Source organism: Musca domestica, unplaced genomic scaffold, assembly GCF_030504385.1.
Source record: "Musca domestica strain aabys unplaced genomic scaffold, Musca_domestica.polishedcontigs.V.1.1 235, whole genome shotgun sequence".
NCBI lineage: Eukaryota > Metazoa > Arthropoda > Insecta > Diptera > Muscidae > Musca > Musca domestica.
The window spans coordinates 1,725-73,813 of NW_026712269.1; the positions used below are offsets into that span (position 1 = coordinate 1,725).

The 72,089-nt window shown below is 36.0% G+C and overlaps 1 protein-coding gene across 1 annotated transcript; it reads left to right on the forward strand.

The window, feature by feature from the left end:
• The first annotated feature begins 10,987 nt into the window (after positions 1 to 10,987).
• Positions 10,988 to 27,933, forward strand: LOC131802722 (forkhead box protein P2-like). The gene is made up of 4 exons (XM_059123144.1): positions 10,988 to 11,589; positions 22,007 to 22,104; positions 22,176 to 22,592; positions 27,700 to 27,933. The coding sequence occupies exons 1-4, from the start codon at positions 11,514 to 11,516 to the stop codon at positions 27,931 to 27,933; spliced, it is 825 nt and encodes a 274-aa protein (XP_058979127.1). The 5' UTR covers positions 10,988 to 11,513.
• The last annotated feature ends 44,156 nt before the right edge of the window (positions 27,934 to 72,089 follow it).

The following is a 72,089-nucleotide window of genomic DNA, read 5'->3' on the forward strand; positions in this document are numbered from 1 at the left end:
CGTTGTTAACCTGCAGTTACCTATCATTCATAATGATTACAATTTGAATATATTAAATCCTCAATTTAAAATATTAAATTGCACCAATAAAACACTAAATTTCCCACACATTTATTAAAACCAATTGTCATACTTTGCGAATATTTTTTTGCTACCGATTTCACACTGCACCATAGTGTTAAAAAAAATATATAAATACTAGTTTTTTTTCGTTAGGCAGTCTAGGTGAAAAATTACAACCGCGATTTTTCAAGTAATTAATTTGACAAATATCGTTTAACGAGTACGAAAAATATGTTAATTTTTTACGCCACATTGTTGTGGTGTTTGCGTGTTTTTGTTGGTGTTGTCGGCATTGTTTTTCATTTTTCTTGTGAAACGCAACATTTAACCTGGGAATGTAGATAGGTATGCACGAATGTTAATGTGTAAATGTCAACGAATATAACATTGTATATTTCATGTTGCGCCGTGAAACCATAAACCAATTTAAAAAACACGACGATTAACCCCTTGAGGACCTGAATTCATAAAAATGGCCAAATTGGATCGATGTGTTGTAAAATATGGGCATTTATGCGAAGTAGTAGGTCAATCCAATATGACAGAGTATTATCTATTGAATTTCCAAAAGAATGCATCGTACCACCAGAGGGGTTCATATACTGACCTAAGATTGAAGTTTTGCAAGGAATTGCTATTGGTGGCAAAATGTGTGATAATGCCTGATTTTCAAATATTTGTAAAATATTAGAAAAGGGTGAATGTTTGAGGCCATATAAAGTTCATTATTGGTGTCTCCTTACATTGTAGTGTAAATTATCGAAATGTACGAAATAGGCGTGTACGAAAAATACTAAAATTTAATATTTTGTATTGGACAACCGTAGTAAGCTAGAAATTTGGAATGATGGAGTGCAGGATAGATTTACTACAGGGTTTTTCAAAATGCGTACTAAAAGTGTGCGAAAAGTTCTAAAATGTTACCATTTCGTATTATGTGAACGGGTAGAGGTAAAAACTTGGAAAGTAAGTTCACGTTTGAAGGTGGTTTTGAAAATATGTACTAATTGTGATAACTGTACTAAAAGTTGAAAAGTTGGTTTAGGATGAAGTATTAGAGTGGTTTTGGAAATGTGTGCAGCAAATACACAAAAAATACAAAATTTGGTGAAAGAATAGTACTGAAATCATTAAATTTGATATTTAGTTTTCTTTTTTTATCTGGGAATAAGATATGGAGGCGGTTACGGAATTGTGTACAATGAACGTACGAAAAGTACTAAATAGTACTAAATTTAGTATTGGATAAAGGAATTTATCTGAAATCCCGAAATTTTGGCATAGATGTCGTTGTTGGTGTCTGCGGTTAAGATATTGAGATGGTTATGGAAATGCGTACTACACTTGTTCGAAATGTACTAAGTGATACTTGACTGGGTATTGGGTGAAGGGATGAGGCGGATTCCCGAAATATGATATTAAACTCTCTGTAAGTATCTGGGATTGAGATATGGATGTGCTTTAGGAAATGGGTAATATATTGACATGTAAAGTACTAAATGGTATCAAATTAGGTAATAGGGGAAATTATACAATTGATATCCCGAAATTTGATACACAGGGTGAGATGAAAAAAAAATTGCAACAAAGTCAAACTCCATAATTTTTACATTTTTTTTTAAATTTTATTGAATGAAAGCAAAAAATTTTGGAAATAGCATCAAATTATAGAATAAGTTTAGATTTGTTCGAATTGGTCACCTTTTGCACGAATTATGGCCTTAAACGGCAAATGAAACCACCAAAAGTTGCCCGAATGTTGCCCTGCGGTATTTTGGCCCATTCTCGGCGAAGCGTTTGCTTGAGGTGATCGACACATTGCTATTTTTAGTGCCAACCTTGCTTTCCAAAATACTCCAGACACAATAGTCCAACGGATTGTTATTCGGAGATTTTGGTGGCCATTGTGCGCAGGAAATGAAGCGAGGAACCTCACTTTGAAAACATTCTTAGGTGGGGCGTGCTGAGTGCGATGGTGCTGAGTCTTGTTGGAATGTCCAAGGTGTGCGGCCAAAATGCTTGCATGCTCAAGGCTTTAATACACCCTCCAGAATATTTTCTCAATAATTTTCGGCATTTACTCTGTCGATACACGGTCGATTCAGTCGATACACGTTCGGTCGGCCAACACCATCCCATGGTCGGCGCTTGAGTTCTGGTGGCCAATAGAAGGTACACATTTCAGCTTACCTCTATGGCAAGTAAACACGATCATTTTGTTTGTTTATAAACTGCTGGACAAAGAATGTTTTCTCATCGGAGGGGAGAAAACCAAATTCGGCAGTTTACTACTTTCGGCCAAGCGAAGCAACTCTTTAGCTCTTTTGAGTCTATTCTCTCTCTGTTGTGGGTAAGTTCTTGCACTTTTTGGAATTTCAATATTGCAATATTTTCAGCTCATGAGCCATTTTTCGGCCACTGCGACGGGGGTTTCGATCAAGTAGCTTCTTTACTTTTCGAACCATTTCTGCTGATGTTGATGTTTTGTTCCGTCCACTCCCTTGACTTCGGGCTACGCTACCAGCATCACGGTAACGAGCGATGGTACGAGACACAAAGATTTATTCACATTTAAATGCTGGAGTGCTCTAACGATAGCCACTTGTGGTTTTCCAGCCAAATATAATCACACTATCACGCTTGTATTCCATCACGAATAACTTTTTTTTTCTGGAAATTCTCAACAAAATGCTTCTGTACTGCTTGTAAACAATATAATGAGCTGTCACTGAAATAATTTTAAGAGTTGTCGGACGAGTGGCTTAGAAATGAGAGCAGTTTGAAATTGGTTGCAGTTTTTTTCATCTCACCCTATGTATGGGCCAGCAAACCGATTTCTAATTAGTTTTTAAGCCAATTGACAATTTCCAAGTAATGGCTTAGTGATTGATTCTCTTAAATATTTTACACATGTAACATCAAGTTGCCCCCCATGGGGGACCTTTCAATTGTTTCAACAATCATTGAATATAATAATGACCAATTGGGCCAACAACAGGCCTTCCCCTAAAGGGTTAACAATTTACATATAATTCCCATTAATATCACAGCAGTCGGCTGAACAAAACGAAAAACAAAAGCAAAAAAATACCCACACATAAGACGCATTTCTCATTGACATTCGTTATTTTGTCCGTGTGACATTTGTGTCTGTCAACCCTCTTTCACCCTTATGCCGGCCCTCTCTTTTAGTTGTGTCATTGGTTTTCCATCATCTGACCATAACAATTTCACGCTTGACACAGAGGTTCAGTTTGTTCAACGGAAAGCCACACTACGGAAACAAATTAGAATTTTCGAACGGCGAAGAGGGTGGATGTGGGAAGGTAGGAGAAGTCAGAAGATAGGTAGATAGGACCTACTAAAGTGTGAATGCAAGTGCATTATTTAAATGGTCAATGGGCCACATTGACTATTTGACATGAGTTGTCGCTTCCCCTCCACCCAAAAATACTACACCTAAGAGAATGTTATTTTATATTTGGCCAGAGCCAAAGCATGGAGGAGGTTAGCCATCTCAGGAATGGGTTTGCAATATCATTCTTAGAATTTGTGATTGTTTTATTAATTGTACAACTTGTAAACCACTTCGTAATCAATTAGTTTATCAAAATACCTCCCCCTCCCGAAGGTAATGTTGCCACTACGCCCCTGTCAGTTCAAAGAAGGTTAACACTAAGGTGTTTACGGCAATTATCAAAAGCCATTGCATTTGATTTGCAAATCTTAGTAGTCTCCCAAAAAAAAAACTTTGTCATAAATTAAACGTCATTAACTTTTTTCGAACAACTAAATGACCATTTCAAATTGTCCACACATTCAAGTCCTCACATTTAGCCGGCCAGAGAGCCAGATCCAGCCAATTGTAAGGACTCAATCAAATGTCTTGTCTATGCATATTTCAAACAACATTTTATATTCAACAAACAGACAACAAAAAATGAAATGAAAAGAGGGGTAAAGAGGGGAAATATGCTCAACATATTCGGTGCAGAGGCAAGCAGGATTTGGAAAACTATTTTTAATGACTAATGTCACTGTCACTCGCACAGTTACCAGCAATACCACCAATTTACAATGCCATACATTACTTTGTGGCTGTGGAAAATGACAACATGGTACACTCGAAAATAAATGTCGGTTATATTTAAAAAAAATTATGAGAGGTGGATTTTTTGGTGGAAATAAATTATTACGAAGAGAAGGATTTTACTGAGAGAATCCGGTCTTCAGGGAAGTGGAGGGAAGAAAACAGCAATATCAGCAGACATGTTTCGAAAAGTTAAGAAGCGACTTGGCCGAAAAATGGCTTCTGAGCTGAACATATCGCAATATTCCATTCGGCAAACATTTAAAAATGAGCTCGGGGTAAAGCCATTCAAATTCCAAGAACTTTCCCCGCAACAGAAAGAAAATAGACTCAAAAGAGCTAAAGAGTTGCTTCGCTTGGCCGAAAGTGGTGAACTGCCGAATTTGGTTTTTTTTTCTCCGATGAGAAAACATTCGTTGTCCAGCAGTTTGTAAACAAACAAAATGATCGTGTTAATTGGCCAAAGAGGTCAGCTGAAAATGTGCACCTTCGGTTGGCCATCAGAACTCAAGCGTCGGCCATGGTGATGGTGTGGGCCGTGTGTGTGGCATCAAAATAAATGCTGAATAGTATCGCAAAAATATTCTGGAGGGTGTGTTAAAGCCTTAGGCACTTAAACATTTTGGACGCAGACCTTGGACATTCCAACAGGACTCAGCACCATCGCACTCAGCACGCGCCAACCATGAATGGTTACAAAATGAGGTTCCTCACTTCATTTCCAGCGCACAATGGCCACCAAAATCTCCGGATACCAATCCGTTGGACAATTGTGCCTGGAGTATTTTTGAAAGCAAGGCTGCCACTAAAAAATACCAAAGTGTCGATCACCTCAAGCAAGCGCTTCGCCGGGAATGGGCCAAAATACCGTAGAACAACATTCGGGCAGCGTGTCACGGTTTCATTGGCAGTTTGAAGGCCATAAGTCGTGCCAAAGGTGACCAATTCGAACAAATCTAAACTTATTCTAAAATTTGATGCTATTTCCGACACATTTTTTTCAATCATTCCATTAAAAAAAAAAAAGAAAAAAAAACAAATAAAAAAGTATCGGTTTTGCCGACAGATGCCGACCCTCAGCCAATGTTAGATTATTTAAAAATATTTTGACTTCTGTTATGATTATTCAAATGTTTAACCCCTTATGCAGTTGGGTCCGAAGGAATTGACCAATATTGGTAATTTCGAATCGGACCTAAATAAATGCGATATAAATATTGTGACGTGCTAGGTTGGACTGTGTTGTGTTAATGGACATTTTGGGATGTACCAAGCCTTGAATAGAATCGGATGTCAATTTCGTTTTATATTAGCTTCATGGCTACCCAAAATTTTGAGCCTTTGTGGTGGAGGTACCAGAAGGAGTGGACCGATATATCCCATCTTCACAATAGATCTTTTGTTAATCGAAATAAAGGAATGTGTGAAATATAAAGAGAACCTGATGCTTATTTTGGATTTTATAAACGTTTTGGTTTTTCGAAACTTTGACCCTTTGTAGGCGAGGTACCAGAAGGAATGGTGCGATCCATACCGTTTTTATAACAGATCGTGTGTTGATAGAAATATTCACATTTTCCAAGTCTAAATGAAATCGGATGTTAATTTCGCGCTTTATGAGCTCAATGGAAATTCAAAATTTCGACCTTTTGTGGGGGAGGTACCAGAAGGAGTGGACTGATATATTCCACCTTAAGACCAGATCTTAAGTTCATAAAAATATTAAGATGTGTGAAATTTTTTTTTATTCTTACATCACCTTTTATAAGAGTTAAAATTATTCAAAATTTGTACCCTTTTATGGGGGAGGCACTTGTTGGAGTGGACCGATATTATCCATTTTTGCACCTGACCTAGAGCAAATATTAGGATTTGCAAAGTTGGAGCACAATCGGACTATGGCTTCTCTTTCTCTTTTGTGGGGGAGGTATCAAAAGAAGTGGACCGATATTATCCATTCCGAACTCGATTTAAGTTGGACCAAAATATTACGATGTACCAAGGTTGAACCAAATCGGATACACCCTTCAAAAGTTATCGTGCGCACCAGCCAGGCAAACAGATTGACGGACGGGCGGACATCTCTAGATCGACTCCAAATGTCCTGAAACGGATTTGGTTCAAAGAAACCTAGGGTCTAAAACCGTTATTTCGACTAGGCACGTTTTGATCTATCAAATTATATATACCCTCTCTAGCCATATCGCTGAGGGAATAAAAATGAACTATTTTTGAAATCAAGTTTTGTAAACAATTTTGTTTCATCAGTCGAAGCTAAATATCAAATTTAATAGTTGTAGCTCCAACAGTTCAATATTTAGTACCTTTTAAATATAGTACATATTACTGAACGGTCCTTACTAGTACGGTCCATATAATTTAATGTCTGAAGATTTTTTCATGCAAATTATGACCGCGATTGTCCCTCAAGTGGTGGTCCATCCGACTAGTCCAATTTTGGCATACTCTTTCCTACGTTGTCACCGATACCTCACAAAAAATGCTTCAATGTTGTCTTCCAATGTTTCAATTGAAACGGGCTTGTCTATACAGAAATGATCTATAACATAGGCCAAAAATAGTTCAAATCGCCCGATCTACGTAGCCGGTCCCGAACGTGAAATAAAATGATCACCGAACTCGCCTCTCAATAATTCATTGTTACCCGTGTTGTGTGGTTGTGACACTGCCTTACTAAAGCTACATATCACGCAAGTCAAGCTCTTGCATTTTGGGCAAAACAAAAAAAATGGATATAATCTCGCGGTATCGCTCACCGTTCACGATTCGGTTGAATTACCATACCTTGACTTCATCTGGATGCATTGGTAGCTTTGGCTGACTTCCACTCCAATATCGACAATTCTGCTTAGTTATGTACACATTGAGCCAAAAATAAGCTGGTCATAACATGCCAGAAGCGCGCGATGAACTTTATTAAAAGAGCATGCATTTTGAAAATAAAATTCAATGATTTGCTACTTTAGCTCCAAAAACACAATTTCTATTATCATTTAGTACGAATTTCCAAAAATCCCTGCCTATGACCCAACCAACCTTTCAAATTATGAAAGGCCTGGACACATAAATTCCTCACTATTAACAAACCAAAAGCTTTGCTAATCAAATATAACCGCATTGACTGTAATCCTATTTAAAGGGAACGAAAATATCGCTTTAATGAATAGTTTACAAATGTTCTTCCTCCCCCCATCCACCCCATTGCAATGACGAAACAAAGAGACGGAAAAAATTCATAATTAAAATAAAATATTATCTTCTAATGGATTATTTTTCTGTAACAAAGTGCACTCTTAACTCGTTACTATCCTTTGAGACTTTGAAAAGCATTTCAGCGAAAGAAATGACCTTGAAAACTGCAAAAATTATTTTCAATGCAAATATAATTTTATTATGAAAATTATATGCAAAAATTCCTAGAAAAATAACTTCAATGAATAGTTTGAATTTCCATGAAATCAAACAATACAATATGGTTTAATCGTTACTAAAACAATAAATCAGCAGGTGAATGCTTTAAAACAGTCAGGCGGGGTCGACCATGAGATACCTTAGAATATTGAATTTGCAGGTCAAGTTTTTCTAAGAACTAAATCCCTTTCAGAATAGTAAATCATTGATATTGAACAAAGTCCAAATGAAATTTAATAGTAAATTGTAATTTACACTCATAACTCATATAAGGTGCCCAGCAAAAATTTGGAAGCTATATAAAACCATTACAATGTAACGTAAACAAACTACCTCCCGCATTACTAATATACTTAAAATAAGGCCTCAGCCTTATGGCTAAGGCCATTTTTTGCCTAGTCAAAATAACGGTTTTGGGCCCTAGGTCTCTTTGGACCAAATCCGTTTCAGAACATTTGGAGTCGATCTAGCGATGTCCGTAAGTCCGTCTGTCAGTCTGTCTGTCTGTCTGGCTGTCCAAACTTGGTACAACGTAATATTTTTGTCAAACTTAGATCGAGTTCGGAGATGGGCAATATCGGTCCACTCCTTCTGGTACCTCCCCCACAAAAGGTCGGAATTTTCAAAACATATATTCATTGCACAGAAAGAGAAAGGATAATGCGATTTTACTTCAAATTTGCAAATCCTAATATTTGCATCTGTGCTAGGTCAGGTGTAAAAATGGACAATATCGGTTCACTCCTTCAAGTACCTCCCCCACACATGGTCAAAATTTGGAATAATTACAACTATCATCAAATGTGATGTAAGAGTCCGATTGTCTTCACATTTCACACATACAAACATTTTTGCTAACACCAGATCGGTTGTGAAGATGACTTGATCGAAACCCGCGTCGCAGTTGCCGAAAAATGGCTCGTTAGCTGAAAATATCGTAATATTCCATTCAGCAAATATTGAAAAATGAGCTCAATGTAAAGGCATTAAAATTCCTAAAAATGCCACCACTTACACCGCAACAGAAAGAAAATAGACTCAAAAGAACTAAAGAGTTGCTTCGCTTGGCCGAAAGTGGTGAACTGCCGAATTTGGTTTTCTCCGATGAGAAAACATTCGTTGTACAGCAGTTTGTAAACAAATAAAAATAACGTGTTTACTTGCCAAAGAGGTCAGATGAAAATGTGCACGGTTGGCAACCAGAAGTCAAGCGCCGACCATGGTGATGGTGATGGCCGCCATAACAGCCGATGGTCGCTCTCCGCTCGTAATAATCGACCGTGCCGAATGTTATAGTGAAAATATTATGGAGGATGTATTAAGGTCTTGAGTACCCAAAAATTTTGGCCGCAGACCTTGGACATTCCAACAGTACTCAGCGCCATCGCACTCGGTACGAGCCGCCCATTAATGGTTACACAATGAGGTTCCCCGATTCATTTCCAGCGTACAATGGCCACAAAAACATCCGGATACCAATGTAAAAAAAAATTGTGAATAATGTAGCTAAAATACTCAAAATACCGGATATGGGTGACATACCAAAACGTGGACCTGCACAGACAATTTTTTGTCATAGGCTGTAGTATCCATGACGAACTCCAAATACCAAATTTCAAACAATTCCGGTGAATAATGTCCAAAGCCTCCGGATACCAATCGTCGGGAGTATTTTGGAAAGCAAGGTTAGCACTAAAAGATACAAAAGCGTCGATCACCTCAAGGAAGCGCTTCGCCGGGAATGGGCCAAAATACCGCAGAGCAATATTCGGGCAGCGTGTGACGATTTCATTGGCCGTTTTAAAGCCATAATCCGTGCCAAAGGTGACCAATTCGAACAAATCTAAACTGATTCTAAAATGTGATGCTATTTCCGACAGTTTTTGCTTTCGTTCAATAAAATTAAAAAAGTAAAAATGATGGGGTTCGACTTTGCTGCAGTTTTTTTTTATCTATCCCTGACCTATTTTCACTTTTGGGGGTAGATACCAAGAAGAGTAAACCGATACGTATCATATTCACACGTTTACAGAATTTGGAGAAAATCCGTTAGTTTTTATTGTTTACAATTTTGACATTTTGTGAGGAAGCTACAAGGAGTGAGCAAATTTTGTCAATTTCCAAACTTGATATAAATTTTATAAAAATATTACGATATGCCCATTTTGGAGGAAATCGGCAGACAGGCGGACATACAAAGAAACCAAGGTTCTAAAATCGTTATTTCGATGAGGCATATTTTGAAAGTCAGGCATATTTTGGCAGTGTCTGTAGCCATATGGCTGAGGGTATAATTTTAATAGTTTTTATAAAATGTGAGATTATAAAAAAAAACTTCACACATCTCAATATTTCGGCTTGTTTCTTTCTTTGTTTTTTTTTTTTTTTTTTTTTTTGAGTCAAGATCGGTAAATATATTTCAATTCATACAATATTTGACAAACGATCGAAACTTTGAATAAAGTATAAATACAGGGTTGCCCATATTCGACGGACCTATGACTCTTTAGGCCCATTCCAATCGACGAGGCTTGTCCGCAGGCAACATCCTTTGCGTCAACTGAATTTTGTACGGGAACAAATGCAAATCAATGCGAATAATCCGTTGTAAAGTGGATCGAGCCATGCCCAACCGCTGAGAACGGCGTTTTTGGGATGTTCTTGGGGACCTCTCAACACTGGCTCGTACGGCAGCGATATTCTCGGACAATCGCCTTGGTCGACTTTTATATGGCCTCTTCGGATTAGAAAGAGCCTTACCAGTCGAAAATTTTTCGTATAAACGTTTAACGGTGTTCTTAGAAGGAGCACTTCTCACATTTTTTAATGTTTTAAAAGCACGTTGAGTTTTCACAATTGACTTCTTCTGTTGAATGTAAATTTCAACTATTTCAGAGCGCTCGCGTGGCGTGTATTGTTTCATGGTAAAAATCTGCTTGGACTGATGCTTCAAACGCGGTATGTCATTAAGCGATGTGACATCTCTGCCAAAAGTTATGACGTTGCCAGATGGGTCCGTCGAATATGGACAACCCTGTAATATAATCTGATAGGAAATATCCTACAATTGCGTCATACCACTTTTCAAAAATGATGAACCTTACATTGCAGTGTTTTAATTGTTTCAAAACATGTTTATGAAATTTATTACCCGTTTATTTTAAAAAATTACAAAAAAATATATGTTTTAGGGGAATTCACTGTATGTCCACCGAACATCCACCATCCAATGGCCGTTCATTACAAATGTCAACATTTATTTGATTAAATGTTAAATAAACAAAAATAATGATTTTTTTGTAAAAAAAAAAATTAAAAAACCAAAACAACAAAATTTGAATATTCAAATGTTGGCATTTGAGAGATAATTCAGTAGAGAAAATTCCCGCTGCTGTCCGAACATATTACCCATGGACAAAATGTTCAAATGAATTAATTTCCATATTGGCATGTGTTGAAGCTAATTTCCATCTCGCATCGATGTAATTTGTTTAATGAACAATAACAAACAAAATAATAATAACAACAACAGCGATATGACAATAATTTTTCCTCGAGTGTATGCCGCACAAATAAACAGAATGTTTATCATGGACAGCAACTGAACAGATGGTCAGTAGTATTTAGAGAACGCCACAGAATAGACAGACGGTTGGTTAGTCAAAGAACCAAAAAAAAAAAAAAAAAGAAAAAACCTCCAACGAAACGAAGCAAAACAAAACATTAGTCGTCCCATTGAAGAACAAAAAAAAAAAAAGAATAACAAATTGTCTATTACATTAAAAACAAATTTGATTAGGAAAAAAAGGGAGAGAAAAAGAAGTAGACAACTGGAAAATTGTTATAGAATTGTGTGCGTGCGTGAAAAGTTGCAATTTTGATTTGAAAGAATTTTGTTTTGAAAAGAAAAAAGAAACTAACAACGAAAATGACGGCGCCTAGAAATTTATCCAAATACCTAATGATGGTTCGTCCAAATTATGCTAATAAAAGGAAGGAAACGAGTAAGTGTTGGAATTTCAAAAACAAAAAAAAAAAAAAAAAAAACAAGTGGAAAAAATACTGAATTTCACATTTGTTAAATACCAATACCAACAAACCGCGGTGTCATGCGATATGTTATGGTTATTGCGGGCTTTCCCTCATTTCATTCCTTTGTTTTGTTTTGTTGTAAACATAAACGCTAAAAATACGGCCACGAGGAGGTCGGTCGGTCGGTCGGTCATCTACGTCACAACATAAGTTCAAAGGCAATTATAGAAAGGGCGCTTTAGTTTTCCATTTTCGATTTTCTTTTTCCAAATCCATCACCCACATCACACGCGCTGTTTGTGACATAAACTAAATATTTAATGATTTTCCAAAAACAAATGTTCAAAATTTTCCCGAAAAGGGTCTGTTTCGATATTGTTTTTTTTTTTTTTTTTTTCATCAATAAATAAATGAATGGATAACCATAAATTGTTAATACAAATTATTAACTAATAAATTTGTAAAGCCACGGGGCTATTGAAAATGTATGTTTGTGCTAACACATAAATAGCCCTTTCCAAAGTTCGCAGGAAGGTAAACATATTATGCCATATGTAGTGTATTGAGATTGTAATTTGTTGTAAACAATAATTCCAACATAAAAAAAGAAGAAGGGTGAGGCTACCACGTGTTTCCGGACAATTGTTCGATAATATGGGATTGGGAATTTTACAAAAGCATAACAAGTGGAGAAAGATGTAAATGTTTATAAGTGCGGTTGTAAGATTTAGAAGTTTTTCCAAAAGAATTTTAGTTTTATTTAATTCATTTATTGAGCTTACGATATCTTCACTTGGGTAAAAAATGTTTTTTTTTTTTTTTGTCATAGAAGTTATTTTTAAAATAACTTCTGGGGAGAATATCCCAGACAAAAAACAAGGGAACTGATGAGGATTGGTGGCTCTTTCCGAAACCTAGGTATTCCCTGCCTTACCCCCTGGTAAACATTACCATCGTTCTCCACTAATAAACAAACGTTGTTTTTATAAAAACAACAATAAAGGGATAAAGCCTGACCGTTTTGCAACAACAAAATACTACGGTATCCCGAACAAACAAGCCACACTGTTCTAAAATGTGGGTATTTTTTGAGGAGTATACTAAAAGCTGCCATTATCGCCTATTATCTACTTTCGGTAGAAATATGGGGACTAACACGTTTTGGGAAAATCGGAAACTACATAGTAAGGTAAAAAAACTGCAACAAAGGCACACGCCATAATCCTTCTTTTTTAAATTTTATTGAGTGAAAGCAAAAAATGTCGGAAATAGCATCAAATGTTAGAGTAAGTTTACATTTGTTCGAGTTGGTCACCTTTGGCACGTATTATGGCCTTCAAACGGCCAATGACACCGCCACACACTGCCCAACTTTTGGTCTGCGGTATTTTGGCCCATTCCCGGTGAAGCGCTTTGGTATTTTATAGTGCCAACCTTGCTTCCCAAAATACTCCCAAAATACTAGACACAATAGTCCAACGGATTGGTATCCGGACATTTTGGTGGCCATTGTGCGCTGAAAATGAAGCGAGGAATCTCATTTTGTAACCATTCTTGGGTGGCGTGTGCTGAGTGAGTGCGATGGTGTTGAGTCCTGTTGCAATGTCCAAAGTCTTCGGCCAAAGGCTTTAATACACCCTTCAGAATATTTTCGCGATTATATTCGGCATTTATTCTGATGCCACGGTCGATTAATACGAGCAGAGAGCGATCATCGGCTGTTATGGCGGCCCGCACCATCACTTTGGCAGGTGCTTGAGTTCTGGTGGCGAATTGTTGTTTGTTGTTGTTGTTTAAAATGTTAACAGGAAATCTTTCCTGAATTGTGTCAAAAACCAATTGTGCCAGAATTTTTCTTTGAGATATGCAATTTTTCGAACCTCGAAGAAACAACCTGAGAGAATTATAATTTTTGAGTTTTGAAAAAAAAAAATAAAGTTGTTCTGAACTGTCCTTATGTGTTATAGACTGCTATTTTCGAAAGTATGCCAAGAAAAAACCAGTAAAAAAAAGACATAAAGTCGGGTGGGCCCGACTTTATGATACCCTACACCACGTTGCATATTTAGTAGAATTTCACATAACAAATAAAAGTTTTAATGGGGAATTTGTGAGAATTAATTCATACCAACTATGATTATAGTAATAATTAAAAGTCTAAAAGATCTAATATATGGGAGGAATATCCTCCTCTGAATCGATTTCTACTAAATTTGTCGAGGCATTTGCGCCTTTTCAATTCGTGTTTGTATTGTCCGTTTGGTGCACAATTAACTTGAAATCGGATAGATATATATATCTGAACCGATCTCGTTAAAAATTTGGCAAAGGTATTTCTGAGCTGTATTTTATATATTTCCCGGAATATCGTTACTACGGAGTCCATATTACGGCTATGCAGGGCAAATTCAATAAATCGGATGAACAATATATATGGGAGCTATAGCTATATCTGAACCGATTTCCAGCAAATTTGACATACTGGTTTCTAGACTCAATTTGGTAGTAAGTACCAAATTTCATTCCATTTGAGCTAATAAAAGGCAAATCGGACGAAGATATATATCGGAGCTATATCCAAATATTAACCGATCACGATAAAATTTAGCAAGGGTATTTCTGAGTTATATTTTATATATTTCCCCAAATATCGATGTCACAGAGTGCATATTACGGCTGCGGAAGACAAAAATAAGAAATAGGATGAACAATACATGTGGGAGATATATCTATATCGGAACTGATTTCCATTAAATATTGGCATACTTATTTTCAGGTTCAATCTGGTCGTACGATATTACAAGTTTGGTGCACAATATAAGGCAAGTTGCACGAAAATTTATATGGGAGCTATATCTAAATTTTGACCGATTATCTCCAATTTCAATAGGGTTCGTCCTTGGCTCAAATAAATTATTTGTGCAAAATTTCATCTGAATCGGGTAATAACTGCGACTTGTACTTTGTTTACAAAAATACCTGGACAGACATGCGTAAATCGACTCAGAATGTAATTCTATGCAGATCATCAAAAGGAACTACGGGTCTATCTCGTTTCCTTTTGATTGTTACAAACAAATGCACAAAGACACAGCCTGACCACCCTGTAGTGTATGGTATAAATAACGCTGTAATTTCAGTAAAAATGCAAATATCGAAATGCTTCAAATAGTAATTGTAACTTCCAAATTTCGAACAAACAAAAGTTACGCCGAGGTGTGTTGAATTTTAATTTTTAATTATTTAATATTTTTAATAATTAAAAAAAAAACTGTTGTACAATACAGGGTGAGATAAAAAATTTTTAAATTATTTTATTCATTGAAAGGCAAAAATGTCGGAAATAGCTGTTACCTGTTAGAATGTCCAAGGTCTGCGGCCAAAATGTTTGCGTGTCCAAGGATGTAATACACCCTCTAGAATATTTTCGCGATAATATTCGGCACTTATTCTGATGCCACGGTGGATTAATACGAGCGGAGAGCGACGATCGGATGTTATGGCGGCCCACACCATCACCATGGCCGGCGCTTGAGTTCTGGTGGCCACCGAAGGTGCAACATTTTCAGCTGATCTCTTCGATCTCATCGGAGAACAGAAAACCAAATTCGGCAGTTCACCACTTTCGGCCAAGCGAAGCAACTCTTTCGCTCTTTTGAGCCTATTTTCTTTCAGTTGCGGTGTAAGTTCTTGCACTTTTTGGACTTTCAATGGCTTTACCCCGAGCTCATTTTTTAATATTAGCCGAATGGAATATTGCAATATGTTCAGCTCACGAGCCATTTTTCGACAACTGCGATTAAGTTGCTCCTTTACTTTTCGAATCAAGTCTGCTGATGTTGCTCTTTCCTTCCGTCCACTTTCTTGACGTCGAGCTACGCTACCAGTATCACGGTAACGAGTGACGGTACAAGACACAAAAGATTTATTCACATTTAAATGCTGGAGTGCTCTAACGATAGCCGATAGCTTGTGGTTTTCCAGCCAAATATAAAGGAATCACACTATCACGCTTGAATTCCATCACCAATAACTTTTTTTCTGGAAAATTCTCACCAAAATGCTTTTGTACGCTTGTAAACAATATAATGAGCTGTCACTGGAATATTGTTAACAGCTGTCGGACGAGTGGCTTAGAAATGACAGTCTGAAGTTGGTTGGAGTTTTTTCATCTTACCCTGTATACATTTCTCCAAAATTTTAGTGTTCTAATCTAATTGAATCGAAAAATTCGTCATTAAAACAGACAGAAAATGTACAGACGACCACCGCTAGATCGAATTGCCGTGGTTGTTTCTAGGAGTTACTAAGGGAATATCAAAATTAAATATATTCTACATAATATGGTGGAGGGTATAAAATCTGTAGTGAACTGGTAAATTGTAATGTTTTTTGACTCGCTTAGCATGGAGTGGCTAATATGTGTTGGTCTATGACCACAAATATTACTTGATATAGGGCTGAATACCATCTTTTTTGAAAGTCTCATACAATAATATACAACCCCATTACATGCTGGCTCTACTATTTAAAATTCATGTACACTTTTGCAAAGAAACTTTTAACCCACAATGTTTTATGGCGGAAAACTTCTTTTGGGAAGGAAAGCCTTTGTTGAGTTTTTGCCATAAGATGAGATTTTTTGATATCCCAACATCCTATTGTGTTTGTACATTTTTTATTAGTATAATTCGACGCATTTACTATGGATTTAGCGTAGTTCAATATATCGATGCAATTTAATAGTTAATTGTTAGTGTTATGCCGGTCAACTTGCACGCGATGAAAATGCTCATTTTTATTAAAAGTCATAAGTTACCCTAACGATCCAAAAAAAAAAAAAAAAAAATTAATTTTCTCCAACAATATGTGAAGCAAAATATATATAGAGAATTCGTTATAGGGTATCACATATGAAGATGCCTTTTTGACCATAAAACAGTATGGAGCAACAATTTTTACATTCACCGTAGATTTTTCTTCCTAAAGGGAATTAAAGGATAATCGCATTAGACTTAATGTTCGACATAAAAGAGAATTAGTGTTCTACATTTGTAAAAAGCGATTAATTAGAAGGTCACCCTGGTGAATGCCTTTTGATATGGGCAGAGTGGCAGACAGACAAACCCCACAGACAGGGGGAACTACCCCTGTACACACACCAATCTCTCTATGAATACCGCAATGACAGTAATGAGTAAATTGTGCTAAACTCAATCAAATGCATTTGACATGAAATATTGTGCGTAATGATGGCAATTTGAATGTGGCAGAATGGGGACACCGGTGGAGATATTTTATTTGGGTATAAGAATATGCAAATGATTTTTGTATAAAAAAAAAAAAATAATAAAAAAAAACAATTTCAAAATTAACCAGTAAAGTAAAGTCTAAAGTCGAACGGGCCGACATGATCATTTGAAACCGAAAGGGACAAATATATGGTACACGCTATTCTGAAACGATTTCCACTTAATTTGATACATCGGAGCTATGACTATATCTAAATCAAATTTCCTCAATATATATATCCTATTTCAGTTGATATTAAAATGTTCATGCAAAATAAACGTGAAATTGGATGATAACAGAGGCATTTGTATCCTGTCTCTGATAGCTGGCACAAAATATCATTATTTTGTAGTACATTTAACGAGTGTGAGATTTGACAAAATTGGAGACACTTTCAACCAATTCGGTCGAGTGTGGCGAAATCTATATAATTTTGACTGATATTAACCATTTGGCGCCCAATTAACTTCATATCAGATAAAAATGTATGTGGAAGCTATATCAAAATCTGACCCGATTTCGATAAAATTTGACAAAAGAATTTCTGAGCTATATCTAATATCTGGTACCAAATATCATTGCTTTAGAGGGTATATTGCGAATGTAAACACCAAATCGGTAGAAGATATATTTGGGAGCTTTAACTATATCTGAACCGGTTTTCGCTAATTTTTTTCGGAATGCAAGGAAGAAAACTTCATAACCTAGAGGTAGTCTACATATTTCTTCAAATATCAAGTTTTAGTCAGCAGAAAATCGGATTACAAACTCAGTGGATTATGAAATTAGAGACATGTGTATAGGAGTTTTCAAAGGTTACGTCGCAAAGTAGACCATATAGAACGACGAGCTAGTTCCACCCTCTTTCACATACCTCTGGAATTTTAGCTTTAGATTTCTTGAAATTCTTGGAAGAAATAGTACAATACCAGCATTATTTGGGTTAAACATTTTTACCCTCAAGCGAGACACCAAAATCGTATTCTTGTATTTAGCCTCAGATATATGGCTAGAGAAGGTATATATCATTTGATACGGCCAAAACGTGCCTCATCGATATAACAGTTTTAGACCCTAGGTCTGTTTCGACCAAATCCGTTTCAGGATATTTCGAGGCGATCTAGCGACGTCCGTCTGTCTGTCTGGGTGGTGCGCACGACAATTCTCGAAGGGAATATCCGATTTCATCCAAACTTGGTACATCGTAATATTATTGTTAAACTTAGATCGAGTTCGCAGATGGGCAAAAAGTAGATACGTTCCAAAAAAAAAAAAAAAAAACAAAAAAAAAAAAAAAAAAAAAAAAAAACTGCGCAGAAAGAAAAAGGATAATCCAATTTTGCAAATCCCAATATTTGCATAAATTCTAGGTTAGGTGCGAAACTGGACAATTTCGATAGGGTCAAAATTTTGAATAGTTATAACACTTATAAATGTGGTGTTAGCGTCCGATTGTCTCCAAATTACACACATCATATTGTGAAGACGGTACCTCCTGGTACCTCCTCCACAAAGGTTCAAAATTTTCGAATATCCATGAAGCTCATAAAACTCCAAATTAACATCTGATTCCATTCAAAATTGACATATCTCAATATTTTTATTTACACAAGTTCTGTTATAAAGATGGTAGAGATCGGACCATTTCTTTTGGTACCACATTGCGAATCCTAATATTGGCATTAGTGCTAGGTCAGGTTCGAAAATGGTCAATATCGGTCTACTCCATCAATTACCTCTCCCACAAAGGCTCAAAATTTTGATAAACCATAACACTTATTAAATGTGATGTGAGGGTGCAATTGTCTTCAAATTACACACATCATAATATTTTTATTAACTCAGGGTATGGACGGTCCACTCCTTCTGGTACCTCGCCTACATGAGGTCGAAATTTTGAGTATCCATTAAGCTCATAAAATGCGAAATTAACATCCGATTCCATTCAAACTTGGAACATCTTAATATTTCTATCAACACTAGATCTGTAAAAAAGATGGTAGAGATCGGATCATTTCTTGTGGTACCTCCCCCACAACGGGTCAAAGTTTTGAATAGCCTAATCGATTATAAAATCCAAAATAAATATCCGATTCTCTTCATATTTCAAATATCCCATTATTTTTACTAACACAAGATATGTTGTGAAGAAGGGAGATATCGGTCTACTCCTTCTGGAACCTCTCTAACAAAGGCTCAAAATTTCGAATATCCATGAAGCTCATAAAACGCGAAATTAAAATCCGATTCCATTCAGACTTGGTACAGCTCAATATTTCCATCAACACAAGATCTCTTACAAATATGGTAGAAATCGGACCATTTCTTCTGGTACCTCCGCTACATAGGGTTCAAGATTAAAAAACCTTCAAAGAAAGCGAACTCAACTCTACTCAAGTTTCACTCATACAAACATTTTTGCTAACACAAAATCTGTTGTGAAGATGATATATATCTGCCAACCCTTCTGGTATCTCACTCACAAGTTGTCAATACATTTATCTGTCATAACTTACGAAACAAATCAGCGATTCTTTACAACTTGCAACATCTAAATATTTGTCTGAACCAGAAATCTGAGGTGAATTGCATAAAATATTTTATCTGAATTAGATGAAGTATGAAAATGGAATACTTCGGTCGACTATATCTGGTACGTCTCGCACATTTTAATATGATCACATATTTGATATAAAGTGAAGGAAATAACAAATATAGTCCAAACCTGGCCGATACGAAGTGGACAATATTGGCCCAACCCTTCGAAACCTTCTCCATAGAGGCTCAAACATTTGAATAATCATAACAGAAGTAAATATATATATATATATATATATATATATATATATATATATATATTTATTTTATTTATTTTATTTAATCTATTAGTCTATGGATAATTCCTTACAGACTATATATGTACATAACTAATAATTGTATAATTAAAATTAAGAATTTAAAAACATTATTATTTTACTTTTTATAGTATTAATATCCATTGTAAAATCGATAAAATTATAAAACGCGTTAAAATCTTTTGAAATTCTTGTTAAAGGATCAGCGTTTGCATAGCTCGTCCAGGAGAATTGAATTGCTAGTGGTGCATAGTGGCGGGTAGTACGTTGAGGAACATTGAAATTTATGTTGTTAACAAGAAAGCCAGCAGAAATATCACCCATAATCACATTATAAAGAAATGAGACATTTAGCATTTTTCTACGGCTTTCCAGAGTTGGCAGCTCGATCAGTGAGAGTCTATCAGTGTATGGTGGAAGATTATCATATGAAAAGTTCAAACTTCGTAGACAGAAAAGTAGGAATTGTTTTTGAACAGACTCGATGCGGTCGCTGTGTGTTTTATAAATTGGATCCCATATGACCGAAGAGTATTCCAAAATTGGGCGAACAATTGACATGTATAAATTTTTTGAAACATAAGGGTCCTTAAACTCTTTACTCCAACGTTTCACAAAACCAAGAACTGATTTTGCTTTGTTTATAGAAACAGAAATATGAGATTTAAAGTTAAGTTTACAATCCAATACAACTCCAAGATCAACGTATGTATCAACTTTTTCCAGAGAATAATCACCGAGGGTGTAACAAGTATCCAATAATTGTTTTCTTGTGAATCTCATAAGTTTGCATTTCGAATAATTAATTTCCATAAGATTAATGTTGCACCAGTTAACAAACGAATTCAAATCATTTTGAAGCAGCTGATTCTTACATATCTCCGAAATGCTAAGAAATATTTTCACATCGTCGGCATACATCAAAATATTTGAAAATTTTATAGATGAAGGTAGATCATTTATAAATAAAGAAAATAGGATTGGTCCTAGATGACTTCCTTGTGGGACTCCAGAAGAAACCATAATACTCTTCGAAATGGCGTTTTTAAAACATACTTTTTGTGTTCTATTTTGTAGATATGAAAAAAATCCATTCGGAACTTCTATTTGTAAATCCAATGTTTTTAAGTTTTAATCGTAATAATTTATGATTAACTTTATCGAATGCCTTGCTGAAATCTGTGTAAATTACATCAGTTTGCTTTCCTTGAAGAAATCCTCGATTTATAACTGTAGTGAACTGAATGAGGTTTGTTGTTGTAGAACACTTCCTCTGAAATCCGTGCTGATAGGGTGAGACAATAGAACTAATGCAATGGATAAGGTTTTCAGTAATCAGTTTTTCGAAAAGCTTTGGAATCACGCTTAATTTTGCTATTCCTCGGTAATTGGCCACATCAGATTTATTTCCGTTTTTAAAGAGTGGAATGATATACGATGTTTTCCAAACCTCAGGAAAAACAGCTTGAGTTATATATATATATATATATATATATGTATATATATCTGTCGGCAAAACCGACTGATACTTTTTAACTTGTCAAGCTCTACATGCATTATCTGCTGGATTTCCTCCGTGATTATTTTTTGTGTTGCATAGTGTTATCAATTTGTATAAAGATACTTCGAGATTTTAGTAATTGCGAATGTCTTGGCCATATTTTTCAATCGATTTGGCTGAAGTTTTGTTTTTTCGGTATATTTTGAAGAAGAAAACCTTGCGGCGTAAGAATTTTATCTCAGTATAATAATCCGACAATTACGAAAAATGTCAAATAGGTGCTCCATATATTTGAGCTCCACTTTCAAAATCTACTGAGTTTTTCCTGCAACTATTTTTTGTGTTGCCCAGTGTTATTTTTGGCGAAGGCATATATACTTCAAGTGAAGATTTGAAATGTTTATTTTTTTACAGGAATTTGTCGATAGTTGTTCAGAATTAGTGAGGTTTGTCTGAGGAGAACAACATCTTAAATGATAGTCGAGCTAATATTGTGAAGTCTTTTGCTTTTTTTGTTTAAAAACATAAAATATGCATTAATATATAGTTCTCTTTTTCTAAATGAATGCTAAATACCAAAACAAGTTATTAGCATGACATGAATATGTTTTTTTTTAACAACAAAATTGGAATTTAATTTCTCTGTAATGCCTTTTTCTTAACTTTTTTTCATAAATTCTAAATTATTTTAAGAAATACCACTGCCATAAAAGAAACTAATCTCTACTTACGTTTTTGCAGACAGCAAGACATCGCAAACGGACGAAGAGAAACAGCGCGATCGGCAACGCAGCGAAAGGGAGGCTAAAAAAGAAGAACAGGACGCGATAAATTATAAGGTATTAACAATTAAAAGCAATATATAATAACTAAATACTAATAAAAAAATTATTATTGAATTTCATTGCAGAGAGACAAAGACGCCCGTGAAGCCCGTTTATTGGATTTTGAGATACGACGGCAGCAGGAACGCGAAAAGAAAAAAGAAGAGCAAAAGATTTTACACCAACAGCATCAGCAGTTGCGTGAACAACAACATCAGCAGCAGCAACAACAACAGCAAAGTGGTGAAAGTCCTCCTACCACCTCTACCTTAGCTCAGCAACAACAGCAGCAACAACAACAACAACAGCAGCAGCAACAGCAAGACGAAGAAGATCCTGAAAAGCAACATCTCATCGGTGGCAGCAGCAGTGCTCCAACACCGATCATACCAACACCACCAGAACGTGGTCTGCCACCAGCGTTTCGCAGTCGTTCCATAGAACGTGAATATCTCTACGAAAGAAAGCGACAACTATCGACAGCCGATACACACGACTATAAAGTGAGTTGAAATTAAGAAAAAAGGTTAAATAATTTGATTTAATTTGGTAGAAAAAATTGAATATTTTCTGTTAGAAAAATCGACTGAATAGTTTAAAATAGTACACCAGAGGAACAAATGAATTCTACAATTTTAATATTTAGTTCTTGGCTTCGTCAATGACAAATGAAACTGAAGGCACGAAGAATTAAAAAAAATCATAAAAAGTTCCGCAAAAAATTATTTAATTGTGCCTCCAGATTGTATACAAATTCATATGATATTTAAAAGCACTAAAAACTTGGCTCGGAAAGCTTAAAGCTTAGACTCTAAAGACTACTAGTCTACGAGAAGAATTCCTGCTCCATTGATGTGGAGTGAGTTTTTTTTCTCCAAATTTTGCAAACTTCCAAATTTTGCATCAATAAAAAATCTATTGTGAAAATATCGGTCCACTCTTTCTGGTGTACGGGGAGATACTAGAAGGAAATTATAAAATGTGCGTAAGGTACCAAATTTAGTGGACCGAAGTATTCCAAATTCATGGCGCATCTAGTAGAGATAAAAATATTGGTATCCGCAAAATTATAAGAAAATCGAGCATATATATCCAATTTTATTTTGTGAGAAATATTTAGATATATCAATTCTACAGATCTTGTGCTGATGGAAATACAGAGATATACTAAGTATGAATGGAAGCGGATGTTAATTTCGCGTTTTATGAGCTTCATGGATATTAAATATTGACCCTTTGTGGGGGAGGTACTAATTTCACAAAACTGTGACCCTTCGTGGGGTGGTACTTGATGAATCGGTCCGATATTTTCTATTTTCGCACCTGACTAGCACTCATGCAAATATTAGGATTTGCAAAGTTGAAGCGAGCTTATGTTGATTTGTCCATAACAGGACGATCATCTATGATGAGTCTGATCGGTTTGATTCATCTTAGTTAAGTGAGTGATTTGATATTGTAATTTTACTAAGGATTTCATAACTAAAACCTGTCCCCAATAAAGAAATTGGTACAAATTATATTTAATAAACAGACAATTTTTTTATTTTATTTGGGTTTTTGGTATGTTAGACTTCAGTGACTTATTTCTAAAAAACAATATTAATATTTTTTATAAGTAAGTAAAGGCTATAGTAGTGCGGGGCCGACTATGTGATACCATACAACACAACAATATGTTAGAAGCCCCCTTATGTCCAAATCCATTTTGGAAGATTTCGCTTTTTAAATTATGCCACAGAGCACTGCCCAGATATTATCCTTAGCATTTTGACCAATGCACTATGGGTAAAAAGCATGATTTTTTGGCATAAAGTCATTTTTTTTTTGGTTTCATATTTTGAAATTTAACTGATTTCCTAAATGTAGATACCCATATTAGAAAAAAAAATGTTTAATATCAATACGGGTGGCAACCCTTTTTTACTGGCGAGCTTTTAAAGTCAGCTGTTTGAAAGTCACTTTGTTTTGGTACAACTGGCGGTAAAGATCAGCTAAGTTCAAGTGCTTCTGATTTGACAAAATTGAAAAAAATAAAATGTGTAATTATGGAAAACGTTAGTGCAGGTATGTAAAATTAAGACGAGGTGCCCTTTTTGTCATAATTGTCTGTTGTTGTAATACTGTGAATTGTTTCGTTTATGTATAGCTTTATATAAAATCTATAAATTGTAGTTGTGTTCCGTGGAGTGTAACTTGTGAATGGCAAAGCATTGCAAAAAGGTATAAATGCCAAGTTATTAACAAAAGTGTGTTAATTAATGAGTAACTAGCCTTTTTTGTTCTATTTTGTGCCAACACGTGTTTTGCAGATAAACATGTGTTTGTCCATGCAGCGCTTATTGAAATTTGGAGAAGCAACAATCGCTCAGAAGATGCACTTGTGAAATATGTGTTACAGAATATCAATAATATCAGTTTAAATGAAGACCAAATGCGTTTGATATCAAAACAAGTGAAAGATTTTGTTAATTATATAAAAAGCATTTGCCAAAGTGCATCCGTAAACTAGAGCGATTTAAAACTAAACATTCAAAATGGCTTAGCAAAAGTATAATTATTGTAATGAATGAGCAGTATGTTTCTCCAAATCATCATAGCCGATCGGCCAGATCGGCTATATAGCAGCGACATGAAATAGTGCCCCAAATCATATGAAAATTCGTAGGTCATCTTGGGGGCATAAAAATGAATACAAATCAAATTTCAATTCAACAGCTTCATAAATAAAAAAGTTGGGTCAAATAGGCCAGACCGGCTATATAGCAGCTACATAAGAAATAGTGCCCCAAATCATATGAAAATTCGTAAGTCATCTTGGGGGGGGGGGGGCTTAAAAATTAATACAAACCAAATTTCACTTCAATAGCTTCATAAACAAAAAAGTTGGGTCAAATCGGCTATATAGCAGCTATATGAAATAGTTCCCCAAATCATATGAAAATTCGTAGGTCATCTTGGGGGCATAAAAAATGAATACAAACCAAATTTCACTTCAATAGCTTCATAAACAAAAAAGTTGGGTCAAATCGGCCAGATCGGCTGTATAGCAGCTATATGAAATAGTGCCCCAAATCATATGAAAATTGGTAGGTCATCTTGGAAGCATAAAAAATGCATACAAACCAAATTTCAATTCAATAGCTTTGAAATTAGAGTTTATGCCAAAATAAACGAAAAAAAAACCCATAGTGCAATGGTCAACCATAAATGCTGGAATTCTTCCCTGTCCTTAACTCTACTATCAGGCGTTTCTATTGACTTCAATTTTGTGATCAGAAGCATAATTGCGACCCAATCGGCCCAATAAAACTTATAATACATATTGGTATAATAAAGAAACACATCATTGGTATTTAGTAAAAACAAAAGTTTAAATATTTTTTTTTTATTTTACAATATTGATCAAGATTTTTCACAAACTTCGACCTTTTCCTTTACCTACACAATTTCGGTCGCACTTTCACAATATTCTTCCATTTCAAATATTATAAAAGTCAAAATAAACTGTCCCAACTTGATCGAATGGTTGAATAAACAATGACGCTGAGCGAACTCGATTCGAAGATAACAACCACGGTTGTGATTGCTCATTTACATTCATGTGTTCGATCAACTCATATTGCTAAATACATCAAACCGTCTCGAACACTCATGTTTGATTGTGAGTGAAAAGATTTAAACTGAACGATCGATTCGATTCGATTCGATCCGATGCGAAAACAGTAATTTCATTCAGATAAAACTAAACGACTACATCAACAAAAACCACGTAAGAAACCGAATGTGGTTGAATTTTGCAGCCCGTTGCAGCCCTCTGGTATTTATCACTTGATGCGGCCAAAAGTGTCCCATCGAAATAACAGTTTTAGACCCTAGGTCAGTTTGCACCAAATCCGTTTCAGGACATTTGGAGTCGATCTGGAGGGGCCCGTCGGTCTGTCCGTCTCGCTGGTTGGTGCGCACGATAACTCGAAGGGAGTATCCGATTTGGTTCAAACTTGGTATATTGTAATATTATTATCAAACTTAGATCGAGCTCGGAGATGGACACCATCTCTGTCCACTGCTTTTGAGGCCTCCCCCACAAAAAGTCGAAATTTTCATAGAAAAAGAAATAAATCCGATTTTGCTCCAACTCTGCAACTCCACATATTCGCATCAATCCTAGGTCAGGTGCGAAAACGGACAATATCGGTCCACGCCATCAAGTACCTACCGCACAAAGGGCCAAGATTTTGAATAAATATAACTCTTATAAAATGTGATGTAAAAGTCCGATTGTCTTAAAATTACACACATGACAATATTTTTATTAACCCACCCAAGGTCTGGTATGAAGATGGAATATATTGGTACACTCCTTCTCGTACCTCTCCCACAAAGGGTCAAAGTTTTGAATAACTAAAACGATCATAAAATCCGAAGGAAGCATCCGGTTCTCTTTATTTTTCACACATCATGTTAAATGTACATATTAAATCTACTAATACACGATATACTGTGAAGATGGAATATATCAGTCCACTCCTTGAAGTATCTCCCCCACAAAGGGTCAACATTTTGAATATCCATGAAGCTCATAAAACGTGAAATTAACATCTGATTCCATTCAGACTTGGTACATCTTAATATTTCCATTAACACAAGATCTATTATAAAGATGATAGAGATCGGGTCATTTCATTAGGTACATCCCCCAAATAGGGTTTAAGATTTTAAGAAAACAAAATGCTCAAAGAATGCGTAATAAGCATCCAATCCTCTTCAAATTTCACAAACACACAAATTTTTCCTAACACAAGATCTGTTGGGAAGATGATATACATCGGCGAACAGAAGGGGCCTCAAACACAAAGGGTCACAATTTTCAATAATTGTATTTGTCATAACTTGCGAAACAAGGCAGCGATTCCAGAAACCTGATATGAATATAGAATTTATGCTTTCGCATAAAATTCGATATAAATGTTCGATTTTCTTGTACTTTGGTCCAAACCAAGGTTTTTATCTGTACTGAATGAAGGGTGAAAATATAAAAAGCAGTAACATTAAAGCACAAACATTTTGGCAGCAGACCTTGGACATTCCAACAGAACTCAACACCATCGCACTCAGCACGCGCCACCTAAGAACGGTTACAAAATGAGGTTCCCCGCTTCATTTCAGGCGCACAATGGGCACCAAAATCTCCGGTTACCCAAATTGAAGATTTTTATAGGTGCCATGTCTTGAGCTTCCACGTTTTCCATAAGGTGGAAAGTTTTAAAAGCTAAATTCTGCCAAAATACATGCCGCCTTTATATTGTTTAAAATATATTGCTGCTTCTGAAAGTGTAGGAAAGGTAGTGGAATTTCTACTACATCTTAAAACAAATAATTAAACACATCCCACTCCTTGGCTGTACAGAAAAAAATACCCCTTGTGGCGTATCCTATAATTATGTAAATTAGTATTTGTAAAACATGTCAGGATCAAAAGCTCATTTACTTTTTAATGACTCTTTTTTTTGTTCAAGTATTGTAATTAATCAAATATCGTTAATTGAATTTTAATTATTTTGTGTGTGTGTGTTGCTTTACATTCAAATGTTTTTCGATTTCTTACAGAAGCCGCTAAGTACGACACCATCGCCACAGGCAATAACTGGACCACCACCGCCTCCTACACCATCAGCAGCGGTGGTGGCGGGCCCACCGGCAACGGCTGCAGCTGCCACAGCTGCTATAATCCCTATTCTACCATTAGGGGTTGCCACGCTACGTGATGACTCCACCGAATCGGAAGAACAGTCCATGACATGCACTCATGGCCATGCGGAGTCATGTCATCGCATTATGTGAGTATTTTGTTACACTTTTTAGGTTTAAGACATTAATTTTAAACAAAAAAAAAGGGTTCTTCTTATAAAAAAACGAAATTGCAATTCCAATCGTTAAATCTTGGGAAATTTCGTTACTGGACAAGGCTATTTAGCCGTTGTAATTTGCGCATCGATTACTTTGACCTCATTAAGTTCTGCATTGTTGAGAATGCATTTGAATGTAAAATAACAAAATCAAGGCACAAATCCTTAGGAGTTAACTGCCCCCCGAGAGAGGGGAGAAGGGAGGGAGAGAAAAAACTAAAAAACAATCAAGGCGTGTAACAACTCATCAAGTAATTCCACTTTTATGCAGCTACCTCTAATTTTCCTCTACGCCCCGTGGATGTTTAGCTGCACCAACTGCAAGCAACTACAACATGCATTCCAGGCATCTTCATTAGCATCCATCTGTGGCTTAAACTTGTTTCCTGCCATTGTTTGCAACGGTTTTAGTTGGTTGGCTCGTTGTGTTGGGCATTCGATTTTGCATTGGCAGGAATTTCTACGCGCTTCAAGGATTATTTTGTTTTTAATTAAATCAGATTGAATAGCTTTTTAACAACAACAAGTCCATGGAGACTTTATTGATCCACGAGTTTGAAGAGGAAAAAATTAGGCAAAATATTTACCGTTGTTATTTAATTAGTTCCTACCCTGATGATGAGCCCAGGCTATTACACTGGAAACTTATTGTAGAGCAAATTCATGGGAAAAAGTGGTGGGTTGGAAGATTTTTTTTCTTTTAAATTTCAAAAAATGCAATAGCCGACAAGACTTTTGGATGAACATACACGACATGTGTGCATTGGAAGAGATCAGTTTTTCAAACCTTTTTTCAAAATGGATTTTTAAATGGTATACAATTTTATGGAGATGCAATCTGCAATAGAGAATTCCCAATACAATTTGAATACGAATGCATTTTGCATTATCTGAATGCAGCTTCTGTTAAATTATTGGAAAACTTTAATTTGAGACCAGGGCTAACTGAGCAATGGAAATAACTTTAAAAAAATACAGAATGTTTTCAAATTATTGCCAAGGCAAAATTCTACATTTTAGCACATTACAGGGTCTTCATAACACCCATATATTGGTCTACCTATTTAGACTTCAAATTAAAACCACTTGTTTTAGGGAATTTGGCCATGACCTTAAAAAAAGCCAAAATCGTCTGGACCAGCTCAACGGAAATTATACCACGTATATACCGATATTAAAAATATCTTTTTAATATTCAAGAGAATCAATCCCAGATGCATATTTACAAACATATAATTTGACTGTTTTGACTTTTGAGACGAGCTTAATGATCTAAGATTTTCAACGAAAAGGTAAGACAGGGAGACACAATCTCATGATTGGAAAAGTGGCTCATCGGGCACATTAGGTGAGGATGATGGCTTGCAAGAGTCATTCATTTGAAAAATGAGGGCAAAATGTATAAAGGCAGATAACCGGAAGCCCTCAACCGCTTAACGGTGAATATTCGAAAAAGTTAAGCATTAAAGAGTACCTGAAATATCCAATTTCACCAGATGCATTTCAGCGACTGAAGTGATCGAAATGCCAAAAAAAAGAGGTATACAGGGTTGCCCATATTCGACGGGTCCATGTTTTTTTTTTTTTTTTTTTAATCAAAGAAAAAAATAAAAATTTGACGGTTGGCAATGTTAATCATTTAATTTGTTCCAAGTAGATTTGATTACCTCAATTTTTGAATATGATATCTCTCAAATGGCCGCCTCTGGCGTTGATGACGTATTGTGCCCTTTTTGCTGCATTTTCCATCGTTTTTGCCAACATTTCGGCCGGAATAGCGGCTATTTCTTCACGCATGTTGTCCTTGAGCTCTTCTACGGTCCTTGGCTTGTTAACGTAAACCTTTGACTTCAAATATCCCCACAAGAAGAAGTCAGGCGGCGTCAAATCGGGCGAACGCGGTGGCCAGTCCAAATCACCACTTTTCGACATCAAACGGCCCGGAAACAAATTCTTCAGAAAATCGATTGTTATGCGACTTGTGTTGAAACCAGAACTGCCTCATACGCTTTCGACGAATAATTGGCATCACAAAATTGGTCATCATGTCGCGATAACGCTCCTGATTGATGGTAACAGCATGGCCATTTTCATTTTGAAAGAAAAACGGCCCAATGACCGTTTTCGCACTAACGCCGCACCAAACTGTGACTTTTTCATCATGAAGAGGCACTTCTTGAATCTCCTGAGGATTTTCAGTGGCGTAAAAACGGCAATTTTGCTTATTTCGGATATGATAATTTTGTTCCAAAATTGCTCGTCATCTTCGGCCATTTCGATGACTCTTTGGGTCCATTCCAATCGACGAGGCTTGTCCGCAGGCAACATTCTTTGCGTCAATTGAATTTTGTACGGGAACAAATGCAAATCAATGCGAATAGTCCGTTGTAAAGTGGACCGAGCCATACCCAACTGCTGAGAACGGCGTTTTTGGGATGTTCTTGGGGACCTCTCCACACTGGTTCGTACGGCAGCGATATTCTCGGACGATCGCCTTGGTCGGATTAGAAAAAGCCTTACCAGTCGAAAATTTTTCGTATAAACGCTTAATGGTGTTCGTAGAAGGCGCACTTCTCACATTTTTTAATGTTTTAAAAGCACGTTGAGTTTTCACCATTGATTGTTCTTTTGTTGAATGTAAATTTCATCTATTTCAGAGCGCTCGCGTGGCGTGTATTGGTTCATGGTAAAAATCTGCTTGGACTGGCGTTTCAAACGCGGTATGCCATTAAGCGATGTGACATCTGTACGCATGCATTTTGCATTATCTGAATGCAACTTCTGTTAAATTATTGGAAAACTTCAATTTGAGACCAGGGCTAACTGAGCAATGGAAATAACTTAAAAAAAAAAATACTGAATGTTTTCAAATTATTGCCAAGGCAAAATTCTACATTTTAGCACACTACAGGGTCTTCATAACACCCATAAGTATAGAATCAAGGCTTATATGGACCATTATATGACCTTGAATATTTTTCGGAGGATGTGCTCTACCTATTAAGACTTCAAATTAAAACCACTTGTTTTAAAGAATTAGACCACGACCTTAAAAAATCCCAAAATCGCCTGGACCAGCTCAACGGGAATTATACCACGTATATACCGATATTAAAAATATTGGTTTAAGATTTAATCCAAGAGAATCAATCCCAGATGCATATTTACAAACATATAATTTGACTTTTTTGACTTTTGATACGAGCTTAATGATCTGAGATTTGCAACGAAAAGGAAAACAGGGAGACACAATCTCATGATTGGAAAAGTGGCTCATCGGGCACGTTTGGTGGGGATGATGGCTTGCAAGGGCCGTTCATTTGAAAAATGAGGGCAAAATGTATAAATGCCGATAACCGGAAGCCCTCAACCGCTTAACGGTGAATATTCGAAAAAGTGAATCTTCCGAAATTCAACATTTCAGGTCCTGAATAGGTAAGACCACCATTGTAAGGTTTTGATCGAATAAAGAGGTCCTGAAATATCAAATTTCAGCAGATTCAGATCAGCGACTGAAGTGATCGAAATACCAAAAATAAGAGGTATAAAAATATATTTTGACTTCTATTATGATTATGTTTGACTCTTTATGGAGTAGGGTTCTAAACAAATCTATAAACGAGTAAAATGTTTGTATGTTTGTTTGTAATTCATGGACTCGAAAACCGAACTGAACCGATTTTCCTGAATATTTCTAAATATACTACAACATCGCCTGAAAGTAGCACAAGCTATATAAATTTTTGAAATTCCTCTTAGAACTGGAGATAGAGCATGAGCATCGAAGGAACCTCCCAAAAAATTAGATTTTATGTGCACATATCTTTTGATCGGTTACAGACGCAGTCTCCAAACTTGAAATGCGTAACGAAATTTGGAACAAAAATAAATTTGCCAAATTATATTTTCGGCCGATTTCGTTTATTTGTTGCACCTAACACGACATGCATGTCCGATTTCACTGAAATTTGCATTCCAATAAAATGTGTGACGGAATTTTGATCAGTAATTAAATTAGTCAAATTATATTAAAATCGGCTCAGATTTGGATATAGCTTCGGACGATTTCACATATTAAAAAAACTGCATCAAAGTCAAACGCCATAAATTTTAATTTTTTTATTTTAATTTTATTGAATGAAGGAAGAATATGTCGAAAAAAGCAACAAATTTTAGAATAAGTTTAGACTTGTTCGAATTGGTCACCTTTGGCACGAATTATGGCCCTCAAACGGCCAATGAAACCGTCACACACTGCCTGAATGTTGCTCTGCAGTATTTTGGCCCATTCCCGGCGAAGCACTTGCTTGAGGTGATATTTTTAATTGCCAACCTTGCTCTCAAAAATCCTCCAGACACAATAGTCCAACGGATTGGTATCCGGAGATTTTGGTGGCCATTGTGCGCTGGAAATGAAGCGAGGAACGTCATCCTATATCCATTCTTGGGTGGCGCGTGCTGAGTGCTATGGTGCTGAGTCCTGTTGGAATCACCAACGTCTGCGTCCAAAATGATTGCGTGCCCTCCAGAATATTTTCGCGATAATATTCGGCATTTATTCTGATGCCACTGTCGATTAATACGAGCGGAGAGCGATCATCGGCTGTTATGGCAGCCCATACCATCACCATGGCCGGCGCTTGAGTTCTGGTGGCCAACCGAAGGTGCACATTTTCAGCTGACCTCTTTGGCAAGTAAACACGATCATTTTGTTTGCTTACAAACTGCTGGATACCGAATGTTTTCTCATCGGAGAAAATCAAATTCAACTCTTCAGCTCTTTTGAGTCCATTTTCTTTCTGTTGCGATGTAAGTTCTCGTACTTTTTGGAATTGCAATGACTTTACCCCGAGCTCATTTTTCAATATTTGCCGAATGGACTATTGCGGGCAATTTTTCGGCCACTGGGACGCGGGTTTCGATCCAGTCGATTCTTTACTTTTCGAACCATTTCTGCTGATGTTGCTGTTTCCTTCCGTCCACTTCCTTGACATCGGGCTACGCTTCCAGTATCATGGTAACGAACGATGGTACGACACTCAAAAGATTTATACACATTTAAATGCTGGAGTGCTCTAACAATAGCCACTTGTGGTTGTCCAGCCAAATATAAAGAAATCACACTATCACGCTTGAATTCCATCACGAATAACTTTTTTCCGGAAAAGTCTCACCAAAATGTTTTTGTACGCTAGTAAACAATATAATGAGCTGTCACTGGAACAATTATAACTGTCGGGCGAGTGGCTTAGAAATGGTTGCAGTTTTTTTTTTTTTTTTTCATATTACCCTTTTTTCATCAAGCTTTGGGCACGCAAATATTTTGGCCGCAGACGTTAGAGATTCCAACAGGACTCAGCACCATCGCACTCAGTACGAGCCACCCAAGAATGGCTTCATTTCCAGCACACAATGCCTACCAAAATCTCCGGATACCAAATCATTGGACTATTGTGTCTGGAGTATATTGGAAAGCAAAGTTGGCACTAAAAACTACCAAAGAGTCGATCACCTCAAGCAAGCGCTTCGCCAGGAATGGGCGAAAATACCGTAGAGCAACATTCGGGCAGCGTGTGACGGTTTCATTGGCCTGTTGAAGGCCATAATTCGTGCCAAAGGTGACCAATTCGAACAAAGTTAAACTTATTCTAAAATTTGATGCTATTTCCGAGATTTTTTTGCTTTCATTCAATAAAATAAAAAAAAATGTAAAAATTATGGCGTTTGACTTTGTTGCAGTTTTTTATCTCACCCTGTACATACAGCATAGCACGTATATTATCAATAAAGAAAATCCTTACATTCTCCTAGAAATTTTGTAAACATACAAGAATATATTACACATGAAATACATATTAAAAGTTCTGAATATATTGAACTTGACTTCTCAAAGACCTCTTAAATGACTTCCATAAAAAATAGGAATGCTTCCACAGACTACAACAGTAGCCATGGAAAATATTTAATTAAATCCTTTTTTCATTGAACCCCATAACAAAAAATGAAACAATATATCAGGTATGCTCAAAGAGTTTATCCTTAAAAACAAAATAAGAGAAAACGTGCACCCGCACACAGTTTCAAGTAGCCTCAAAAGTTTTAATTTTAAATGCACTTGTCTTGCTTCGTTGGCAGCAAAGAAGACCAGGAAGGAGAAGAGGACGGAGACGAGGAATATGGTATCGTAGCTCGTCATAGTAAATAGATTATAATGGCATTGGTGATGATGCGAATGCTGATAACGACGAGAATACTGATGACGACGACGATGATGATGATTCTGCTGCTGCTGATAAAGATGTAAATAATGATTATAATGCAAGCGCCAATGAAGATTATGTGCATTGTGTGTAGCCAAAACATGTCCACACAGCAGCAGCAGAAACAAGTAAAAAAGCTGTATGTTCGGCCGGGCCGAACTTTGAATACCCTCCACCATTTGGAACAAATTTGGCAATTTTAAAAAAAAAACACCAGTAAAGAAAGTCTTAAAGTCGGGCGGGCCGACTTTATGATACCCTACACAACTTTGCTAATTTAGAAGGGCTCCGCATAACAATTAAAAGCTTTTATGGGAAAATTCAATCATACACGCTATAATTATAATTGTAATTTAAAGTTCAAAGGACTAAATATGCCGAAGCATTTGTATCTTTTAAATTCGGACTTGTATTGTCTATTTGATGCAAAAATAACTTGAAATCGGATAAAGATATATATGGGAGCTATATCCAAATCGGAACCGATCTCGATAAAATTTGGCAAAGATATTTCTGAGCTGTATTTGATATATTTCCCTGAATATCGTTGTTACGGTGTGTAAATTACGCCTGTGGATAACAAATATAACAAATCGGATGAACAATATATATGGGAGCTACAGCTATATCTGAACCGATCTTCACCAAATTTGACATACTAGCTTCCAGACTCAATTCGGTGGTAAGTGCCAAATTCCATCCCATTTGGACAAATATTAGACGTTTGGTGCACAATAAAAGGTAAATCGGACGAAGTTATATATGGGAGCTATATCCAAATCTGAACCGATCTCGATAAAATTTACAAATGTTTTTCTGAAATGTATTTGATATATTTCCCCAAATATTATTGTTGCAGAGTGCATATTACGGCTGCTGAGGACAAAAATAACAAATCGGATGAACAATATATATATGGGAGCTATAGCTATGTTTGAACCGATTTCGATCAAATTTGGCATACTTATTTCCAGGCCTAATTTGGTTGTATGTGCAAAATTCCATACTATTCGGGCTGATATTACACGTTTGGTGCACAATAAAAGGCAAATCGGACGAAAATATATATGGGAGCTATATCCAAATTGACCGATTATCTCCAATTTCAATAGGGTTCGTCTTTGGGCCAAACAAATTTATTATGCAAAATTTCATCTGGATAGGGCAATAAATGCGAACTGTACTTTGTTTACAAAAATACATGGACAGACGGACGGACGGACATGCATAAATCGACTCAGAATGTGATTCTATGCAGATCATCAAATGGAACAATGGGTCTATCTCGTTTCCTGCTACAAAGAAATGAACAAAGATGCAATACCCTGACCACCTTGTTGTGTAGGGTATAATAAAACAAACCAACGGCTACAGTCGTCATATTAGGGTCTAAACGACGACGTGGACCTGCACAGGCAACTTTTGTCATTAGCCATTACAATATTCAAATGCGAAACTGGAAAAAAATATATCAGTGAATAGTGTAGCTAAATCATCAATATAGGCAGGTACTATTTGTTGTATGGAAGCTATACCAAAATGTGGACCTGCACAGACAATTTTCTGTTTTAGACTGTAGTATCCATCTCGAACTTCAAATACCAAATCTGAAACAATTCCGGTGAATAATGTCGCTAAAACCAACAAAGTACCGAATATCGGGGGTACCGTTACATGGGGGCTATACGAAGACGTTTACCTGCACACACAATTTTCTATCTTAGGCTATAGCATCCATTTCGAACTTCAAATCCCAAATTTAAAACAATTCTGGTGAATAATGTCGCTAAAATCACCAACATACCGAATATCGGGAGGCACCGTTAAAACGTGGACCTGGACGGACAATTTTCTGTCTTAGGCTGTAGTATCCATTTCGAACTTCAAACACCAAATTTGAAAAAAATCCGGTGTATAATGTCACTAAAATTCTCAAAATACCGAATATCGGGAGGTACCGTTATATGGGGGCTTTACGAAGACGTGGACCTGCACAGACAATTTTCAGTCTTACACTATAGTATCCATTTCGAACTTGAAATGCCAAATTTGAAACAATTCCGGTGAATAATGTCGCTAAAATCACCAAAATATCGAATATCGGGAGGTACCATTATATGGAGGCTATACCAAAACGTAGACCTACATGACCCATTTTCAATACCAAAAGTCTTGCAGAAATAATATATATTTGAGAAAAATTTATCAATTTACTTAATTCCGTTCGGAACTAGTGTGATTTTTACAGACGTACATAGAATTTTATGCTGATCAAGAATATATACACTTTGTGGGGTCTAAGATGTATATTTCGGGGTGTTACAAACGGAATGGCAAACTTAATATACCCTCCATACTACGGTGGAGGGTATAAAAAGTGAGTATTTTTCTGAAGAGTGTGTAGACGTTTGTGTGTCTTAACACATCTACGTAACAATACAAGACGACAGCATTGTTAGTTGTTTGGCAGCTGTAACTACGTCACAAGCAACCCTTCCACGAGGGGGTCCACGAGTGGCAGCTGTGTGTCTGTGTCACAACAACGGAAACTGTGTCTCACAACATAGCTACAGGAGCCACCAACATGAATCGCAACAACAGCAACAAACAAACAATTACAACAATTTTAGAGTCATCATACTCTAGGTCTGTTTTTCAGGTCACCTTTTATAGCCGATATCCGCCGTTGTGATACGAACGCACGGACCAAAAGATGAAAAAAAAACACAACAAGAATAGAAAATAGCAAATATTGTCAGCTTTTGCCTTCTTCCTCTTATCTCTGTTCATTTCCTGTTTTTCGTTTACCATTTGCGCTATTCACATTTCATGGTTACGTTTTTCTGATTGTTTTCTTTCTATGTGCGTGTTTTTTTGGGCTGTCGGTATTTTTTCATGTTCATAACTGATAAATGCTATTTCAAAGAGTAATTGAAGAGGAAACGGCCAGATGAAATGCCTGTAAAAAATAAACAATTATTCTGCGCATGTGTGGGAAAGTCTGCACAGACTAATCGACCACAAGGACGTCCTCAATGAAGAATATATTGTCACAGGCTCTTGTTGGGATATTTGATAGCAAGAAGAGCTTTTTCTGCAATGTTGGCATGTGAAAAGCTTGGCTGCAGAAAGCGTCATATGATGCGAAAGAGAATTATGGGGGATGGAAGAGATTTTAAATAATGCCGACAAGTCTTTTAAGAGAGACAAGTTGGAATAAGAGAGGAGTTTGCAACTAAAATTATAAAGAGAGTCCATGTAACCAAGAGAAAATGTTGGATAAGAAATACAGTGTTGTTTCATGAGTTTAGTTTCATGATGAGTTTAGATTTGTTTTTACCAAAACATCCAACGAAATAAGGACCAAAAATGTTAGAATGATGCTCCGGAAAATGCCGCAAAAAATTTGACTCGATGTCTGGTAAGGAGCATTTTGTTTGCCAATTCAAGTCACTTAATTCATCAGAAAACTCTCTCTCGGTGCTATTCTTTTATGACTTATTAAAAAAAATCAAATATGGGTAAATTGATTTTACAGGTTCTCCAGCCTCTGCTAGCGTAAATTTTGCTTATTTACGTACCCGCTAAGATGGAAATGGGCCTCATCTTTCATGATTATCATCTGCTTCTTGGTGGCGATTAAGGATGGCTTGAGCGTATGTTAGACGCGATTGGCGGTCAGCAGCTAACAGCTGATGCACCAACTGGACTTTGTACGGAAACATCGTCAAACCTAGTACTAAAATTCGCTGACCTATTTGCGTGGCACGTCGCCTTGTCGATGTCGATGGCGCTTCCATGACATCCTCCCTCGGCTACAGCAGCAATATTCTCTGTAGAACGGACACTCGAGGGTCTGCCACGCTTAACAGCATCTTTTGTTGTGCCAGTCTCTCCGAAACAGTGTTTCACCACAGGCGTTGGACTGCCATGAAATCTGCGACGAAATTCGCGTTGTGCCAAAGTCACCGACCGATTGTTGGTCAAATAAATAGTCACCAATATTCCAAGTTCAGGAGCAGAGTAGCGCAACATTGTTTATTAACGTGTATTTCACATGTGTTTACTACAAAAATGTCAAAACACACCTGACATTAGGGGCCGATCGTAAAATTTAGAGCATTTACATATGAACAGACTAGCAAGTATCCCCTACATCGTCAGCGAGAAGTCGTTCCTACTGCTCATGTTAGGCCCTTTCTCTACTCAAAATAGCACAGTCTCTCAGTTTGAAAAACATTTTATAATCAAAACTTCATACAAAATTGTCAGACTTTCCAGTTATTTTATATTATGCATGTTATTTCTTTTCGAAAACAGTACTAGGAAAATGTTTTTCTTTTACGCCAAATAGCCTCCAAAATCTTTCAAAGTTGACCGAGGAGTATATTAGTAAATCCATCGCACAATGGACGCCATCCAATTTCTCTATTCAAAACTACTTCAACTTCTCCATAAACCCCAGAAACAAAAAGAGACCATAATATCAAGTATCAGAATTTCAGCACTATACCTTCGCCCAATGCCAAATTTAGTAACATTTCGTACGCATATTCAAAACAATCTACATCTCGACATTCTTGACACCAACAGTGATCCAAAATTAGTACCATTTAGTACTTTTCGAAAAATTATGGTACGCATTTGCAAAACAACAACCAATTCTCACCCTCACAGATACCCATAGAGACCTTAATATCACATTATCTGAATCCTAGACACCAACAGTTATCGCAAAATAAAATGCCACGGTTTAATCTCTATGCCTTCAGAAAATAGCCGATTTAGTACCACTTAGTACTTATCGAAAAAATATAGTACATATTTCCAACACTACCTTCATATCTTAACCATAAAAACTAAACGTAACATTTTTTTCAAATTTCAGGATTTCAGCTCTGTTTCTTCGCCCAATACTAAATTTAGTACTTTTATTATATTTCGTACAATTATAGTACACATTTTGAACCACCTATATTCTAAACACCAACATACCACTTCCATATCTCAACTCTAGGCACCAACGGACACCCCAATAAGAAATTTAAAAATTCCAAACTCATCCCTTCACCCAATACCAAATTTAGTTCAATTTAGTACTTTTCGAACAACTATATATATAGTACTCACTTTTACACCCACCTCCAGATTTCCATCCCATATACCAACGAGTCCTCAATATAAAATTAATACCCAATTAAGTACTACTATGTACATCTCGAACAATTATAGTACACAATTCCAAAACCACCTCCATATCTCAATTCCAGATGCAAACAGAGACCTCAATATCAAATTCGATGATTACAGCCCTATCCCTTACCCAACACTAAATTTTGTACCATTTAGTACTTTTCGTCCATTTATTACTTTCAAATATAAGACGAATTTCCAACCACAGCCAAATCTCAAACACAGATACAATTAATAATATGAATATCAAATTTCAAAATTTTATCTCTATCCCTTCACCAAATACTATTCATACTAAAGTTAGTGCTATTCAGTACTTATCGTACAAATACAGCACACATTTCCGAAACTCCATATATACAGACAAAAAAGAAGAGCGACCATAATATCAACTTTCCGATTTTAAACAACACCTGTTCACCCAAAACTAAATTGAACTCAATACCAGCTTCCTCCGTTCGCCCAAAACGGAATGGTACCAAATTTTAGACTTACAACACATTTTCGAAAAAAAACTCCCAACATCAACCACATTTCCACGATTTGATCCTCAAATCAAATTTCAAGATTTTACCTATACCCGTGCACATAATGCCAAATGGTACCTAATTCAGTACAAATGGTGCCCAATTTAGTACACATTCCATAACTACCTCCTTACATAAACGCCGTTTCCAAGAATTGATTGGCATACCAAATTTTAAGATTTTACCACTATCCTTTCCCAAAATTCCAAATAGTACCAAATTTAGTGCATTTTAGTACATTTGGTACACGTACATAAAAATATAAAAAAAAAACCTTGGTTGGGCCATACCGTACGACATCAAAGATTCTCACTCTAAATTTCAGATTTCTAGCTCTATTGGGGAAGGCCCAAATCCGTAATTTCAAACCGCACAAAAGGTGACTTAATGCAATATTTTAGTCTTCCAACTCACTCCTTTACCTAAATACCAAATTTAGTACCATTTTGTAAATTTTTGTACGGGTTTCCAAAACCACTACCAAATCTCAACCCTACATTTAACAGCGATCGTAATGACAAATTTAAGGCTTCATTAAATATCCTTCAAGTTAAATTTAGTACAATTCGTACGCTTTCCAAATCCAACTCTCTACCTTAACCCTACCTACCAGTATAGAACAATTTCCAGATCAATCCGTTCAACCAAAACGAAACTACACCGAATTTAGTACCAATGAGGACAGTTGTTACACTTAGTACACATTTCTAAAACCACCTTCTTACTACTACTTCCCAAACTTAATTTTTATATTAAATGTCAAGATTCAAGCTATATGCGGTCTTAAAATACCAAAATCTACGATATTTAGTGCTTTTAGCAAGTGTACACTTCTAGCCTTAAAAAAAAAAAAAAAAACAAAAACAAAAAAAAAAAAACAGCCATACCTCACCTCTATTTGCCTCTATTTACCCACATGCTAAATTTCTTGATTTTAGCTGCATTTAGTCACCTGCGGGTAAATCTATAAAAATAAAAGTAACAAATAAAAAAGGTGTAAGTTCCTCCATTTGGTACAAATTTAGCACTTTCCAAAAAAAAAAAAAAAAAAAATCCGTTAAAAATTCTGTTAAAATATTAAAAATACCAAATGCCCATACGACGACGTGGACCTGCATAGGCAACTTTTGTCATAAGTTATTGCAATATTTAAATGCGAAACTTGAAGAAAAATCTGTTTTATAAATTTGAAAAAATTCTGGTGAATAATGTCGCTACAATCATAAAAATACCGAATATCGCGGGGTACGGTATATGGGGGCTATACGAAGACGTGGACCTACATGGCCCATTTTGCAGTATCTATTACGAACTTCAAATACCAAATTTGGAACGATTCCGTTAAAAGATGTCGCTAAAATCGTCAAAATACGGAATATCGGGGGGTACCGTTATATGAGGGCTATACGAAGACGTTGAACTACATTGCTCATTTTTTGACTTAGGATGTAGTATCCATTACGAACTTCAAATACCAAATTTGAAACGATTCTGGTAAATACAACAACAGACAGACAGACGGACATGGCTAAATCGTTTTAGAATTTTACGCTGATCAAGAATATATATACTTTGTTGGGTCTGACAGGAGGAGTTACAAACGGAATGACAAAATTAATATACCCTCTATAGTATAGTGGAGGGTATAAAAATACTTTTACAGTCATCTATTTAGTAATGCACACCCTACTTCATACCTTTCCAGCGACCATTTATTAATGTTTAAATATGAATAAAATCCAAATTGTATCCACATCAGCAAAGATCTTAAAAAAAAAAAAAAAAAAATCCCTTGAAAGCCGCTTGCATTTCTAATGCCATGCAGCATTACTTTTATTAAAAAATGTTAATGACAATGTTCTCGATAACGACGTCATGTCGACATATGACAATTGGGAATACATCAAATATTTATTTCCAATCACATCTACATAATATTCTATCCATTTGGTATTCATATTCGAACATGTGCTGCTACTTGTGTCTATTGTCCCTATTTTGCAATATCGTTTTACACAAATAATGAGGTGGCCTCAATGGCAAAATTAAAAACATGTCGTCTCTGTCTCTGTAGTTTCAATTGTTTACAATCAACATCGAACAAAACAATTTTATTGATGGGATGGCAATACGAATTGAACAAAGGCATGTACATACATGATGCATTTTATCCTGGCAATATCTTACATATCAAACTTACAGTTATTGGTTATCGATTGAAAACAAGCCTAATGTTTCCTCAAAGGGGGAAGATTTGAAAATCTTTTGGAAAATTTGCACTCAGTTGGCGTTTTTTTTTTTCTCTGAAGCTATGGAGAACAAGTAAAATAGTATCAGTCGGTTTTGCTGACAGATGACAAGACTGGGGGCTTGAGTTATGATTATTCAAACTGTTGACCCTTTATAGAGGAGGTTCCGAAGCAGTTATTACAACGTGCCAAATATCCGACCTAAATATTACAACGTGCAGGATTTGGAGTATATCGACTACTTCCTATACTTTATATGAGATATGTGCATATATTTGGAAAATGTAAAAATATATGTCAAGTAACAGTTATAGCGTACCGAAGGATTTCCATTTCCATTCTTCATCTTCTACATATAAAAATAGTGGTATGTGCAAAATTTGAAGGAAATCGAACATTCATATCCACGTTTATATAAAATCATAAATTCCGATAAATTACATATTCATGTCAGATTTCTGATTAGGAGAAATATTTAGATATAGCAAGTTGTAAAGAATCGCCGACTTGTTTCGCAAGTTATGACAAATAAAGTATTGAAAATTGTGACTCATTGTGGGTTATGTAACAGAAGGGATCCGCAGATACAGGGTGAGATGAATAAACTGCAACCAACTTCAGACTGCTGTCACTTCTAAGCCACTTGTCCGACAGCTGTTAAAATTGATCCAGTGACAACGCAATATATTGTTTACAAGCGTACAAAAGCATTTTGGTGAGAATTTTCCAGAAAAACAGTTGTTCGTAATGGAATTCAAGCGTGATAATGTGATTTCTTTATATTTGGCTGAAAAACCACAAATGGCTATCGTTAGAGCACTCCAGCATTTAAATGTGAATGAAACTTTTGTGTCTCGTACCATCGCTCGGTAACGTGATACTGGTAGCGTAGCCCGACGTCAAGGAAGTGGACAGAAGAAAACAGCAACATCAGCAGAAATGGTTCGAAAAGTAAAGAAGCGACTTGAACGAAACCCGCGTCGCAGTTGGCTCGTGAGCTGAACATATCGCACTATTCAATGAGCTCAAGATAAAGCCATTGAAATTCCAAAAAGTGCAAGAACTAACACCGCAACGGATAGAAAATAGACTCAAAAGAGGTAAAGAGTTGCTTCGCTTGGTGGAAAGTGGTGAACTAATTTGGTTTTCTCCGCTGTGAAGAGAAAACATTCGGTATCCAGCAGTTTGTAAGCAAACAAAATGATCGTGTTTTTTTGCCCAAGAGGTCAGCTGAAAATGTGCACCTTCGGTTGGCCACCAGAATTCAAGTTCCGGCCATGGTGATGGCGTGGGCCGCCATAACCGCCGGTTAGCGCTCTACGCTCGTATTAATCGATCGTGACATCAGAATCGGCATTTATTCTGATGCCACGATCGCGAAAATATTCTGGAGGGTGTATTAAAGCATTGGGCACGGAAACATTTTGGCCCCAGACCTTGGACATTCCAACAGGACTCAGCATAATCGCACTCAGCACGCACCACCCAAGAATGGTTATAAAATGGGGTTTCTCGCTTCATTTTCAGCGCACATTTTAGAAAGCAAGGTTGGCACTACAAAATACCAAAGAGTCGATCACCTCAAGCAAGCGCTTCGCCGGGAATGGACCAAAATACCGTAGAGCAACATTCGGGCAGCGTGACCTTGGACATTCCAAAAGGACTCAGCACTATCGCACTCAGCACGCACCACCCAAGAATGGTTACAAAATGAGGTTCCTCGCTTCATTTCTAGCGCACAATAGCCACCAAAATCTCCGGATACCAATCCGTTGGATTATTGTGTCTCTCACTAAAAAATACCAAAGTGTCGATCACCTCAAGCAAGCATTTCGCCAGGAATGGGCCGCAATACAGCATAGCAACATTCGATCAGCGTGTGACGGTTTCATTGGCCCTTTGAAGGCCATAATTCGTGCCAAAGGTGACCAATTCGAAAATATCTGAACTTACTCTAAAATTTGATGATATTTCCGACATTTTTTGCTTTCATAAAAAAAAATGTAAAAATTATGGCGTTTGACTTTGTTGCAGTTTTTTTATCCCACCCTGTGCTTAAGGTCAAACGAATTATCAACTGTTGAAACGAATCTAAAATTTTAAGATGGAATTTTCGCTAGCTAAGTAGCGGGCACTTACTAGTGATAAATATCCGTTTGTATCATTTATGTCTCCGGCCTCAATGCAAGGGAAGCCAGTAAAGAAAGTCCTCAGACTTACGGCTATAGAAACTTTTTAAGGAAGCAACAAGAAAAAAAAAAAAAAAACATTAAGTTCGGCCGGGCCAAACTATTAATACCCTCCACCTTAGGGTAAAGGAAACATTAGAGCCCATTATGACCCACATATACCAACTTTTAGACAAATTCATGGGAAAATGTGCCAAAAATCATTAAAATATCGAATATCGGGAAATACGGCTATACGGGGTTATACAAAAACTTGGTGCAGTGTTTCGCCAAAAGAGCTAGAACCCATTAAGACCAACAAATATCAATTTCTAGACAAATCCGTGAAAAAATGTGGCAAAAATAATCAAAATACTGAGTATCGGGAGGTACCGTTATATAGGGGCTATACCAAATCGTGGACCTATACATGCAATGTTTTGCCAAAGGAGCTAGAACCCATTATGTCCTACAACTACCAATTTTCAGAGAAATTCGTGAAAAAAATGTGTCAAAAATCATCAAAAAACCGAATATCGGGAGGTACCTTTATATGGGGACTATACCAAAACGTGGACCTATACATGCAATGTCTCGCCACACGAACTGGGACCCGTTATGACCTACAAATACCAATTTTCAGACAAATCCGTGAAAAAAATGTGGCATAAATTATCAAAATACCGAATATCGGGAGGTACCGTTATATGGGGACTATACCAAAACTTCGACCGATATATCTCAGTTTCAATACCAACCATCCTAGACACAATACAAATTGCTCTGCTAAATTTTGGTGCTCTACGTCAAATAATGTGGGCTGTATCATGATTTCAACAGACAGACAAATGGACAGACAGACAGACAGATGCAGAGACGGGCATCGTTAAATCGACTTAGAATTTTATGCTGATTATGAATATATATATTTTTTTATGGGGTCTACGACGAATATTTGATTTTTAATTTTAATTTGGATGTTACAAACGGAATGACAAAGTTAAAATACCCTTCTTTCCAAGGTGGAGGGTATAAAAAAAAAACAGAATGTGATTAATTTCAAAATATATTAAAAAAAAATTTCCACAATTCATCCATTTCGGGTCCCCAGTCTAGTTCATTTGATGGTTTCCCAAATCATTGACAATGATTTGATGGCCCATTGAGCGTATACGTTATTTATAAAGTACATAACATTTATCATACGTCCCAATGTCCAACGACAGCATTAAAACGACCAAGCTTGTTTAACATAAAGCTTTAATAATATAAAATATATTTTGTAATGTTAAAAAAAGCTTCAGAATTTAACATTGTGTTGGCCAACATCCGGCCAATAGCTGGGGCTGGATTCTTGTTCTATGAAAATATGAAATGAAAAATATTTCCTTTATAAAATTTTTCATTTGACATTTCTTTCCTTTATAAAAGTTTTCATTTCACATTTTCATTGAACAAGAATTGAGACCCAGGACATGCTACTGTTAAAAATCAACATTTTATGCTTAAATGAAACAGCAACATTTAATGGCCGAAAACAGCAGAAACAAAACAAAACATGCAAAAATATATAATATATATAAAATCAAGAACCATGTGGTCCGCTACGACATTCAACAACGTAACTTGGAAAAGGAAGCACAGCAACAATCCGAAAAGAAAATAAAAATCTAAAAAAAAATAAAAAATAATTATTCAAGAGCGTGAAAATGTGAAAATAAAAAGAAATATATCAAAAAATATGAAACACATGTAAAAAATAAATATAGGAGCAATTATATGGGAGAAAAGGCAAACAAAGCTACAAAAAAAAATAAATTAAACCAAATGCAAATAAAAAAGAGTGTGTGTAAATTAACAACAACAAAAAAGCATCTGCAGCAATATTTACATTATCAAATTAAACAAAAGATTAAATTTGTGATTTAAAAAAGTATTTACAAAGCCAAAGTTCCTTGTGCCCAAGTAAAAGATGCCTTTCAGCATCTCGCTCTCGAGTATCGCCAGTTTCGTGTAACCCACTGCCGTGTTGTTTTTTTAGTTTGTTTCTGTATCGTTTGCATCGAATATCTCAGCGTGTGCCTCCAATTTCGTCAACTGTGTTTCGTTGTTGGCTGTAAAAGGACATTTTCGATTATAGACTGCTCTCGATGGTCGCCAATATAGCTCCTCTTTATAGGCCGACCAATTGCAAATGAACCGGTTGTGCGGGCGGTGCCTTAGCACTTGATGGCCGTTTATAGTGTTTTGTGTCTTTTTGTTGCTGCTCCTCGTTCTTGTGTTGACAAATTAATGTTGGCCTTCAAATTACTGGTCGTCGGTCGGTTGTCTCTCCCATAGCCATTTGGGTTGTGCAAACGGAAAAGTAGTGAACAAAAAAGAATCTACCTCCCACGACCCCAAAAAAAAAAAAAAAAAAATAAAAACTTCAATTGCTTGCTGAAGAAGAAGAACCAAGTCAACGTAATGCGGAGTTCTCGTTGAGGAGAAAGAAAAAACTAATTAACCCTCTTTTTTTGGGGTTAGTCTCAACTGGCAGTTTTTCAGGTAATTAATATTCTTTACTAACATACTGTGAACGAAAGCAACGGGGAAAAATTAAAAACAATTTATTAACCATGTTTGGGAGAAAGAAAGTTTTTGTCAGGAAATAAGTTTAAAGAGGTGATTCAATGAAAGAGGATTAATATTGAAATTTATCAAAAAGACACAAGGTGGCATAAGCGCGAATTCGTGACAAATGGTAGTTAGGTAGGCATGTGAGATTCATATAATGATAAATAACCATTTATCAAAACTTGTAACTGCCGTTTATGTCATCGGCCTCACTGAGAGTGAACCATTTTTGGGAGCTTATAATTGAAGTAGAAGAAATCAGGGTCCCCTGACTTCGTCACAGCAGTTGCTTTGGAATTTTCCTTACCAAAAACATAAAATTTTAGATGTCACAGATTTTATGTTTCTACATAGAATTCTATAATAAAGATCTTAAAAGTATAGGTCGAAATATTAGAAAATTTGGCATTTGGGTCCGTGATGGATGCTACAGCCTATGACAGCAAATTTTCTATGCAGGTCCACGTCTTCGTATAGCCCCCATATAACGGTACCTCCCAATATTCAGTATTTTGATGATTTTATCTTCATTGTTCACCGGAAAATTTACATTACGTATTTAGAATTCGTAATGGGATCTACAGTCTGTCACAGAAAATTGTCAGTGCAGGTCCAGGTCTTCGGAATTTTGACATGTTTAGGTACAATACCCACCGAAATTGTTTGAGATGTCGTATTTAAACTGCGTAATGGATGCTACAGCTTATGACAGAACATTGTCTATGCTGGTCTAGGTCTTCGTATAGCTCCGATATAACGATACCTTCGTATAGCTCCGATATAACGATATACGGTATTTTGATGATTTTAGCTACATTATTCAACGTTTATTTCAAGTTTCGGATTTGAATATGGTAATGACTTTTACAAACAATGCCTATGTATACCCCAAAATATTATATTTTTGAAGATTTCCAAATTCGTTCCAAATGGTGGAGGGTATTCAAAGTTCGGCCCGGCCTGCTTTTTAACTTGTTATAATTGTACCCTTTTTTATGTGTAAAACTTTTTATACCCTCAGCCAATGATAGCCATCATTTGATACGGCCAATACCGTGCCTCATGGAAACAACGGTTTTAGACGACTGTCCGTTAGACCCCAAATCCGTTTTAGGACATCTGGAGTCGATCTAGCGATGCCAGTCTGCCTGGCTGGCTGGGGCGCACGAAATTCCTCGAAGGGAGTATCCAATTTTCTCCTAACTTTGTAATTCGTAATATTGTTATCAAACTTAGATCGAGTTCGAAGATGGGTAATACCGGTACCTCCCCCACAAAAGGTCGAAATTTTCTAAGATATTATTTTACTGCACAGAAAGAGAAAGCATACTCCGATTTTGCTCCAACTTTGCTAGTCCTAATATTTACATCACGGCTAGGTCAAGTGCCTCCCACACAAAGGGTCAACATTATGAATAATTATAACTCTTATAAAATGTGATGTAAGAGTCCGATTGTCAAATTACACACATCACAATATTTTCATTAGGCCAAAGTCTGATATGAATATGGAATATAGCGGTCCAACTCCTTCGCGTGCCTCCCTCACAAACTGTCAAAATTTTGAATATTAATGAAGTTGATAGAACGCAAAATTAACATCCACTCAGACTTGGCACATCTCAATATTTCTATCAACACTAAATCTATTTAAAAAATGGTAGATATCAGAGCATTCCTTATGGTACCTCCCCACAAAGGGTCAAAGTTCAGAATAACCAATACGATCATAAAATCCGAAATACGCATTCTGTTTTCTTAATATTCCACACATCCATAATTTCTACTAACACAAGATATGCTGTGAAGATGGGATATATCGGTCCACTCCCTCAAGTAACTCACCCACAAAGGGTCAACATTTTGAATATCCATGAAGCTCATAAAACGCGAAATTAACATCCGATTCCATCCCGACTTGGCAAATCTCAATATTTCCATAGACACAAGATATTTTATAAAAATGGTAGAGATCAGAAAATTCCTTCTGGTACCTCTCACACAAAGGGTCAAAGTTTTGAATAGTCAAAACTATCAAAAAATCCGAAATAAGCATCAGGTTCTCTTCAAATTTCGCACATCCCATTATTTCTACTATCATAAGATCTGTTGTGGTTATGGAATATATCGGTCCACTCCTCCCACAAATAGTCAAAATTTTGAATATCCATGAAGCTCATAAAACACGAAATTAACATCCGATTCCATCCCGACTTGGCGCTTATCACTGTTTCCACTAACACAAGATCTTTTATAAAGACGGAAGAGATCGGACTATTTCTTCTGGTACCTCCCCCACACAGGGTTCAAAATTTTGTCTGCTGTGGATATGATATACAGGATGAGATGAAAAAACTGCAACCAATTTCATACTGCTGTCATTTCTAAGCCACTCGCCCGACAGCTGTTAAAATTATTCCAGTGACAGCTCTTTATACTGTCTACAAGCGTACAAAAGTAGTTTGCTGTGAACTTTGTAGGAAACAAATTTTTCGTAATGGAATTCAAGCGTGATGGCGGGATTTCTTCATATTTGGCTGGAAAACCACAAGTGGCTATCGTTAGAGCTCTCCAGCATTTAAATGTGAATAAATCTTTTGTGTCTCGTTACCCTGATATTGCAGAAATGGTTCGAAAAGTAAAGAAGCGACTCGATAGAAACCCGCGTCGCAGTGGCCGAGAAATGGCTCGTGAACTGAACATATCGCAATATTCCATTCGGCAAATACTGAAATATGGGCTCGAGGCAAAGCCATTGAAATTCTAAAAAGTGCAAGAACTTACACCGAAATAGAAAGAAAATAGACTCAAAAGAGCAAAAGAGTTGCTTCGCTTGCCCGAAAGTGGTAATTTGCCGAATTTGGTTTGTCTCCGATGAGAAAACATTCGTTGTCCAGCAGTTTTTAAACAAATGACAAAAAAAATGATCGTGTTTACTTGCCAAAGAGGTCAGCTGAAAATGTGCACCTTCGGTTGGCCACCAGAACTCAAGCGCCGGCCATGTTGATGGTGTGGGCTGCCATAACAGCCGATGGTCGCTCTCCGCTCGTATTATTCGACCGTGGCATCAGAATAAATGCTAATAAATATTATCGCGAAAATATTCTGGAGGGTGTATTAAAGCCTTGGGCACGCAAACATTTTGGCCGCAGGCCTTGGACTTTTTAACAGGACTCAGCACCCGCCGACCAAGAAAGGTTACAAAATTAGGTTCCTCGCTTCATTTCCAGCGCATAATGGCCACCAAAATCTCCGCATACCAATCCGTTGGACTTTGTGTCTGGAGCATTTTTTAGAGCAAGGTTGGCACAAAAAAATACAAAAGTGTCGATCACCTCAAGCAAGCGCTTCGCCGGGAATGGGCCAAAATACCACAGAGCAACATTTGGGCAGCGTGTGAAGGTTTCATTGGCCGTTTGAAGGCCATAATTCGTGCCAAAGATGACTAATTCGAACAAATCTAAACTTATTCTAAAATTTGATGCCATTTCCGACATTTTTTGCTTTCATTCAATAAAATTAAAATAATGTAAAAATTATGGCGTTTGACTTTGTTGCAGTTTTTTTATCTCGCCCTGTATTAATTTCTTCGTGGATAAAAATTTGAAAATCATAGCGAAAACTTTAAAATTGGAGTTATCCTTACGAGCCAACTATTTCCAAAAATGGAGGATATTTCTATAACAAAATTTTATAAAACTTTTTAGACGGCAAATCGACATCAAACCATGTAAATTCAAAGTTTTCTCAAAAGACCTGGTCACTCTAATCTCGTTCTCTGTTCTATGCATTGTCAAATCGTAATCCATTAAATATGAGCCAAGGAATCAACCAGTCAGTCAGCTAGCCGAACAGACTGCCAGCCAGCCAGCCATCCAGCTAGCCAGCATATGTTTTATGCAATTATGATGTTATCGGCAACAATCAAATTACAAAACAAATGAATATTAATGGATAATGAGTTGTGTCGGAACAATGGATAAATGCCGGTACGTACGGTTGGTCAACGGACATGGTGGTGGTGGTGGTCGGTGTCCGTGTGAATAGCTGGCCATAGTTTAGATAGCAACAGGATAGAAAAAGCTTTCATGTGTGTACGAATGGAAAGCATAAACAAAATCACACAGAAATACATTTCTTTGATATCCGAGAATGAAAAGAATGAAAAGCTGGGAAAAGATATGAAATCAAACATTTCAATAAACATAAACATCAAATGAAACTATAAATAAGTTTTGTGTTGTTGGTTCAATAAATGTAGATTTAAATTTTCCCGCTGGTTGGCTGGCTGCTGCATAATTGGTGCTTATTTTCTTTTGAGTATTGCTAAAGCTGTTGGTTTTGAAATGCAAGTACAACTTATCGGGAACTACTTTTGCAATTGTTCTTTTTTTGGATTTTCAGACCATTCTCGGCACTAATTGTACAGACAGAGGAGGAAGAGCAGACGTTTAAGTTTTAGGAAACTTCAGCGGCCACTTGTAACAAATTATGTGAAAAGTAAAAAAAAAATATGAAAATATTAAATTTTGTACAATTTGAATTTGTGAGAATCGATAGAGCTGAAATCCTGAAATTCGCATTTGGAAATTAGGAATACGGTTGAATTGTAGGATTGTCGTATGTACTAAATGGTACTAAATTTGGTATAATTTGGATTATAGTGAAACGATAGAACTGTAATCCGAAAACTTGGAATAAGGTTTTTACTGGAGCATAGGATTGGGTTGTATATGAACTTTTTGAAAATCGTACTTATGTGTACTATATGCAAAAGGTAATAATTGGAACAAAATTTAGTATAGATTTTATCTCTAGATTTCTGAATGTTGTTGTTGGGATCAAAATTGGCGTACATTAATGAGATATGGAGGTAATGAAAATACGAACCGTATATGTACGAAGGGTACAAAATTGTACTAAAATTTGAATTAAGGTCGATATTCGTGTGTAGTGTTGAGATATGAAGTGGTTTGGAAATGAATACCTACGAGAGGGAAAAGTACAAAGGGCTCAGGCGAAACGGCTGAAGTTAAACTCTTGAAATTTTGCATGTACAGGGTGAGATAAAAAAATGCAACAAAGTCAAACGCCATAATTTTTACACCCTCCACCATACATAGTGTGGATATAAAGTTCGTCATTCCGTTTGTAACTCATCGAAATAATCATTTAAGAGCCAACATAGTTATATATTCTTGATCAGCGTAAAATTATAAGGCGACTTGCCTTGTCCGTCCGTCCGTCTGTTGTAAACACGCTACAGTCAAAACGTATTCAGATAGGAAGCCAAAATTTTGCACAGCTCTGTCTTTTGTCTGCAGGCAGGTCAAGTTCGAAGATATCGTATAGCCCCCACATGACGGTACCCCCGATATTCGGTATTTTAATGATTTTATCCACATTTTTCAATGCAGTTGTTTGAAATTCTACACAAGGGGTTCTTAGTGAGTACTTCACCCCCAGACATACACTTGACTATATAGGTCCACAATATTGTATATTTTATTTTTTTGAACATTTTCTAATTCGTTCCAAATGGTGGAGGATATTCAAAGTTCGGCCCGGCCGGACTTACTGCTGTTCTACTTGTTTTCTTTTTAATTTTATTGAATGAAAGCAAAAAAATGTCGGACATGGCATCAAATTTTAAAATATATTTAGATTTGTTCGAATTAGTAACCTTTGGCACGAATGATGGCCTTCAAACGGCCAATGAAACCGTCACACGCTGCCCGAATGTTGCTCTGTGGTATTTTGGCCCAATCCCGGCGAAGCGCCTTCTTGAGGTGATCGACACTTTCGTATTTTTTAGTGCCAATCTTGCTTTCCAAAATACTCCAGACACAATAGTCCAACGGATAGGTATTCGGACATTTTGGTGGCCATTGTGCGCTGGAAATGAAGCGAGGAACTACATTTTGACGCGTGCTGAGTGCGATGGTGCTGAGTTCTGTTGAAATGACCAAGGACTAAGGCCAAAAATTTTTCGTGCCCAAGGCTTTACTACACCCTCCAGAATATTTTCGCGATTTATTCTGATGCCACGGTCGATTAATACGAGCGGAGAGCAACCATCACCACGGCCGTCGCTTGAGTTCTGGTGGCCAACCGAAGATGCACATTTTCAGGACAACTGTAGGACAACGAATGTTTTCTCATCGGAGCGGAGAAAACCAAATTCGGCAGTTCACCACTTTCAGCCAAGCGAAGCAACTTTTTAGCTCTTTAGAGTTTATTTTTTTTCTGTTGCGGTGTAAGTTCTCGCACTTTCTGGAATTTCAATGGCTTTACCCCGAGCTCATTTTTCAATATTTACCGAATGGAATATTGCGATATGATCAGCTCACGAGCCATTTTTCGGCAACGGTGACGCGGGTTTCTATCATTCGAAGTCGCTTCTTTACTTTTCGAACTATTTCTGCTGATGTTGCTGTTTTCTTCCGTCCACTTCCTTGACATCTGGCTATGCTACCAGTATCACGGTAACGAACGATGGTACAAGACACAAAAGATTTATTCACATTTAAATGCTGGAGGGCTCTAACGATAGCCACTTGTGGTTTTCCAGCCAAATATAAAGAAACACACTATCACGCTTAAATTCCATCACGAATAACTTTTTTTCTGGAAAATTCTCACCAAAATGCTGTTGTACGCTTGTAAACAATATAATGAGCTGTCACTGGAATAATTTTAACAGCTGTCGGACAAGTGGCTTAGAAATGACAGCAGTCTGAAGTTTGTTGCAGTTTTTTTTTTCATTTCACCCTGTAAACACATAATATTGATCAATCAACTAAACACACACGAATTAAAATCATTTACATGTTTTCCACCCGACTACCTGTAATTGTGTAATGCAATCTATTTCGTGTCTCTACCATAAATTATTATATTCAATTAAAGCAGTACTTAATACATACGCTGCTGCTCATACACATAAATTAACCTTTCGAAAAATCATCAAATTTTTGCAATCTCTTTTTCTGGCTGCTTAAATTAGCATAAATGAATTATTGATGGCTAAAAACGAAGTCATTACTTAGGATGCAATTTAAATCCCCTGGCGAGTCAACGAGAGGAATGAAGAGAGAGGGAAGGTGGAGGGACAATAAAACAGCAGCAGCATCATCATCATTCTCATCACCATTCAAGCATAACATAATGCATGTGACCAACCGACAGACCACCATTCATTACACATTCTCAAATGAATGATAAATGAAGACCGGACCAGACTTAGTGGCAAAAGGCCACACTGCAACACACAAAAAGTGCACAGCAGGGCGAAGGGTTGGCCGATGATGATATGCATTGGAAAATTTATAATATTTACCTAAATCAATTGTGTGGTACGGAGAAATATGACTATTACAAGGGTTGTAAATTATGCCCTGCTTTGATAATAATAAATATGCGTTTTCTTTGTATGTGTATATATGGACAGGGCAGACATGGCTGACTGCAGATTATGGATGGCTACAATTAGACAAAATGGAGATTGCGACCTAGTTTGCAGTTATAATTAGTAGGGAGAAAATAGGGAGTAAATTTAAATTTGTGACCCTTTGAAAACTTAATTTGCACATGGTAGAAAGTATCAGTGGGTTTTGCCAATAGATATATATTTCCAGAGTAGCACGATTTATCGGCCTATATATATTCTAAGTACGTGCAACCAAAAGGGTTTATATTATAAAGCAATGAAATTTAAAAAAAAAAATACGACTCGAAGCTCAATGTTTTTGGAAAAATATTTTCAATAAAAAACCCAGAACATTTTGACCATGCAGCTCTTGACGACATCAGGATTCTTTGGAAGCTGACAGTCCTAAACAAATTTTTAAAAATAACGATCTTTTGGGAATTTAGTCCTTAAAATATGCTATTAAAAATCCATGCTTTTCAGCATAGTCACCGGAAATGGTTCTTACCAACTCAGTGATTCTAGGTTATAAAGTTCTAAAAAATATTTCTTACAAAAATATTAAGTAAAAAATGCTTTAAACATTTTCTTAAAAAATCCATGATTTTTATTATACCCTCCACCTTGGGAAGGGGGGTATATTAACTTTGTCATTCCGTTTGTAACATGTCTAAATATTCGTCGTAGATCCCATAACGTATATATATTCATAATCAGCATAATCTAAGACGTCTGTCTGTCTGTTGAAATCACGATACAAGCCACATTATTTGACGTAGATCGTCAAAATTTAGCAGAATAATTTGTATTGTGTCTAGGATGGTTGGTATTGAAAATGAGACATTTCAATCCACGTTTTGGTATAGTCCCCATATAACGGTACCTCCCGATATTCGGTATTTTAATGATTTTTGCCGCATTTTTTCATGGATTTGTCTAAAAATTGGCATTTGTTGGTCATAGTGGGTTCTACGTCCCGTGGCTAAACATTGCATGTATAAGTCCACGGTTTGGTATAGCCCCCATACAAGGGTATCTCCCGATATTCGGTATTTTGATGATTTTTGCCACATTTTTTTACGGATTTGTGGCGAAACATTGAATGCATAGGTCCACGTTTTTGTATAGCCCTATATAGCGGTACCTCCCAATATTCGGTATTTTGATGATTTTTGCAACATTTTCCCACGAATATGTCTGAAAATTGGTATTTGTGGGTCATAATTGGTTCTAATCAGAAGTCCTCAGGAAAAATCAATGAGTTTTGTCGGGAAACCTTTGAAATGGTATAAAAAATAGAGTTTCCATTAATATACTGTTTTGGGAGGACTTTTAAAATATTATTTGAAAATTTTAAGGGGGAATGTCTTAAAAAAAACTTGCAATCCACTATGTTGTGTCAGAACAAACTTCAAAATATTCCTAAAAAATTATATTTTTAGAAATGAGAATTTCCTCTAATCTTTTTAATGAACAACTTTTGGCCATTGTCTGCCTTAAGTAGAATGCCTTAAAAAAGCTCATATTTTTGTCCAGATTTACTATAAAGAATATTCTGTTAAAATAATCGACATTTTTGACGAGGAGCTCCTTAAAAATTTCGCGGTCTGTGGTGAGGAGATACTTTACAAAAAATCTTCCTCAAAATAATCTTTAAATAATACAAATCCAAAAAATCGATTAGCAGGAGGTATTTCAATTATTTATTATTTTTTTTTAAATCAAGATGTTTTTGAAAATATTTTCTTAAAATATTCAGGAGTTCTTTCAAAAAGTTGAGTTGGAAACATGTACGATTTTTGTTTTTTTTTTCTAAAAAAATTATGATATTTGTCCAAAAAATCTGAAAATTTAAACAAATCTATTATATCCAGGACGTCCTTCAAAATATAAATTATACTTAACAATGGTTCTTGAGAAAGTCGACCGTAAAAAAATTCTCAAAATCTCCGATTTTTGATCAAGACGTTCTTAAACATATATCCTTAAAAAAATAAACCTTTATTAGTCAGAAAGTCCTTGGAGACGTGGTCTTTAAAAATATTAAAATTTTTTGGGGTTTCTATAAAAATTGAAAATTTTAGTCTAAAAATACCTTGTAGAGACATTTCCTTTATTTAATTTAAAAAATGTGGTCTAGAGTTTTGTAAAAAATTTAAAAATTTGTGATTTTAATCAAGAGAAAATATTTTCTAAAAAATACGCAATTTTTTTACACAATTTTCTAAAATAAATCGATGATATTTGTTCAAAATTTTCTGCAAAATAAAAATAAAAAAAAAACAAAAAATAATATAAAGTATCTAGGACGTCCTTCAAAATATAAATTAAAATAAACAATTGGAGGGTCCTTGAGGAGGTCGGCCTTAAAAATCTTATCCTTAAAACAAATACGCCTTTATTAGTCAGAAAGTCCTTGAAGACGTTGTCTTGAAAAAATTAAGATTTTTTGTGAGGGGATTTTTTAAAAATTATCTCTAATCCTCAATAAAACACGAACTTTGCTACATATTTTAAGAAACTTTCCTAAAAAAAATCAATGATTTTCGTGGATGTCCTTAAATACATTCTTTAAATCCAGATTTGTGCTTCGAAGATCCTTTATGATAACCCAAAAAAACCTATCTTAAAAATTCCATGATTTTTTTTTGTCATTAAATCTTGAAGCATTTTAATATTTTTATATCATGGTTTTATTTTAAAATATAAATTAAATTTGTGGTGTGGGGGTAAATCAAAAAACTACTTAAAATTTCGCGATTTTAGATCAAGAGGTTCATGAAAATGTTTTCTTAAAATAAACGCAATTTATATTAAGAAGGTCCTTGAAAACGTTGTGTTGAAAAATTGGTGAGAAGTTCCTTCAAAAATATTCTAAAAATCTCAAATTTATCCACAACCCTTCATAAATTGACTGATAGAAATGCACAACTTATGGTGAGTGGGTCTTTTGAAATATATTATATAAAAAGTCCAAGATTCTTTGTCAGGAAATTTCTCCAAAATTATTTCCAAAAATATGAGAGAAATTCGAAAAAAATCCTTAAAAAATCAAGATCCTTAAAAAAATCATTCTGAACCAAACCATTCATAAAAAATCACAATTTAGGTCAGGAGATTTTTGTGTTTTGTATCAAGAAACTAATAAATGCTTGCCCAGAGGCCCTTCAAAACTTTTGTCATAAGGATTTTATTAAAAAAGATACATCGGAACCGAGTTCCACCAAATGGAAACGAACGTCCTGCAATTCACTAAATTTGTGCCACAAACATGAAAATCGGATTAAACCTAAAAATCGGATGATATATATATATATATATATATCATCCGATTTTTAGGTTTAATCCGATTTTCATGTTTGTGGCACAAATTTAGTGAATTGCAGGACGTTCGGACTACTACTTGCATCTAGACTGATTTCGGTCGGATGTACCCAAATTCAGGACTTTTGGAGAGATATTAGCCATTTGGTCCACAATTAACCCGAAATCGGTTAAAGATATATATGGGAGCTATAACTAAATTTAAACCGATTATCAATAGGGTTCGTTCTTGGTCCAAACTAATATTGTTTAGAAAATTTCATCTCAATCGGATAATAAATGCGACCTGCATTTTGTTCACAAGAATACATGGACAGACGGACTGACGTGCATACATCGACTCAGAAACTGATTATATGAAGATCCTCTAAAGTACCCATGTTACAAACAAATGCACAAAGCCATAATACCTTTGCCACCATGTGGTCAAGGGTATAAAAATCCAGAAGTTTTTGTACGACGTCCTTCAAAAATGCTCTTTAAAAACATACAATGCTTCCACAGGAATTCTGAAAATTGAAATTGTTTTTGAAAGACGTAAACTTTTGTTTGAAAAGAAAAAGTCTGAAAGTCTGTAAAAAATATTTTTTAAAATCCACGATTTGTTTATATCCCTGAAGTCTTTGAAAAAAAATAATAATTTAAAAAAGTATATTTAAGCATAGCTTGAAAATATTTGAAGAATATCTTTGAAATATCTGCAATCAATATAGGGAAAGTTTTCGCGACATTCAATCAATTTTTGAAAGTTTTGTTTTTGTTTCTTTTTTTTTTGGCCGGGAGGTTCCTCCCCATCGACTTTCGGTAGAAAAATGGGATATTTAAAGTTCGTATAATTCGTAAATATTTTTAACTAATTGAGTTACAAGTGGGCACCAACAAGAGTGGACTTGTGAACCTATTACAACAAATGATCTAAAAGTTACAAACGTATTTGAAAGAGTGAAATCTAAAATAGATAAATGTTAAATTTTGTAAGGTAGCACAGGAATCATATAATAAAAAATACGTTAATAGTTCCCATAGTGCTATTTTGTAACAAAATGTTGTCCTTTCTTTACTAACTTCCCTAAAGGCATTCCAAAAACATTTAATTTTATTATTTCAATTAACATTCCATGGAACTTTCCCTCTACAAAATTAAATACCCCAGAAGTCTTCTAGTATTTTTTAAAGAATTCCTATAAAACTAACCTGCAAAGGAAAACAAAAACTTCTTGGGAAAGGAAACCATTTAAATGCCAGAAAGACAATTTTCTCAGATTTAACTTCAAATTCCTCATAATTTTGTTGAATTTAGTCATTGCTTTGTGAGACGACTTTCTTTGATTTGTGAAACTGCAATATATTTTATTTATTTTTTCTTTCTTTTCCAAAGCAGAAATAATTTCCAGCTACATCAAGTTGGCCAAATAAATTTGATTGATGACTATGACAGTTTAAGTCATAATTTCTTAGGGCATCAAAGTGAAGTCAAACTACTGAGGAGAAGATGAAAACTTTTGTTGCCTGCAATGGGCGAAAAACTTTTGCAAATGTAATGAAATGCCGAGGTAAATGATTTTTAAGAAATATTATCCTGCTTTATACATTTAGGAAATATAATTAAATTTGCATTAAGAAAACTTTAATAAGTTTGGAAAAAAACATAAGAGTTGGGCAAAACTATAAGGAAAATATAAATATTAAAAAAGTTAAAATTTTTTTTTTATAGATTTTCAATTAAATCATGTCTCGACGAAAATTTTTTCTAAAAATTCTGATGATGCTGGGCCATTCCATTTAATAGGAAATTTGATATATTAGTTAAAAAAAAAACATATTTAGGTAAACTCTAGAAAACACAACAGAACGATAAACTTTATTACCCAATTAACCTACAACAGATAAGTATTACAATTTCAAAAAAATTTAAATGAGGTGATGTAAGGCAGCCATTTTTAACTAGTTCTATATGCAAGTCCTATAAAAAGGACAGTAGATACTTTAGATAATACAAGATAATATTGCTCTTATTGTACCCTCAGCCATTTGGCTATAGAGGGTATACATCATTCGATACGGACAAACCAGGCCTCATCGGCATAACGGTTTAAGACCCTTGGTCTTTTTGGCTCAAATCCGTTTCAGGACATTTGCAGTCGATCTAGCAATATCTGCAAGGCTGGCTGACTGGTGCGCACGATAACTCTCGAAGGGAGTATCCGTTTTGGTCCGAACTTGGAACATCGTAATATTTTAGTCAAACTCAGATCGAATTCGAAGATTAATTAATTTGAAATCAGATAAAGATATATATGGAAGCTATATCCAAATCTAAACCGATCTCGATAAAATTTGGGAAAGATATTTCTGAGCTGTATTTCATATATTTCCCTGAAAATCGTTGTTACGGAGTGCATATTACGGCTGTGGGTAACAAATACAACAAATCGGATGAACAGTATATATGGGAGCTATAGCTTTATCTGAACCGATCTCCGATCCGATCCAAATTTGGCACACTAACTTCTAGACTTAATTCGGTTGTATGTGCCAAATTTCATCTCATTTGGGCAAATATTAGACGTTTGGTGCACAATCAAAGGTAAATCGGACGAAGTTATATATGGGAGATATATACAAATCTCAACCGATCTCGATAAAATTTAGCAAGTGTATTTCTGAGCTGTATTTGATATATTTCCCCAAATATTGTTGTTACAGAGTTCATATTACGGATGCGAAGGACAAAAATAACAAATCGGATGAACAATATATATGGGAGCTATAGCTATATCTGAACCGATTTCGATCAAATTTGGCATACTTATTTTCAGACCTAATTTGGTTGTATGTGCAAAATTCTATACTATTCGGGCTGATATTACACGTTTGGTGCCCAATAAAAGTCAAATCGGACGAACAAATATATGGGAGCTACATCTAAATTTTTACCGATTATCTCCAATTTCAATAGGGTTCGTCCTTGGGCCAAACAAATGATTTGTGCAAAATTTCATCTGGATAGGTCAATAAATGCGACCTGTACTTTGTTTACAAAAATACATGAACAGACGGACGGACATGCATAAATCGAATAAGAATGTGAACTATGGGTCTATCTCGTTTCCTTTTGCCTGTTACAAACAAATGCACAAAGACATAATACCCTGACCACCTTGTGGTGTAGGATATAAAAATTACTGCACCGAAAGAGAGAGGATAATCCGAATTTCCTCCAACTTTGCAAATCCTGGACAATGTCGGTCCACTCCATCAAGTACTTCCCCCACAAAGAGTCAACATTTTGAACAATATAAATTCTTATAAAATGTGATGTAAGAGACCGATTGTTTTCAAATTACATACATCATAATATATTTATCAACCCAAGGTCTAGTGTGAAGATTTAATATATCGGTCCCCACAAAAGGGTAAACATTTTAAATATCCATAAACCTCATAAAAAGCGAAATTAACATCCGATTCCATTCAGACTTGGTACATCTCTATATTTCCATCAACACATGATCTGTTATGAAGGTATTAGAGATCGGCCCATTTCTTCTGGTACCGAAACGAACGAAATACGCATCCAACTCTGTTCAAATTTCACACATACAAACATTTTTGCTAACACAAGATCTGTTGTGAAGATGATATATATATAGGCGAACCTCTTCTAGTACCTCACCCACAAGTCAGCGATTCTTTACAACTAAATTTTTCTCTCAACTAAAAATCTGAGATGAATATGAAATTTATGATTTCGCATAAAATTGGACATAAATGTTTGATTTTCATGTAATTTAAATAAAAATTAAAATATTATATTATTATTAAAATATTTTTTTGCAAGATTTAGGATTGTGGTCAGAAATACCGAGAAAGAAGGATTTATATAATACAAAAAAATGCCGACCCGTTAGTAGGCGTTAATAATGATTCTTCAAATCCAGCAATATGTGGGGATGTTTCGGGCAATGTTTGAAAATTTAAAAATCGCTGATTTATTAAACGCGCAATTTTAAGAAAAAGATAAAGAAATTAACAATTTATAAAATCAGGTCTCGGAGTAGAGTAGGTGTTACAATTCAGCTGTATAATCCTTAGGCTAACCAAGCATTGGTAGAAATATTGGGATGTATGAATTTTTTATCCCTTTTAACATTTTTATACCCTACACCTTGGAAAGGAGGGTATATTAACTTTGTCATTCCGTTTGTAACAACCTTAAATATTTGTCGTAGACCCCATAAAGTCTATATATTCATAATCAGCATAAAATTCTAAGTCGATTTAACGATGTCCGTCTGTCTGTCTGTTGAAATCACGATACAGCCCACATTATTTGACATAGAGCGTCAAAATTTAGCAGAATAATTTTTATTGTGTCTAGAATGGTTGTTATTGAAAATGAGATACATCGGTCCACGTTTTGGTATAGTCCCCATATAACGGTACCTCCCGATATTCGATATTTTGATGATTTTTGCCACACTTTTTCACGGTTTTTTTTTTAAAAAATTGGTATTTGTAGGTCATAATGGGTCCCAGTTCGTGAGCTGAAACATTGTATGTATAGGTCCACGCTTTGGTATAGCCTCCATATAACGGTATCTTCCGATATTCGGTATTTTGTGGTTTTTGCCACATTTCTTCCCGGATTTGTACAGAAATTGGTATTTGTTTGTCTTAATGGATTCTAGCTCTTTTGGCGAAACACTGTATGTATAGGTCCACGTTTTTGTATAGCCCCTATAACCGTATTTCCCATTATTCGGTATTTTGATGATTTTTGGCACATTTTCCCATGAATTTGTCTAAAAGTTGGTATATGTGGGTGATAATGGGCTCTAATGTTTCCTTTACCCTAAGGTGGAGGGTATCAAAAGTTTGGCCCGGTCGAACTTAATGTTTTTTTACTTGTTTTATTTAAAAAAAAAATAGCACTTTGGAAATCAATTCAGAAACATTTTCCATGGAGGTCATTAAGGGTCAACGCTGACATCTTCTCTTCCATTTCGTATTTTATAAGCCTATGCTCAAAAAAAAAAATTTTATAAACAACCCAATTCTATTGAAGAAAATAAAAAAAGTAAAAAAAAAACTTTTAATACCCTCCACCATTTTGAAGGAACTTGACAAATTCAAAAAAAAAAAAAAAATAATAACAAAAGAAATAAATAAATAAATAAAAACGTCGAAAAATATCGCTCAAAGGAAACTCGTTATATGGGGGCTATACAGAAACGTGGTCCTGTAAATACAATTTTTTTTGTCATAGACAAACAATTAAAACAATTTCGGTGAATAATGTCCCTAAAACCATAACAATACCGAATATCGGCCGTAACGTTGTATAGGTGCTATGCGATATAGTTGACCTATAAACGAAATTCTCTTTCAGGGGGTACAGTACTCAGATGGAAGCCTTTGTGTGGACAACTCAATTCAAAAAATGTGTCTTAAATCATCAAAATACCGAATATCAGGAGGTATTGTTATATAGGAGCTATACGAAGATGTGGACCTGCATACGCAATTTTTTGTCATAGGCTGTAGTATCCATTACGAACTTAAAATAGAAAATTTGAAACAATTTCGTTGTATAGGGGCTATTCGATATAGTGGACCTACGTAGACAATTCTCTTCGAGGGGGTAAAGTACTCAGAAGCAACTCCTTGTGTAGATATTCAGACAATTCCATTGAAATATGTGGCTAGAACCATGAAAATACCGAATATCGGAAGATACCGTTATGTGGGGGTATATAAAATATCGTCGAGTGATGTAGCCCATCTTCGAATTTGACCTGCTAGCAGACAAAAGACTCATCAGTGGAAAATTTCAGTTTCCTATCTGAATTCGTTTTGAATTCAGCGTGATTACAACAGACTCATGGACTGGGCTAAATCGTCTTAGAATTTTACGCTGATCAAGAATATATATACCTTCTTTGGTCTAAAATTATTTCGATGAGTTACAAGCGGAATCACGAACCTAATACAGCCTACATACTATGATAGAGGGTATAAAAATATATTCCGTGTGAAGTCATTTAAACATTTACATTTAAGCCCTGATTAAAATCTAAAAAATCTAAATTTGTTATTTCAACACCAGAATTACTCGAAATCGACAATAATCCCTTGGAATTTTATAATCTTCATTTGTTGCAATGAAACAAAGCCAATAATTTCGAGGTTCAAATCAGACAGTTTGCCAAAAAGAAAAAATGAAAAAAGTAGCAAATGCGAGAAACTATTGCCCAATCAAGGTTACCTCTGGAAAACACTGCAGGAGGCATGGGCAAGGACATATGTAGAAATGGCTATAACATACGCATTTAGAAAAAATGGCAGACCCCAATACAACTCAAGGGTTGGGGGTGGGAGTAGCAATAATAAAAAATGGCAACTAAGAAATTCTTAAAACAAATGCCAAAGAAAAAAATCTGTTGGCACAATGCCGGATATAGATGTTGGACTTTTAATAACGACAAAGGAAATAAAATATTAAATAAATCTTTGCACACAAGATGCACGGCAGTGGAGGGAGAGAGCGAGAGGGGGATAGACTGCAAATAGGAAACTAACAACAATCATACAAGACAAAATTTTTTTTGGACGGAAATAGGATACTCATGTAATAAAACAGCAATAATTTTCCAAAACAAAAAAACCCAAAACAAATTGGAACAAACATGTCTTTCAACATTTCACAACAGGCTGCACTGGCCAGGCATCTTGAATTTGTTTAATTTTAATATATGTTTAATTATTGTTAGCAACTCGGGGGGACCACCATAAAATTGAAAGCCAAAACTTAATTGTGGCCTTCCATCCGTCATTCGTCTTCCTCTTGATTAAATTAGCCTCAATTCTTTGGTTGGAAAATGTAGGTTTTCCTACGGTTTTACATCTTGCCGTCCATGTTTGGATGGATTGTTCCATTTTTTTGCCAAAGCATTTGGACGCACTTTTTTCGGTGGTTTCTTTGTTCTAATTATGGATGACGTTCTATTTTCTTTACCTTCCCCCCTCCCTTCTCATTTTTCCCACACACACACACACACAGAAATAAAACGAACTTTGTGTTTTGTGCAGTTGTGCCATGCCTTGGGACATAGGGATTGAAACACATTTCGTTTCGTTTAGTTGGCAGGCGTTTTTGTTTGGTTGTTGTTGTTGCTGTATTTTTATTTTATTTTTTACGCCAAATCAAGCTCAAGTCCTTGCTGCGACATTTGCAAACATTTGGCACAGTGTGGATGCAGGGAATGTAAAAAAAAAAGTTTAAAGTAAGAGGGTATATTTTGTGAAGGCAACGTCTCCCATCCCTGGGAGATCAAGATGAATGGAAGACCTTCAGGCCTTCTGGGCATAAAATCCCTACATGTCTTATTCGGATCCCCACAGATCTTCCACGAATAGAAGACCTGGTCATCCAAGAATAGAAAACCTCCAGGTCTTCGATAGAGAGAAGATACTCTGGTCTTTTACTTCCTGGTCTTTGTCTATAAGACCTCTTGGACTTATATGGCTGGAAGACTTCCCAGTCCTTCATGGCGACTTCCAGGTATTTTATGGTTATGACGACTTCCAGGTATTTTATGGCTAGAAGACCTGTGGCTATAAGACCGCCTGGTCTTTCATGGCTAGAAGATATTCTGGCCTTTTATGGATAGAAGATCTCATGGTCTTCTATGGCTAGAAGACCTCCTATGGTTTATGGTCTTCTATGGCTCCAGGTATTATATGGATAGAAGACCTCCTGTTCATCTATGAATAGAAGACCTCCTGTTTTTCTATGGTCAGAAGACCTCCTGATCTTCTTCTAGTCTCCTGATCTTCTGTGTTTAGAAGACTTCCTGATCTTCTATGGCTAGAAGACATCCTGGTCTTCTAAGAATAGAAGACCTCCTGGTCTTCTACGAATAGAAGACCTCCTTCGAGCCTTCTATGGCTAGAAGACCTCCTGCTCTTTTATGGCTAGAAGACCTCCTGCTCTTCTACGAATAGAAGACCTCCTTCGGGCCTTCTATGGCTAGAAGACCTCCTGCTCTTCTATGGCTAGAAGACCTCCTGCTCTTCTATGGCTAGAAGACCTCCTACTCTTCTATGGCTAGAAGACCTCCTGCTCTTCTATGGCTAGAAGACCTCCTGCTCTTCTATGGCTAGAAGACCTCCTGCTCTTCTATAGCTAGAAGACCTCCTGCTCTTCTATAGCTAGAAGACCTCCTGCTCTTCTATAGCTAGAAGACCTCCTGCTCTTCTATAGCTAGAAGACCTCCTGCTCTTCTATGGCTAGAAGACCTCCTGATCTTCTACAAGGATGAGACCTCCTAGTCTTCTATGGACAGAAGACCTTCTGGCCTTCGAGGAACAGAAGACCTCCTGGTCTACTTTGGAAAAAAGACCTCCTGGTCTTCTATTGGTTAAAGACCTCCTGCTCTTCTATGAATAGAAGACCTCCTAGTCTTCTATGGTCTTATATGAAGAAAAGATTTAATGATTTTCGTTGGAGAGAAGACCCCCTGGTCTTCTATGGACAGAAGGACTCCTTATCTTATAGTAATATAGGACCTCCTGGTCTTCTACGAATAAAAGTCTTCCGGATCTTCTATGGATAGAAAACTTCCTTGTCTTCCATGAAGTCCTATCGGTCTGCTACGAATATAAGACCTACTTGTCTTATATAGATAGAAGACCTTCTACGAAATCTTGGTCTTCTACGATCAGAAGACCTTCTGGTTTTCTTTGTCTATAAGACTCCTTGCCTTCTATAGCTGGAATACCTTCAGGTCTTCTATGGCTAGATGACCTTTTGGTCTTCTAGTGCTAGAAAACCTTCTGCTCTTCTATGGCTAGAAGAACTTCTGGTCTTCTAGGGCTAGAAGACCCCCTGGTCGTCTGTGACTGAAAGATCTCCTGGTCTTTCAATGCTAAAACCTTATGCTACTCTATGGATAGGAGACCTCATGGTCTTCTATGGCTAGAAGACCTCTTATACGAATAGAAGACCTCCTGGTCTTCTACTGACCTCTTGTCATTTCATGGATAGAAGACTTTCGGGTCTTCTCCGGATGGAAGACCTCCTGGTTTTCTCCCAATCAAAGGCCTTTTGGATCTCTTGGTATTCTCTGAATGAAAGACCTTCTGGTCTTCTCTGAGCAGAAAACCGCTGGGTAGACGTCTGGTCTTCCCTGGGTAGAGGACCTTCTGATCTTATCGGGATGGAAGTCTTCCTGGTCTTCTTTGAGTAGAAAACTTCCTGATCTTTTTTTCTATGGAAACAAAAATTCTAGATAAAAGATTCTAGATAAAATTACAGCATATGTTTTATGGTCTTCCTTTTCAAAACCACCCGTAGTGTGTCCCACACTGTAGCATACGCAAAAAAGTTTTCCAAAGAAGTAACAACAACAATTTGCGTTTATTCCCAAAAGGTACAATTCGCGTACGTTTTTCCAATGTCCCTTTTTGTTGTTGTTGCTGTTGCCTTCATACATTACACTGTCGTTGTCCTTTATCTTTGGCGAATCAGCCTACACTATTTTGTATTCCTCCCATTTTTTCGTTGCATTTCCAAGGATGGTAATGTCGATGCATCTCTGCTTGCTTGCAGTTAGTGTTACAATTTTTGTGTATTCTATAGGCGGAATGAAAGTGTGTCTTGTGCCGGCCCCGGGGTATACAAACATCATAAGTATTTTTTTTTTTTTTAACGAAATAAAATACAAAATATTTATGGGAATCTACATAGAAAATGAAAATTTGATGAAATAATCGCGGATATTTTTAAGTTGATTAAGCAAATAACCTTAAACTGTCAAGTGAACCCTTGAGCGACATCATTTTAATTTAAATACCCGGAATTATTCGAAAAATTGTTTGCAACTTAATAAATGGGACAATAGTCTGAATACCGCTAATTAAGATACTAAGGTAAACTGAGGTAGCAAGGTGGTATATAAAGAGCTACAAAAGTACAACCAGAGGAGTATATACCATTTTCTATAGAATTTTTAAACACAGGAACCCAACATTCCGAATAACCAAACAGATTTCGGTTAGAATGTCGAAAAAACGTCCGATTTGAAATGATGACTTTTTCACAAATTTGACCACAAACACAAGACGTTAAATTGTTTTTTTTTTTTTTTTTTTTTGACCCTAGGGGAACACCAAATCGTGCCGAGATCTGTAGCATTATCTAGGAAAATCTGAATATAGATATAGAGTCGGTTATGGAGTTCTGGAGAAATCTCATATGGAGATTAGCAAAAATGTTTGTATGTGTAAAATTTGATACTTGTTAGAAATAGGACCATTTCTTCTGGTACCTCTACCACATAGAGTTCAAGATTTTGGACAAAAAATATGTTCAAATAGAGTGGAGCATTTTTTTCAAAATCTTGTACTCAATGTGGGAGTGGTACCAGAAGAAATGCCCTGATCTCTAAGATCTTTATAACAGATCATGTGTTGGTGGAAATATTGAGATGTACAAAGAAATAATTGAATCGGATGTTAATTTCGCATTTTATGAGCTTCATGGATATTCAAAATGATGACCCTTTTGTGGGGGAGGTCCCAGAACGAGTGGCCGATATATTCCATCTTCACAGCAGATCTTGTTTTAGTAGAAATAATAAGATGTGTGAAATATGTAGATAGTCGGATGCTTATTTCGGATTTTATAATCGTTTTAGTTATTCAAAACTTTGACCCCTTGTGAGGGAGGTACCAAAAGAAATGGTCCGATCTTTACCATCTTTATTATAACATACTTTGTGTTGATGGAAATATTGAGATGTGCCAACTCTGAATGAAATCGGATGTTAATTTCGCGTTTTATGAGCTTCTTGGATATTCAAAATTTTGTTCCTTTGTGGGGAAGGTACCACAAGTAGTGAACCGATATATTCCGTCTTTGCGCCAGATCATGAGTTAGTAAAAATATTAAGATGTGTGTAATTTGAAGACAATCGAACTAGTTCGTCACATTTTTTAAGAGTTATAATTTTTAAAAATTTTGACCCTTTGTGGGGTGGTGCTTGATGGAGTGGACCGATATTGTGCATTTTCGCGCCTATCCTAGCACTGAAGTAAATATTAGAAGCTGGAGCAAAATTGGATTATACTTTCTCTTCTCTTCAATTAAATATATATATTTTATGTTAATTCTGACCTTTGGTGGGGTCGCACCAGATGGAATGGGCCGATATTGCCCATCTCTGTTTGATATTAATAATAATAATAATAATAATAATAATAATAATAATAATAATAATAATAATAATAATAATAATAATAATAATAATAATATTACGATGTACCAAGTTTGGAACAGCTCGGATATTCCCTTCAAGAGTTATCGTTAACGTGCGCACCATACAGCAAGGCATACAGAATACTGTCATTTCTAAGCCACTCGTCCGACAGCTGTTAAAATTATTCCAGTGGCAGCTCATTATATTGTTACAAGCTTACAAAAGCATTTTGGTCAGAATTTTCCAGAAAAAGCGTGATAGTGGGATTTCTTTATGTTTTGTTGGAAACCACAAGTGTCTATCGTTAGAGCACTCCAGCATTTAAATGTGAATAAATCCTTGGTCTTATTACCGTGATACTGGGTAGCGTACCCCCCTTTAAGGAAGAAGAAGAAGAAAACAGCAACAACAACAGCAAACAAAAACAAGCTATTTGATCAAAACCCGCGTCGCAGTGGCCGAAAAATTGCTAGTGATCTGAACATATGGCAATATTCCAATCGGCAAATATTGAAAAATGAGCTCGGGGTAAAGCCATTGAAATTCCAAAAAGTGCAAAAACTTACCGCGCAATGGAAAGAAAATAGACTCAAAAGAGTTAGAAAGTTGCTTCGATTGGCCGAAAGTGGTGAACTGCCGAATTTGGCAGTTTCTCCGATGAGAAAACATTTGTTGTTCTGCAGTTTGTAAACTGCTGAAACTGAAAATGTCCACCTTAAGTTGGCCACCAGAATTCAAGCGCCGGCCATGGTGATGCTGTGGTCGCCATAACAGCCATGGGTCGCTCTCCGCTCGTATTAATCGACCGTGGCATCAGAATAAATTCTGAATATTATCGCGAAAATAATCTCGAGGGTATAGTAAAGCCTTGGGCACGCAAACACTTTGGCCGCAGACCTTGCACATTCCAACAGGACTCACCATCATTGCACTCAGCACGCGCCACCCAAGAATGGTTACAAAATGAGGTTTCTCGCTTCATTTCCAGCGCACAATGGCCACCGAAATCTCCGGATACCAATCCGTTGGACTATTGTGTCTGGAGTATTTTGGAAAGCAAGATTTGCACTAAAAAATACCAAAGTGTCGATCAACTCAAGCAAGCGCTTCGCCGGGAATGGGCCAAAATACTGCAGGGCAACATTCGGGCAGCGTGTGACTATTTCATTGGCTGTGCCAAAGGTGACAAATTCGAACAAATCTAAACTTATTCTAAAATTTGATGCTATTTCCGACATTTTTTGTTTTCATTGAATCAAATTTAAAAAAAAAATGTAAAAATTATGGCGTTTGACTTTTTTGCTGTTTTTATACCCTTCAACACTATGTGTTGGGGGTATTATAGTTTGATTGGGCCAAAAATTATGTAACACCACGAAATATTGGTTTCCCACATAGGAAAGTATATATGGATTTTCCTATCTCGCCGAGCTGAGTATGTCCGTCCGTCCGTCTGTCCATGTTAATTTGTAATCACTCTACAGGTCGCAATTATGGTCCGATCCTCACGAAATTGAAAATGGAGGTCCGGTTAAGGTCAGAATAGAACCCTATTTCTTTTGGAGATTATCGCATAATATTTAAGCGTTGAAATGGACCAAATGAAAATTTTCTCGCAATTATAGACCTGTCGACGCGGAAGTTAGCATGGGGCGAGAGCTTTGGGCTGGGCAGAAGCCTTCCAATTCTGATGGTCATCGGGTAATATTTAGTGGGTTAAACCGACCATATCATTTGTGTTGAATAAAATTCAAAATTTCCATTAAACCGCGAATATTTTTAATCCCGGCGAAAACACAAATAGACCAACAGGTCAATTCTGGCTTATATTCTGGTTATATATAGCGAAATATATACAATGTGTATATACAAAGGAAGGGGATGTTAGTTAGAATGCTTATAGCTCAAGAATGGCTGGACCGATTTTGACAAATTTTGTCAATTCAGAATGCCCTCTCGCCATAAAAGTATAGAATCTAAAAAAACGCATAAAAAGACGCCGATAATGATCTTAATATAGATTTTGTAGAATTTTGTGACATTTTTTTATTTTTTCTTTTTTTAACGCATGCGATTTTTTCAATTTGACTTATAATATTTTTTTTTTTCATTTTGTAATTTTTTTCTCACCTTAAACACAGGTTGAGATTATTATATACAGATTGCAATTGTCGTCTGATCATCATGAGAATTTTTACAAGGGTTAGGCTCAGAAGGGCTTGGCCTATTGTTTTCAAAGATGTCCGCAATATATTTAGGGCGTGAAATGGACCACTTGTTTTTATCTCATCCTGTAATTTAATGGATCGAAGAGTTCAATTTGAACGACGAAGACAAAATAACTTCAATTCTTTGGAGGAAGTTATAAAACATGTTAATTTTATTGTTGAAGGAATAGCTTATGTCTTTGACGAGCCGGACACGTCCAAAAACCCCTGTTAACCACTTTTTTATTTATTTATTTTTTATTTATTTATTTATTTTATCGTTTTTCATCTTTGATATACTCAGTCTTCACATTTCGCATTAAATTTTAAATAATTTTTGGAAAATTAGTACTTATTTCAATTAAAATATTTACACTGTCAAGACTTACCCTGTTTGAATTTCTCAAACACACCTGCAAAAAAAAAGAGATAATTTTTATTTTAGTCATATTAATTTAGAGTATTTGAATTATAATTAAAAATAAATTTTAAATTAAATAAACAATTTACGGCTAATCTAATTGTATCAAAATTCCAAAAATATCCCAAATTCTGTTTTTGTTCCTTTTTGTTTAATTTACTAAATATTCCACTGAAGGGATTATTTAGTTTTCTTTTGTTTATTTATTTATTGTTTTGCTAGCTTAGACTATGGCTGAATAGAAGCAACGAAAGAAGAAGTGTTAATATAGCCGAGTATTTATTTACATTCGCAGTTATCCACCCCTTCCCCAATGACTAACCTGCAGCAAGCAAATGCCCATAAGCCAAGGCGCAGTCATGGCCTGCCAGATGATAAGCATTACCCGCCACCCATTATCTGTCCGTCTGTTTAGTTTAGTTTTACAGCTTAACTG

What these genes read in the sequence shown, in the direction of transcription:
- LOC131802722 (XM_059123144.1), top strand. Translation starts at nt 11,514, where the DNA reads ATGACGGCGCCTAGAAATTTATCCAAATACCTAATGATGGTTCGTCCA. An exon ending in TAATAAAAGGAAGGAAACGA is followed by an intron (nt 11,590 to 22,006) that starts GTAAGTGTTGGA and finishes ACGTTTTTGCAG; the next exon opens with ACAGCAAGACATCGCAAACG. An exon ending in CCGATACACACGACTATAAA is followed by an intron (nt 22,593 to 27,699) that starts GTGAGTTGAAAT and finishes GATTTCTTACAG; the next exon opens with AAGCCGCTAAGTACGACACC.